Genomic DNA, 72,089 nt, shown 5'->3' on the forward strand with positions numbered 1-72,089 from the left:
TTCCCCATATCTGATTCCCCGCCTCTGTTTCCCCGCCTCTGATTCCCTGCCTCTGATTCCCAACCTCTGATTCCACACCTCTGATTCCCCATATCTGATTTCCGCCTCTATTTCCCCATATCTGATTCCCCGCCTCTGATTCCCCAACTCCGATTCCCCGCCTCTGATTCCCCAGCTCTGATTCCCCGCCTCTGATTCCCGGCGTCCGATTCCCTGCCTCTGATTCCACGCCTCTGATTGCCCACCTCTGATTCCCCGCGTCTGATTCCCTGCCTCTGATTCCCCGCCTCTGATTCCCCATATCTGATTCACCACCTCTGATTCCCGGCCTCTGATTCCCCATCTCTGATTCCGCACATCCGATTCCCTGCCTATGATTCCCCACCTCTGATTCCCCGCCTCTGATTCCCCATATCTGATTCCCTGCCTCTGTTTCCCCGCCTCTGATTCCCCACCTCTGTTTCCCCATATCTGATTCCCCGCCTCTGATTCCCCAACTCTAAAACCCCGCCTCTGATTCCCCAGCTCTGATTCCCCGCCTCTGATTCCCCGCATCTGATTCCCTGCCTCTGATTCCCCGCCTCTGATTCCAGGCCTCTGATTCCCAGCATCTGATTCCGGCCTCTGATTCCCGGCCTCTGATTCCCTGCTTCTGATTCTGATTCCATGCCTCTGATTCCCCATCTCTGATTCCGCACATCTGATTCCTTGCCTCTGATTCCCCACCTCTGATTCCCCATATCTGATTCCCCGCCTGGGTTTCCCCGCCTCTGATTCCCCGCCTCTGTTTCCCAATATCTAAGTCCCCGCCTCTGATTCCCCAAATCTGATTCCCCACCTCTGATTCCCCAGCTCTGATTCCCCGCCTCTGATTCCCCGCATCTGATTCCCTGCATCTGATTCCAAGCCTCTGATTCCCTGCCTCTGATTCCCAACCTCTGATTCCCCACCTCTGATTCCCCATATCTGATTCCCCGCCTCTGTTTCCCCGCCTCGGATTCCCCGCCTCTGTTTCCCCACATCTGATTCCCGGCCTCTGATTCCCCGCCTCTGATTCCCCGCCTCTGATTCCCTGCCTCTGATTCCCCATCTCCGATTCCGCACATCTGATTCCCTTCCTCTGATTCCCTGCCTCTGATTCCCTGCTTCTGATTCTGATTCCCTGCCTCTGATTCCCCATCTCTGATTCCGCACATCTGATTCGCTGCCTCTGATTCCCCACCTCTGATTCCCCATATCTGATTCCCCGCCTCTGTTTCCCCGCCTCTGATTCCCCGCCTCTGTTTCCCCATATCTGATTCCCCGCCTCTGATTCCCCAACTCTGATTCCCCTCCTCTAATTCTCCAGCTATTATTCCCCGCCTCTGATTCCCTGCGTCTGATTCCCTGCCTCTGATTCCCAGCCTCTGATTCCCCTTCTCTGATTCACCACCTCTGAATTCTCACCTCTGATTCCCCATCTCTGATTCCGCACATCCGATTCCCTGCCTCTGATTCCCCGCCTCTGATTCCCCGCCTCTGATTCGCAACCTCTAATTCCCCACCTCTGATTCCCCATATCTGATTCCCAGCCTCTGTTTCCCTGCCTCTGATTCCCGGCCTCTGTTTCCCCATATCTGATTCCCCTCCTCTGATTCCCCGCCCCTGATTCCCCACCTCTGATTCCCCATATCTGATTCCCCGCCTCTGTTTCCCCAGCTCTGATTCCCCACCTCTGATTCCCCAGCTCTGATTCCCTGCCACTGATTCCCCGCCCCTGATTCCCCACCTCTGATTCCCCATATCTGATTCCCCGCCTCTGTTTCCCCAGCTCTGATTCCCTGCCTCTGATTCCCTGCCCTGATTCCCCATCTCTGTTTCACCGCCTTTGATTCGCCACCTCTGATTCCCCATATCTGATTCCCCGCCTCTGTTTCCCCGCCTCTGATTCCCTGCCTCTGATTCCCAACCTCTGATTCCACACTTCTGATTCCCCATATCTGATTTCCGCCTCTATTTCCCCATATCTGATTCCCCGCCTCTGATTCCCCAACTCCGATTCCCCGCCTCTGATTCCCCAGCTCTGATTCCCCGCCTCTGATTCCCGGCGTCCGATTCCCTGCCTCTGATTCCCCGCCTCTGATTCGCCATCTCTGATTCCCCGGCTCTGATTCCCCGTGTCTGATTCCCTGCCTCTGATTCCCCGCCTCAGATTCCCCGCCTCTGATTCCCTGCCACTGATTCCCTGCCCCTGATTCCCCACCTCTGATTCCCCATCTCTGATTCCGCACATCCAATTCCCTGCCTCTGATTCCCCATATCTGATTCCCCGCCACTGTTTCCCCGCCTCTGTTTCCCCGCCTCTGATTCCCCGCCTCTGTTTCCCTATATCTAATTCCCCACCTCTGATGCCCCAACTCTGATTCACCGCCTCTGATTCCCCAGCTCTGATTCCCCGCCTCTGATTCCCTGCATCCGATTCCCCATATCTGATTCCCCTCCTCTGTTTCCCCACCTCTGATTCCCCGCCTCTGTTTCCCCATATCTGATTCCCCGCCTCTGATTCCCAACTATGATTCCCCGCCTCTGATTCCCCAGGTCTGATTCCCTGCCTCTGATTCCCCGCGTTCTATTCCCTGCCTCTGATTCCCCGCCTGTGATTCCCCATCACTGATTCACCACCTCGGATTCCCCACCTCTGATTCCCCATATCTAATTCCCCGCCTCTGTTTCCCGCCTCTGATTCCCCGCCTCTGTTTCCCCATATCTGATTCCCCGCCTCCGAATCCCCAACTCTGATTCCCTGCCTCAGATTCCCCAGCTCTGATTCCCCGCCTTTGATTCCCCCCGTCTGATTCCCAGCCTCTGAATCCCCGTGTCTGATTTCCTGCCTCTGATTCCCCGCCTCTGATTCCCCATCTCTGATTCACCGCCTCTGATTCCCCACCTCTGATTCCCCATCTCTGATTCCGCACATCCAATTCCCTGCCTCTGATTCCCCAACTCTGATTCCCCACCTCTGATTCCCCAGCTCTGATTCCCCGCCTCAGATTCCCCGCGTCTGATTCCCTGCCTCTGATTCCCCGCCTCTGATTCCCTGCCTCTGATTCCCCATATCTGATTTCCCGCCTCTGATTCCCCAACTCTGATTCCCCGCTTATGATTCCCCAGCTCTGAATCCCCGCCTCTGATTCCCCGCGTCTGATTCCCTGCCTCTGATTCCCCGCCTCTAATTCCCCATCTGTGATTCACAACCTCTGATGCCCCACCTCTGATTCCCCATATCTGATTCCCCGCCTCTGTTTCCCCGCCTCTGATTCCCCGCCTCTGATTCCCTATATCTGATTCCCCGCCTCTGATTGCCCACCTCTGATTCCCCGCGTCTGATTCCCTGCCTCTGATTCCCCGCCTCTGATTCCCCATATCTGATTCACCACCTCTGATTCCCGGCCTCTGATTCCCCATCTCTGATTCCGCACATCCGATTCCCTGCCTATGATTCCCCACCTCTGATTCCCCGCCTCTGATTCCCCATATCTGATTCCCTGCCTCTGTTTCCCCGCCTCTGATTCCCCACCTCTGTTTCCCCATATCTGATTCCCCGCCTCTGATTCCCCAACTCTAAAACCCCGCCTCTGATTCCCCAGCTCTGATTCCCCGCCTCTGATTCCCCGCATCTGATTCCCTGCCTCTGATTCCCCGCCTCTGATTCCAGGCCTCTGATTCCCAGCATCTGATTCCGGCCTCTGATTCCCGGCCTCTGATTCCCTGCTTCTGATTCTGATTCCATGCCTCTGATTCCCCATCTCTGATTCCGCACATCTGATTCCTTGCCTCTGATTCCCCACCTCTGATTCCCCATATCTGATTCCCCGCCTGGGTTTCCCCGCCTCTGATTCCCCGCCTCTGTTTCCCAATATCTAAGTCCCCGCCTCTGATTCCCCAAATCTGATTCCCCACCTCTGATTCCCCAGCTCTGATTCCCCGCCTCTGATTCCCCGCATCTGATTCCCTGCATCTGATTCCAAGCCTCTGATTCCCTGCCTCTGATTCCCAACCTCTGATTCCCCACCTCTGATTCCCCATATCTGAATCCCCGCCTCTGTTTCCCCGCCTCGGATTCCCCGCCTCTGTTTCCCCACATCTGATTCCCGGCCTCTGATTCCCCGCCTCTGATTCCCCGCCTCTGATTCCCTGCCTCTGATTCCCCATCTCCGATTCCGCACATCTGATTCCCTTCCTCTGATTCCCTGCCTCTGATTCCCCGCCTTTTATTCCCGGCCTCTGATTCCCTGCCACTGATTCCCTGCTTCTGATTCTGATTCCCTGCCTCTGATTCCCCATCTCTGATTCCGCACATCTGATTCCCTGCCTCTGATTCCCCACCTCTGATTCCCCATATCTGATTCCCCGCCTCTGTTTCCCCGCCTCTGATTCCCCGCCTCTGTTTCCCCATATCTGATTCCCCGCCTCTGATTCCCCAACTCTGATTCCCCTCCTCTAATTCTCCAGCTATTATTCCCCACCTCTGATTCCCTGCGTCTGATTCCCTGCCTCTGATTCCCAGCCTCTGATTCCCCTTCTCTGATTCACCACCTCTGAATTCTCACCTCTGATTCCCCATCTCTGATTCCGCACATCCGATTCCCTGCCTCTGATTCCCCGCCTCTGATTCCCCGCCTCTGATTCGCAACCTCTAATTCCCCACCTCTGATTCCCCATATCTGATTCCCAGCCTCTGTTTCCCTGCCTCTGATTCCCGGCCTCTGTTTCCCCATATCTGATTCCCCTCCTCTGATTCCCCGCCCCTGATTCCCCACCTCTGATTCCCCATATCTGATTCCCCACCTCTGTTTCCCCAGCTCTGATTCCCCACCTCTGATTCCCCAGCTCTGATTCCCTGCCACTGATTCCCCGCCCCTGATTCCCCACCTCTGATTCCCCATATCTGATTCCCCGCCTCTGTTTCCCCAGCTCTGATTCCCTGCCTCTGATTCCCTGCCCTGATTCCCCATCTCTGTTTCACCGCCTTTGATTCGCCACCTCTGATTCCCCATATCTGATTCCCCGCCTCTGTTTCCCTGCCTCTGATTCCCTGCCTCTGATTCCCAACCTCTGATTCCACACCTCTGATTCCCCATATCTGATTTCCGCCTCTATTTCCCCATATCTGATTCCCCGCCTCTGATTCCCCAACTCCGATTCCCCGCCTCTGATTCCCCAGCTCTGATTCCCCGCCTCTGATTCCCGGCGTCCGATTCCCTGCCTCTGATTCCCCGCCTCTGATTCGCCATCTCTGATTCCCCGGCTCTGATTCCCCGTGTCTGATTCCCTGCCTCTGATTCCCCGCCTCAGATTCCCCGCCTCTGATTCCCTGCCACTGATTCCCTGCCCCTGATTCCCCACCTCTGATTCCCCATATCTGATTCCCCGCCTCTGTTTCCCCGCCTCTGATTCCCCGCCTCTGATTCCCCATATCTGATTCCCTGCCTCTGATTCCACAACTCTGATTCCCCGCCTCTGATTCCCCAGCTCTGAATCCCCGCCTCTGATTCCCCGCGTCTGATTCCCTCCCTCTGATTCCCCGCCTTGATTCCCCATCTCTGATTCACAACCTCTGATTCCCCACCTCTGATTCCCCATATCTGATTCCCCGCCTCTGTTTCCCCGCCTCTGATTCCCCGCCTCTGATTCCCCATATCTGATTCCCCGGCTCTGATTGCCCACCTCTGATTCCCCGCCTCTGATTCGCCAGCTCTGATTCCCCGCCTCTGAATCCCCGCATCTGATTCCCTGCCTCTGATTCCCCGCCTCTGATACCCCATCTCTGATTCACCGCCTTTGATTCGCCACCTCTGATTCCCCATATCTGATTCCCCACCTCTGTTTCCCCGCCTCTGATTCCCCGCCTCTGATTCTCCATATCTCATTCCCCGCCTCTGAATCCCCATCTCTGATTCCCGGACTCTGATTCCCCACCTCTGATTCCCGGCCTCTTATTCCCAGCATCTGATTCCCGGCCTCTGATTCCCGGCCTCTGATTCCCCATCTCTGATTCCGCACATCTGATTCCCTGCCTCTGATTCCCCACCTCTGATTCCCCATATCTGATTCCCCGCCTCTGTTTCCCCGCCTCTGATTTCCCGCCTCTGTTTCCCCATATCTAATTCCCCACCTCTGATGCCCCAACTCTGATTCCCCGCCTTTGATTCCCCAGCTCTGATTCCCCGCCTCTGATTCCCCGCATCCGATTCCCCATGTCTGATTCCCCGCCTCTGTTTCCCCGCCTCTGATTCCCCGCCTCTGTTTCCCCATATCTGATTCCCCGCCTCTGATTCCCCAGCTCTGATTCCCTGCCTCTGATTCCCCGCGTTCTATTCGCTGCCTCTGATTCCCCGCCTGTGATTCCCCATCTCTGATTCACCACCTCTGATTCCCCACCTCTGATTCCCCATATCTAATTCCCCGCCTCTGCTTGCCCGCCTCTCATTCCCCGCCTCTGTTTCCCCATATCTGATTCCCCGCCTCTGAATCCCCAACTCTGATTCCCTGCCTCTGATTCACCAGCTCTGATTCCCCGCCTTTGATTCCCCCCGTCTGATTCCCAGCCTCTGAATCCCCGTCTGATTTCTTGCCTCTGATTCCCCGCCTCTGATTCCCCATCTCTGATTCACTGCCTCTGATTCCCCACATCTGATTCCCCATCTCTGATTCCGCACAACCGATTCCCTGCCTCTGATTCCCCGACTCTGATTCCCCACCTCTGATTCCCCAGCTCTGATTCCCCGCCTCTGATTCCCCGCGTCTGATTCCCTGCCTGTGATTCCCCGCCTCTGATTCCCCATCTCTGATTCCCCACCTCTGAGTCCCCGTGTCTGATTCCCTTCCTTTGATTCCCCGCCTCTGATTCCCCGCCTCTGATTCCCTGCCACTGATTCCCCGCCCCTGATTCCCCACCTCTGATTCCCCATATCTTATTCCCCGCCTCTGTTTCCCCCCCTCTGATTCCCAGCCTCTGATTCCCCATATCTGATTCCCCGCCTCTGATTCCCCATATCTGATTCCCCGCCTCTATTTCCCCATATCTGCTTCGCCGCCTCTGATTCCCCAACTCTGATTCCCCGCCTCTGATTCCCCAGCTCTGATTTCCCGCCTCTGATTCCCGGCATCCGATTCCCTGCCTCTGATTCCCCGCCTCTGATTCCCCATCTCTGATTCCCCGCCTCTGATTCCCCGTGTCTGATTCCCTGCCTCTGATTCCCCGCCTCTGATTCCCCATATCTGATTCCCCCCCTCTGTTTTCCCGCCTCTGATTCCCTGCCTCTGATTCCCCGCCTCTGATTCCCTGCCTCTGATTCCCCATATCTGATTTTCCGCCTCTGATTCCCCAGCTCTGAATCCCCGCCTCTGATTCCCCGCGTCTGATTCCCTGCCTCTGATTCCCCTCCTCTGATTCCCCATCTGTGATTCACAACCTCTGATGCCCCACCTCTGATTCCCCATATCTGATTCCCCGCCTCTGTTTCCCCGCCTCTGATTCCCCACCTCTGATTCCCCATATCTGATTCCCCGCCTCTGATTGCCCACCTCTGATTCCCAGCGTCTGATTCCCTGCCTCTGATACCCCGCCACTGATTCCCCATCTCTGATTCACACCCTCTGATTCCCGGCCTCTGATTCCCCATCTCTGATTCCGCACATTCGATTCCCTGCCTATGATTCCCCACCTCTGATTCCCCGCCTCTGATTCCCTATATCTGATTCCCTGCCTCTGTTTCCCCGCCTCTGATTCCCCACCTCTGTTTCCCCATATCTGATTCCCCGCCTCTGATTCCCCAACTCTAATACCCCGCCTCTGATTCCCCAGCTCTGATTCCCCGCCTCTGATTCCCCACATCTGATTCCCTGCCTCTGATTCCCCGCCTCTGATTGCAGGCCTCTGATTCCCAGCATCTGATTCCGGCCTCTGATTCCCGGACTCTGATTCCCTGCTTCTGATTCTGATACCCTGCCTCTGATTCCCCATCTCTGATTCCGCACATCTGATTCCTTGCCTCTGATTCCCCACCTCTGATTCCCCATATCTGATTCCCCGCCTGGGTTTCCCCGCCTCTGATTCCCCGCCTCTGTTTCCCAATATCTAAGTCCCCGCCTCTGATTCCCCAAATCTGATTCCCCACCTCTGATTCCCCAGCTCTGATTCCCCGCCTCTGATTCCCCGCATCTGATTCCCTGCATCTGATTCCAAGCCTCTGATTCCCCACCTCTGATTCCCCATATCTGATTCCCCGCCTCTGTTTCCCCGCCTCGGATTCCCCGCCTCTGTTTCCCCATATCTGATTCCCGGCCTCTGATTCCCCGCCTCTGATTCCCCGCCTCTGATTCTCCATATCTCATTCCCCGCCTCTGAATCCCCATCTCTGATTCCCGGACTCTGATTCCCCACCTCTGATTCCCGGCCTCTTATTCCCAGCATCTGATTCCCGGCCTCTGATTCCCGGCCTCTGATTCGCCATCTCTGATTCCGCACATCTGATTCCCTGCCTCTGATTCCCCACCTCTGATTCCCCATATCTGATTCCCCGCCTCTGTTTCCCCGCCTCTAATTCCCCGCCTCTGTTTCCCCATATCTAATTCCCCACCTCTGATGCCCCAACTCTGATTCCCCGCCTTTGATTCCCCAGCTCTGATTCCCCGCCTCTGATTCCCCGCATCCGATTCCCCATGTCTGATTCCCCGCCTCTGTTTCCCCGCCTCGGATTCCCCGCCTCTGTTTCCCCATATCTGATTCCCCGCCTCTGATTCCCCAGCTCTGATTCCCTGCCTCTGATTCCCCGCGTTCTATTCGCTGCCTCTGATTCCCCGCCTGTGATTCCCCATCTCTGATTCACCACCTCTGATTCCCCACCTCTGATTCCCCATATCTAATTCCCCGCCTCTGCTTGCCCGCCTCTCATTCCCCGCCTCTGTTTCCCCATATCTGATTCCCTGCCTCTGATTCACCAGCTCTGATTCCCCGCCTTTGATTCCCCCCGTCTGATTCCCAGCCTCTGAATCCCCGTCTGATTTCTTGCCTCTGATTCCCCGCCTCTGATTCCCCATCTCTGATTCACTGCCTCTGATTCCCCACATCTGATTCCCCATCTCTGATTCCGCACAACCGATTCCCTGCCTCTGATTCCCCGACTCTGATTCCCCACCTCTGATTCCCCAGCTCTGATTCCCCGCCTCTGATTCCCCGCGTCTGATTCCCTGCCTGTGATTCCCCGCCTCTGATTCCCCATCTCTGATTCCCCACCTCTGAGTCCCCGTGTCTGATTCCCTTCCTTTGATTCCCCGCCTCTGATTCCCCGCCTCTGATTCCCTGCCACTGATTCCCCGCCCCTGATTCCCCACCTCTGATTCCCCATATCTTATTCCCCGCCTCTGTTTCCCCCCCTCTGATTCCCAGCCTCTGATTCCCCATATCTGATTCCCCGCCTCTGATTCCCCATATCTGATTCCCCGCCTCTATTTCCCCATATCTGCTTCGCCGCCTCTGATTCCCCAACTCTGATTCCCCGCCTCTGATTCCCCAGCTCTGATTTCCCGCCTCTGATTCCCGGCATCCGATTCCCTGCCTCTGATTCCCCGCCTCTGATTCCCCATCTCTGATTCCCCGCCTCTGATTCCCCGTGTCTGATTCACTGCCTCTGATTCCCCGCCTCTGATTCCCCATATCTGATTCCCCGCCTCTGTTTTCCCGCCTCTGATTCCCTGCCTCTGATTCCCCGCCTCTGATTCCCTGCCTCTGATTCCCCATATCTGATTCCCCGCCTCTGATTCCCCAGCTCTGAATCCCCGCCTCTGATTCCCCGCGTCTGATTCCCTGCCTCTGATTCCCCGCCTCTGATTCACCATCTGTGATTCACAACCTCTGATGCCCCACCTCTGATTCCCCATATCTGATTCCCCGCCTCTGTTTCCCCGCCTCTGATTCCCCACCTCTGATTCCCCATATCTGATTCCCCGCCTCTGATTGCCCACCTCTGATTCCCAGCGTCTGATTCCCTGCCTCTGATTCCCCGCCACTGATTCCCCATCTCTGATTCACAACCTCTGATTCCCGGCCTCTGATTCCCCATCTCTGATTCCGCACATTCGATTCCCTGCCTATGATTCCCCACCTCTGATTCCCCACCTCTGATTCCCTATATCTGATTCCCTGCCTCTGTTTCCCCGCCTCTGATTCCCCACCTCTGTTTCCCCATATCTGATTCCCCGCCTCTGATTCCCCAACTCTAATACCCCGCCTCTGATTCCCCAGCTCTGATTCCCCGCCTCTGATTCCCCACATCTGATTCCCTGCCTCTGATTCCCCGCCTCTGATTGCAGGCCTCTGATTCCCAGCATCTGATTCCGGCCTCTGATTCCCGGCCTCTGATTCCCTGCTTCTGATTCTGATACCCTGCCTCTGATTCCCCATCTCTGATTCCGCACATCTGATTCCTTGCCTCTGATTCCCCACCTCTGATTCCCCATATCTGATTCCCCGCCTGGGTTTCCCCGCCTCTGATTCCCCGCCTCTGTTTCCCAATATCTAAGTCCCCGCCTCTGATTCCCCAAATCTGATTCCCCACCTCTGATTCCCCAGCTCTGATTCCCCGCCTCTGATTCCCCGCATCTGATTCCCTGCATCTGATTCCAAGCCTCTGATTCCCCACCTCTGATTCCCCATATCTGATTCCCCGCCTCTGTTTCCCCGCCTCGGATTCCCCGCCTCTGTTTCCCCATATCTGATTCCCGGCCTCTGATTCCCCGCCTCTGATTCCCCGCCTCTGATTCCCTGCCTCTGATTCCCCATCTCCGATTCCGCACATCTGATTCCCTTCCTCTGATTCCCCGCCTCTGATTCCCCGCCTCTGATTCCCTGCCTCTGATTCCCAACCTCGGATTCCCCACCTCTGATTCCCCATATCTGATTCCCCGCCTCTGTTTCCCCGCCTCTGTTTCCCCGCCTCTGATTCCCCGCCTCTGTTTCCCTATATCTAATTCCCCACCTCTGATGCCCCAACTCTGATTCCCCGCCTCTGATTCCCCAGCTCTGATTCCCCGCCTCTGATTCCCTGCATCCGATTCCCCATATCTGATTCCCCGCCTCTGTTTCCCCACCTCTGATTCCCCGCCTCTGTTTCCCCATATCTGATTCCCCGCCTCTGTTTCCCCGCCTCTGATTCCCCGCCTCTGTTTCCCTATATCTAATTCCCCACCTCTGATGCCCCAACTCTGATTCCCCGCCTCTGATTCCCCAGCTCTGATTCCCCGCCTCTGATTCCCTGCATCCGATTCCCCATATCTGATTCCCCGCCTCTGTTTCCCCACCTCTGATTCCCCGCCTCTGTTTCCCCATATCTGATTCCCCGCCTCTGATTCCCAACTATGATTCCCCGCCTCTGATTCCCCAGGTCTGATTCCCTGCCTCTGATTCCCCGCGTTCTATTCCCTGCCTCTGATTCCCCGCCTGTGATTCCCCATCACTGATTCACCACCTCGGATTCCCCACCTCTGATTCCCCATATCTAATTCCCCGCCTCTGTTTCCCGCCTCTGATTCCCCGCCTCTGTTTCCCCATATCTGATTCCCCGCCTCCGAATCCCCAACTCTGATTCCCTGCCTCAGATTCCCCAGCTCTGATTCCCCGCCTTTGATTCCCCCCGTCTGATTCCCAGCCTCTGAATCCCCGTGTCTGATTTCCTGCCTCTGATTCCCCGCCTCTGATTCCCCATCTCTGATTCACCGCCTCTGATTCCCCACCTCTGATTCCCCATTTCTGATTCCGCACATCCAATTCCCTGCCTCTGATTCCCCAACTCTGATTCCCCACCTCTGATTCCCCAGCTCTGATTCCCCGCCTCAGATTCCCCGCGTCTGATTCCCTGCCTCTGATTACCCGCCTCTGATTCCCTGCCTCTGATTCCCCATATCTGATTTCCCGCCTCTGATTCCCCAACTCTGATTCCCCGCTTATGATTCCCCAGCTCTGAATCCCCGCCTCTGATTCCCCGCGTCTGATTCCCTGCCTCTGATTCCCCGCCTCTAATTCCCCATCTGTGATTCACAACCTCTGATGCCCCATCTCTGATTCCCCATATCTGATTCCCCGCCTCTGTTTCCCCGCCTCTGATTCCCCGCCTCTGATTCCCTATATCTGATTCCCCGCCTCTGATTGCCCACCTCTGATTCCCCGCGTCTGATTCCCTGCCTCTGATTCCCCGCCTCTGATTCCCCATATCTGATTCACCACCTCTGATTCCCGGCCTCTGATTCCCCATCTCTGATTCCGCACATCCGATTCCCTGCCTATGATTCCCCACCTCTGATTCCCCGCCTCTGATTCCCCATATCTGATTCCCTGCCTCTGTTTCCCCGCCTCTGATTCCCCACCTCTGTTTCCCCATATCTGATTCCCCGCCTCTGATTCCCCAACTCTAAAACCCCGCCTCTGATTCCCCAGCTCTGATTCCCCGCCTCTGATTCCCCGCATCTGATTCCCTGCCTCTGATTCCCCGCCTCTGATTCCAGGCCTCTGATTCCCAGCATCTGATTCCGGCCTCTGATTCCCGGCCTCTGATTCCCTGCTTCTGATTCTGATTCCATGCCTCTGATTCCCCATCTCTGATTCCGCACATCTGATTCCTTGCCTCTGATTCCCCACCTCTGATTCCCCATATCTGATTCCCCGCCTGGGTTTCCCCGCCTCTGATTCCCCGCCTCTGTTTCCCAATATCTAAGTCCCCGCCTCTGATTCCCCAAATCTGATTCCCCACCTCTGATTCCCCAGCTCTGATTCCCCGCCTCTGATTCCCCGCATCTGATTCCCTGCATCTGATTCCAAGCCTCTGATTCCCTGCCTCTGATTCCCAACCTCTGATTCCCCACCTCTGATTCCCCATATCTGATTCCCCGCCTCTGTTTCCCCGCCTCGGATTCCCCGCCTCTGTTTCCCCACATCTGATTCCCGGCCTCTGATTCCCCGCCTCTGATTCCCCGCCTCTGATTCCCTGCCTCTGATTCCCCATCTCCGATTCCGCACATCTGATTCCGTTCCTCTGATTCCCTGCCTCTGATTCCCTGCTTCTGATTCTGATTCCCTGCCTCTGATTCCCCATCTCTGATTCCGCACATCTGATTCCCTGCCTCTGATTCCCCACCTCTGATTCCCCATATCTGATTCCCCGCCTCTGTTTCCCCGCCTCTGATTCCCCGCCTCTGTTTCCCCATATCTGATTCCCCGCCTCTGATTCCCCAACTCTGATTCCCCTCCTCTAATTCTCCAGCTATTATTCCCCGCCTCTGATTCCCTGCGTCTGATTCCCTGCCTCTGATTCCCAGCCTCTGATTCCCCTTCTCTGATTCACCACCTCTGAATTCTCACCTCTGATTCCCCATCTCTGATTCCGCACATCCGATTCCCTGCCTCTGATTCCCCGCCTCTGATTCCCCGCCTCTGATTCGCAACCTCTAATTCCCCACCTCTGATTCCCCATATCTGATTCCCAGCCTCTGTTTCCCTGCCTCTGATTCCCGGCCTCTGTTTCCCCATATCTGATTCCCCTCCTCTGATTCCCCGCCCCTGATTCCCCACCTCTGATTCCCCATATCTGATTCCCCGCCTCTGTTTCCCCAGCTCTGATTCCCCACCTCTGATTCCCCAGCTCTGATTCCCTGCCACTGATTCCCCGCCCCTGATTCCCCACCTCTGATTCCCCATATCTGATTCCCCGCCTCTGTTTCCCCAGCTCTGATTCCCTGCCTCTGATTCCCTGCCCTGATTCCCCATCTCTGTTTCACCGCCTTTGATTCGCCACCTCTGATTCCCCATATCTGATTCCCCGCCTCTGTTTCCCCGCCTCTGATTCCCTGCCTCTGATTCCCAACCTCTGATTCCACACCTCTGATTCCCCATATCTGATTTCCGCCTCTATTTCCCCATATCTGATTCCCCGCCTCTGATTCCCCAACTCCGATTCCCCGCCTCTGATTCCCCAGCTCTGATTCCCCGCCTCTGATTCCCGGCGTCCGATTCCCTGCCTCTGATTCCCCGCCTCTGATTCGCCATCTCTGATTCCCCGGCTCTGATTCCCCGTGTCTGATTCCCTGCCTCTGATTCCCCGCCTCAGATTCCCCGCCTCTGATTCCCTGCCACTGATTCCCTGCCCCTGATTCCCCACCACTGATTCCCCATCTCTGATTCCGCACATCCAATTCCCTGCCTCTGATTCCCCATATCTGATTCCCCGCCTCTGTTTCCCCGCCTCTGTTTCCCCGCCTCTGATTCCCCGCCTCTGTTTCCCTATATCTAATTCCCCACCTCTGATGCCCCAACTCTGATTCCCCGCCTCTGATTCCCCAGCTCTGATTCCCCGCCTCTGATTCCCTGCATCCGATTCCCCATATCTGATTCCCCGCCTCTGTTTCCCCACCTCTGATTCCCCGCCTCTGTTTCCCCATATCTGATTCCCCGCCTCTGATTCCCAACTATGATTCCCCGCCTCTGATTCCCCAGGTCTGATTCCCTGCCTCTGATTCCCCGCGTTCTATTCCCTGCCTCTGATTCCCCGCCTGTGATTCCCCATCACTGATTCACCACCTCGGATTCCCCACCTCTGATTCCCCATATCTAATTCCCCGCCTCTGTTTCCCGCCTCTGATTCCCCGCCTCTGTTTCCCCATATCTGATTCCCCGCCTCCGAATCCCCAACTCTGATTCCCTGCCTCAGATTCCCCAGCTCTGATTCCCCGCCTTTGATTCCCCCCGTCTGATTCCCAGCCTCTGAATCCCCGTGTCTGATTTCCTGCCTCTGATTCCCCGCCTCTGATTCCCCATCTCTGATTCACTGCCTCTGATTCCCCACCTCTGATTCCCCATCTCTGATTCCGCACATCCAATTCCCTGCCTCTGATTCCCCAACTCTGATTCCCCACCTCTGATTCCCCAGCTCTGATTCCCCGCCTCAGATTCCCCGCGTCTGATTCCCTGCCTCTGATTCCCCGCCTCTGATTCCCTGCCTCTGATTCCCCATATCTGATTTCCCGCCTCTGATTCCCCAACTCTGATTCCCCGCTTATGATTCCCCAGCTCTGAATTCCCGCCTCTGATTCCCCGCGTCTGATTCCCTGCCTCTGATTCCCCGCCTCTAATTCCCCATCTGTGATTCACAACCTCTGATGCCCCACCTCTGATTCCCCATATCTGATTCCCCGCCTCTGTTTCCCCGCCTCTGATTCCCCGCCTCTGATTCCCTATATCTGATTCCCCGCCTCTGATTGCCCACCTCTGATTCCCCGCGTCTGATTCCCTGCCTCTGATTCCCCGCCTCTGATTCCCCATATCTGATTCACCACCTCTGATTCCCGGCCTCTGATTCCCCATCTCTGATTCCGCACATCCGATTCCCTGCCTATGATTCCCCACCTCTGATTCCCCGCCTCTGATTCCCCATATCTGATTCCCTGCCTCTGTTTCCCCGCCTCTGATTCCCCACCTCTGTTTCCCCATATCTGATTCCCCGCCTCTGATTCCCCAACTCTAAAACCCCGCCTCTGATTCCCCAGCTCTGATTCCCCGCCTCTGATTCCCCGCATCTGATTCCCTGCCTCTGATTCCCCGCCTCTGATTCCAGGCCTCTGATTCCCAGCATCTGATTCCGGCCTCTGATTCCCGGCCTCTGATTCCCTGCTTCTGATTCTGATTCCATGCCTCTGATTCCCCATCTCTGATTCCGCACATCTGATTCCTTGCCTCTGATTCCCCACCTCTGATTCCCCATATCTGATTCCCCGCCTGGGTTTCCCCGCCTCTGATTCCCCGCCTCTGTTTCCCAATATCTAAGTCCCCGCCTCTGATTCCCCAAATCTGATTCCCCACCTCTGATTCCCCAGCTCTGATTCCCCGCCTCTGATTCCCCGCATCTGATTCCCTGCATCTGATTCCAAGCCTCTGATTCCCTGCCTCTGATTCCCAACCTCTGATTCCCCACCTCTGATTCCCCATATCTGATTCCCCGCCTCTGTTTCCCCGCCTCGGATTCCCCGCCTCTGTTTCCCCACATCTGATTCCCGGCCTCTGATTCCCCGCCACTGATTCCCCGCCTCTGATTCCCTGCCTCTGATTCCCCATCTCCGATTCCGCACATCTGATTCCCTTCCTCTGATTCCCTGCCTCTGATTCCCCGCCTTTTATTCCCGGCCTCTGATTCCCTGCCACTGATTCCCTGCTTCTGATTCTGATTCCCTGCCTCTGATTCCCCATCTCTGATTCCGCACATCTGATTCCCTGCCTCTGATTCCCCACCTCTGATTCCCCATATCTGATTCCCCGCCTCTGTTTCCCCGCCTCTGATTCCCCGCCTCTGTTTCCCCATATCTGATTCCCCGCCTCTGATTCCCCAACTCTGATTCCCCTCCTCTAATTCTCCAGCTATTATTCCCCGCCTCTGATTCCCTGCGTCTGATTCCCTGCCTCTGATTCCCAGCCTCTGATTCCCCTTCTCTGATTCACCACCTCTGAATTCTCACCTCTGATTCCCCATCTCTGATTCCGCACATCCGATTCCCTGCCTCTGATTCCCCGCCTCTGATTCCCCGCCTCTGATTCGCAACCTCTAATTCCCCACCTCTGATTCCCCATATCTGATTCCCAGCCTCTGTTTCCCTGCCTCTGATTCCCGGCCTCTGTTTCCCCATATCTGATTCCCCTCCTCTGATTCCCCGCCCCTGATTCCCCACCTCTGATTCCCCATATCTGATTCCCCACCTCTGTTTCCCCAGCTCTGATTCCCCACCTCTGATTCCCCAGCTCTGATTCCCTGCCACTGATTCCCCGCCCCTGATTCCCCACCTCTGATTCCCCATATCTGATTCCCCGCCTCTGTTTCCCCAGCTCTGATTCCCTGCCTCTGATTCCCTGCCCTGATTCCCCATCTCTGTTTCACCGCCTTTGATTCGCCACCTCTGATTCCCCATATCTGATTCCCCGCCTCTGTTTCCCCGCCTCTGATTCCCTGCCTCTGATTCCCAACCTCTGATTCCACACCTCTGATTCCCCATATCTGATTTCCGCCTCTATTTCCCCATATCTGATTCCCCGCCTCTGATTCCCCAACTCCGATTCCCCGCCTCTGATTCCCCAGCTCTGATTCCCCGCCTCTGATTCCCGGCGTCCGATTCCCTGCCTCTGATTCCCCGCCTCTGATTCGCCATCTCTGATTCCCCGGCTCTGATTCCCCGTGTCTGATTCCCTGCCTCTGATTCCCCGCCTCAGATTCCCCGCCTCTGATTCCCTGCCACTGATTCCCTGCCCCTGATTCCCCACCTCTGATTCCCCATATCTGATTCCCCGCCTCTGTTTCCCCGCCTCTGATTCCCCGCCTCTGATTCCCCATATCTGATTCCCTGCCTCTGATTCCACAACTCTGATTCCCCGCCTCTGATTCCCCAGCTCTGAATCCCCGCCTCTGATTCCCCGCGTCTGATTCCCTCCCTCTGATTCCCTGCCTTGATTCCCCATCTCTGATTCACAACCTCTGATTCCCCACCTCTGATTCCCCATATCTGATTCCCCGCCTCTGTTTCCCCGCCTCTGATTCCCCGCCTCTGATTCCCCATATCTGATTCCCCGGCTCTGATTGCCCACCTCTGATTCCCCGCCTCTGATTCGCCAGCTCTGATTCCCCGCCTCTGAATCCCCGCATCTGATTCCCTGCCTCTGATTCCCCGCCTCTGATACCCCATCTCTGATTCACCGCCTTTGATTCGCCACCTCTGATTCCCCATATCTGATTCCCCACCTCTGTTTCCCCGCCTCTGATTCCCCGCCTCTGATTCTCCATATCTCATTCCCCGCCTCTGAATCCCCATCTCTGATTCCCGGACTCTGATTCCCCACCTCTGATTCCCGGCCTCTTATTCCCAGCATCTGATTCCCGGACTCTGATTCCCGGCCTCTGATTCCCCATCTCTGATTCCGCACATCTGATTCCCTGCCTCTGATTCCCCACCTCTGATTCCCCATATCTGATTCCCCGCCTCTGTTTCCCCGCCTCTGATTCCCCGCCTCTGTTTCCCCATATCTAATTCCCCACCTCTGATGCCCCAACTCTGATTCCCCGCCTTTGATTCCCCAGCTCTGATTCCCCGCCTCTGATTCCCCGCATCCGATTCCCCATGTCTGATTCCCCGCCTCTGTTTCCCCGCCTCTGATTCCCCGCCTCTGTTTCCCCATATCTGATTCCCCGCCTCTGATTCCCCAGCTCTGATTCCCTGCCTCTGATTCCCCGCGTTCTATTCGCTGCCTCTGATTCCCCGCCTGTGATTCCCCATCTCTGATTCACCACCTCTGATTCCCCACCTCTGATTCCCCATATCTAATTCCCCGCCTCTGCTTGCCCGCCTCTCATTCCCCGCCTCTGTTTCCCCATATCTGATTCCCCGCCTCTGAATCCCCAACTCTGATTCCCTGCCTCTGATTCACCAGCTCTGATTCCCCGCCTTTGATTCCCCCCGTCTGATTCCCAGCCTCTGAATCCCCGTCTGATTTCTTGCCTCTGATTCCCCGCCTCTGATTCCCCATCTCTGATTCACTGCCTCTGATTCCCCACATCTGATTCCCCATCTCTGATTCCGCACAACCGATTCCCTGCCTCTGATTCCCCGACTCTGATTCCCCACCTCTGATTCCCCAGCTCTGATTCCCCGCCTCTGATTCCCCGCGTCTGATTCCCTGCCTGTGATTCCCCGCCTCTGATTCCCCATCTCTGATTCCCCACCTCTGAGTCCCCGTGTCTGATTCCCTTCCTTTGATTCCCCGCCTCTGATTCCCCGCCTCTGATTCCCTGCCACTGATTCCCCGCCCCTGATTCCCCACCTCTGATTCCCCATATCTTATTCCCCGCCTCTGTTTCCCCCCCTCTGATTCCCAGCCTCTGATTCCCCATATCTGATTCCCCGCCTCTGATTCCCCATATCTGATTCCCCGCCTCTATTTCCCCATATCTGCTTCGCCGCCTCTGATTCCCCAACTCTGATTCCCCGCCTCTGATTCCCCAGCTCTGATTTCCCGCCTCTGATTCCCGGCATCCGATTCCCTGCCTCTGATTCCCCGCCTCTGATTCCCCATCTCTGATTCCCCGCCTCTGATTCCCCGTGTCTGATTCCCTGCCTCTGATTCCCCGCCTCTGATTCCCCATATCTGATTCCCCCCCTCTGTTTTCCCGCCTCTGATTCCCTGCCTCTGATTCCCCGCCTCTGATTCCCTGCCTCTGATTCCCCATATCTGATTCCCCGCCTCTGATTCCCCAGCTCTGAATCCCCGCCTCTGATTCCCCGCGTCTGATTCCCTGCCTCTGATTCCCCGCCTCTGATTCCCCATCTGTGATTCACAACCTCTGATGCCCCACCTCTGATTCCCCATATCTGATTCCCCGCCTCTGTTTCCCCGCCTCTGATTCCCCACCTCTGATTCCCCATATCTGATTCCCCGCCTCTGATTGCCCACCTCTGATTCCCAGCGTCTGATTCCCTGCCTCTGATTCCCCGCCACTGATTCCCCATCTCTGATTCACAACCTCTGATTCCCGGCCTCTGATTCCCCATCTCTGATTCCGCACATTCGATTCCCTGCCTATGATTCCCCACCTCTGATTCCCCGCCTCTGATTCCCTATATCTGATTCCCTGCCTCTGTTTCCCCGCCTCTGATTCCCCACCTCTGTTTCCCCATATCTGATTCCCCGCCTCTGATTCCCCAACTCTAATACCCCGCCTCTGATTCCCCAGCTCTGATTCCCCGCCTCTGATTCCCCACATCTGATTCCCTGCCTCTGATTCCCCGCCTCTGATTGCAGGCCTCTGATTCCCAGCATCTGATTCCGGCCTCTGATTCCCGGCCTCTGATTCCCTGCTTCTGATTCTGATACCCTGCCTCTGATTCCCCATCTCTGATTCCGCACATCTGATTCCTTGCCTCTGATTCCCCACCTCTGATTCCCCATATCTGATTCCCCGCCTGGGTTTCCCCGCCTCTGATTCCCCGCCTCTGTTTCCCAATATCTAAGTCCCCGCCTCTGATTCCCCAAATCTGATTCCCCACCTCTGATTCCCCAGCTCTGATTCCCCGCCTCTGATTCCCCGCATCTGATTCCCTGCATCTGATTCCAAGCCTCTGATTCCCCACCTCTGATTCCCCATATCTGATTCCCCGCCTCTGTTTCCCCGCCTCGGATTCCCCGCCTCTGTTTCCCCATATCTGATTCCCGGCCTCTGATTCCCCGCCTCTGATTCCCCGCCTCTGATTCTCCATATCTCATTCCCCGCCTCTGAATCCCCATCTCTGATTCCCGGACTCTGATTCCCCACCTCTGATTCCCGGCCTCTTATTCCCAGCATCTGATTCCCGGCCTCTGATTCCCGGCCTCTGATTCCCCATCTCTGATTCCGCACATCTGATTCCCTGCCTCTGATTCCCCACCTCTGATTCCCCATATCTGATTCCCCGCCTCTGTTTCCCCGCCTCTGATTCCCCGCCTCTGTTTCCCCATATCTAATTCCCCACCTCTGATGCCCCAACTCTGATTCCCCGCCTTTGATTCCCCAGCTCTGATTCCCCGCCTCTGATTCCCCGCATCCGATTCCCCATGTCTGATTCCCCGCCTCTGTTTCCCCGCCTCTGATTCCCCGCCTCTGTTTCCCCATATCTGATTCCCCGCCTCTGATTCCCCAGCTCTGATTCCCTGCCTCTGATTCCCCGCGTTCTATTCGCTGCCTCTGATTCCCCGCCTGTGATTCCCCATCTCTGATTCACCACCTCTGATTCCCCACCTCTGATTCCCCATATCTAATTCCCCGCCTCTGCTTGCCCGCCTCTCATTCCCCGCCTCTGCTTCCCCATATCTGATTCCCCGCCTCTGAATCCCCAACTCTGATTCCCTGCCTCTGATTCACCAGCTCTGATTCCCCGCCTTTGATTCCCCCCGTCTGATTCCCAGCCTCTGAATCCCCGTCTGATTTCTTGCCTCTGATTCCCCGCCTCTGATTCCCCATCTCTGATTCACTGCCTCTGATTCCCCACATCTGATTCCCCATCTCTGATTCCGCACAACCGATTCCCTGCCTCTGATTCCCCGACTCTGATTCCCCACCTCTGATTCCCCAGCTCTGATTCCCCGCCTCTGATTCCCCGCGTCTGATTCCCTGCCTGTGATTCCCCGCCTCTGATTCCCCATCTCTGATTCCCCACCTCTGAGTCCCCGTGTCTGATTCCCTTCCTTTGATTCCCCGCCTCTGATTCCCCGCCTCTGATTCCCTGCCACTGATTCCCCGCCCCTGATTCCCCACCTCTGATTCCCCATATCTTATTCCCCGCCTCTGTTTCCCCCCCTCTGATTCCCAGCCTCTGATTCCCCATATCTGATTCCCCGCCTCTGATTCCCCATATCTGATTCCCCGCCTCTATTTCCCCATATCTGCTTCGCCGCCTCTGATTCCCCAACTCTGATTCCCCGCCTCTGATTCCCCAGCTCTGATTTCCCGCCTCTGATTCCCGGCATCCGATTCCCTGCCTCTGATTCCCCGCCTCTGATTCCCCATCTCTGATTCCCCGCCTCTGATTCCCCGTGTCTGATTCACTGCCTCTGATTCCCCGCCTCTGATTCCCCATATCTGATTCCCCGCCTCTGTTTTCCCGCCTCTGATTCCCTGCCTCTGATTCCCCGCCTCTGATTCCCTGCCTCTGATTCCCCATATCTGATTCCCCGCCTCTGATTCCCCAGCTCTGAATCCCCGCCTCTGATTCCCCGCGTCTGATTCCCTGCCTCTGATTCCCCGCCTCTGATTCCCCATCTGTGATTCACAACCTCTGATGCCCCACCTCTGATTCCCCATATCTGATTCCCCGCCTCTGTTTCCCCGCCTCTGATTCCCCACCTCTGATTCCCCATATCTGATTCCCCGCCTCTGATTGCCCACCTCTGATTCCCAGCTTATGATTCCCTGCCTCTGATTCCCCGCCACTGATTCCCCATCTCTGATTCACAACCTCTGATTCCCGGCCTCTGATTCCCCATCTCTGATTCCGCACATTCGATTCCCTGCCTATGATTCCCCACCTCTGATTCCCCACCTCTGATTCCCTATATCTGATTCCCTGCCTCTGTTTCCCCGCCTCTGATTCCCCACCTCTGTTTCCCCATATCTGATTCCCCGCCTCTGATTCCCCAACTCTAATACCCCGCCTCTGATTCCCCAGCTCTGATTCCCCGCCTCTGATTCCCCACATCTGATTCCCTGCCTCTGATTCCCCGCCTCTGATTGCAGGCCTCTGATTCCCAGCATCTGATTACGGCCTCTGATTCCCGGCCTCTGATTCCCTGCTTCTGATTCTGATACCCTGCCTCTGATTCCCCATCTCTGATTCCGCACATCTGATTCCTTGCCTCTGATTCCCCACCTCTGATTCCCCATATCTGATTCCCCGCCTGGGTTTCCCCGCCTCTGATTCCCCGCCTCTGTTTCCCAATATCTAAGTCCCCGCCTCTGATTCCCCAAATCTGATTCCCCACCTCTGATTCCCCAGCTCTGATTCCCCGCCTCTGATTCCCCGCATCTGATTCCCTGCATCTGATTCCAAGCCTCTGATTCCCCACCTCTGATTCCCCATATCTGATTCCCCGCCTCTGTTTCCCCGCCTCGGATTCCCCGCCTCTGTTTCCCCATATCTGATTCCCGGCCTCTGATTCCCCGCCTCTGATTCCCCGCCTCTGATTCCCTGCCTCTGATTCCCCATCTCCGATTCCGCACATCTGATTCCCTTCCTCTGATTCCCCGCCTCTGATTCCCCGCCTCTGATTCCCTGCCTCTGATTCCCAACCTCGGATTCCCCACCTCTGATTCCCCATATCTGATTCCCCGCCTCTGTTTCCCCGCCTCTGTTTCCCCGCCTCTGATTCCCCGCCTCTGTTTCCCTATATCTAATTCCCCACCTCTGATGCCCCAACTCTGATTCCCCGCCTCTGATTCCCCAGCTCTGATTCCCCGCCTCTGATTCCCTGCATCCGATTCCCCATATCTGATTCCCCGCCTCTGTTTCCCCACCTCTGATTCCCCGCCTCTGTTTCCCCATATCTGATTCCCCGCCTCTGATTCCCAACTATGATTCCCCGCCTCTGATTCCCCAGGTCTGATTCCCTGCCTCTGATTCCCCGCGTTCTATTCCCTGCCTCTGATTCCCCGCCTGTGATTCCCCATCACTGATTCACCACCTCGGATTCCCCACCTCTGATTCCCCATATCTAATTCCCCGCCTCTGTTTCCCGCCTCTGATTCCCCGCCTCTGTTTCCCCATATCTGATTCCCCGCCTCCGAATCCCCAACTCTGATTCCCTGCCTCAGATTCCCCAGCTCTGATTCCCCGCCTTTGATTCCCCCCGTCTGATTCCCAGCCTCTGAATCCCCGTGTCTGATTTCCTGCCTCTGATTCCCCGCCTCTGATTCCCCATCTCTGATTCACCGCCTCTGATTCCCCACCTCTGATTCCCCATCTCTGATTCCGCACATCCAATTCCCTGCCTCTGATTCCCCAACTCTGATTCCCCACCTCTGATTCCCCAGCTCTGATTCCCCGCCTCAGATTCCCCGCGTCTGATTCCCTGCCTCTGATTCCCCGCCTCTGATTCCCTGCCTCTGATTCCCCATATCTGATTTCCCGCCTCTGATTCCCCAAATCTGATTCCCCACCTCTGATTCCCCAGCTCTGATTCCCCGCCTCTGATTCCCCGCATCTGATTCCCTGCATCTGATTCCAAGCCTCTGATTCCCCACCTCTGATTCCCCATATCTGATTCCCCGCCTCTGTTTCCCCGCCTCGGATTCCCCGCCTCTGTTTCCCCATATCTGATTCCCGGCCTCTGATTCCCCGCCTCTGATTCCCCGCCTCTGATTCTCCATATCTCATTCCCCGCCTCTGAATCCCCATCTCTGATTCCCGGACTCTGATTCCCCACCTCTGATTCCCGGCCTCTTATTCCCAGCATCTGATTCCCGGCCTCTGATTCCCGGCCTCTGATTCCCCATCTCTGATTCCGCACATCTGATTCCCTGCCTCTGATTCCCCACCTCTGATTCCCCATATCTGATTCCCCGCCTCTGTTTCCCCGCCTCTGATTCCCCGCCTCTGTTTCCCCATATCTAATTCCCCACCTCTGATGCCCCAACTCTGATTCCCCGCCTTTGATTCCCCAGCTCTGATTCCCCGCCTCTGATTCCCCGCATCCGATTCCCCATGTCTGATTCCCCGCCTCTGTTTCCCCGCCTCTGATTCCCCGCCTCTGTTTCCCCATATCTGATTCCCCGCCTCTGATTCCCCAGCTCTGATTCCCTGCCTCTGATTCCCCGCGTTCTATTCGCTGCCTCTGATTCCCCGCCTGTGATTCCCCATCTCTGATTCACCACCTCTGATTCCCCACCTCTGATTCCCCATATCTAATTCCCCGCCTCTGCTTGCCCGCCTCTCATTCCCCGCCTCTGCTTCCCCATATCTGATTCCCCGCCTCTGAATCCCCAACTCTGATTCCCTGCCTCTGATTCACCAGCTCTGATTCCCCGCCTTTGATTCCCCCCGTCTGATTCCCAGCCTCTGAATCCCCGTCTGATTTCTTGCCTCTGATTCCCCGCCTCTGATTCCCCATCTCTGATTCACTGCCTCTGATTCCCCACATCTGATTCCCCATCTCTGATTCCGCACAACCGATTCCCTGCCTCTGATTCCCCGACTCTGATTCCCCACCTCTGATTCCCCAGCTCTGATTCCCCGCCTCTGATTCCCCGCGTCTGATTCCCTGCCTGTGATTCCCCGCCTCTGATTCCCCATCTCTGATTCCCCACCTCTGAGTCCCCGTGTCTGATTCCCTTCCTTTGATTCCCCGCCTCTGATTCCCCGCCTCTGATTCCCTGCCACTGATTCCCCGCCCCTGATTCCCCACCTCTGATTCCCCATATCTTATTCCCCGCCTCTGTTTCCCCCCCTCTGATTCCCAGCCTCTGATTCCCCATATCTGATTCCCCGCCTCTGATTCCCCATATCTGATTCCCCGCCTCTATTTCCCCATATCTGCTTCGCCGCCTCTGATTCCCCAACTCTGATTCCCCGCCTCTGATTCCCCAGCTCTGATTTCCCGCCTCTGATTCCCGGCATCCGATTCCCTGCCTCTGATTCCCCGCCTCTGATTCCCCATCTCTGATTCCCCGCCTCTGATTCCCCGTGTCTGATTCACTGCCTCTGATTCCCCGCCTCTGATTCCCCATATCTGATTCCCCGCCTCTGTTTTCCCGCCTCTGATTCCCTGCCTCTGATTCCCCGCCTCTGATTCCCTGCCTCTGATTCCCCATATCTGATTCCCCGCCTCTGATTCCCCAGCTCTGAATCCCCGCCTCTGATTCCCCGCGTCTGATTCCCTGCCTCTGATTCCCCGCCTCTGATTCCCCATCTGTGATTCACAACCTCTGATGCCCCACCTCTGATTCCCCATATCTGATTCCCCGCCTCTGTTTCCCCGCCTCTGATTCCCCACCTCTGATTCCCCATATCTGATTCCCCGCCTCTGATTGCCCACCTCTGATTCCCAGCGTCTGATTCCCTGCCTCTGATTCCCCGCCACTGATTCCCCATCTCTGATTCACAACCTCTGATTCCCGGCCTCTGATTCCCCATCTCTGATTCCGCACATTCGATTCCCTGCCTATGATTCCCCACCTCTGATTCCCCACCTCTGATTCCCTATATCTGATTCCCTGCCTCTGTTTCCCCGCCTCTGATTCCCCACCTCTGTTTCCCCATATCTGATTCCCCGCCTCTGATTCCCCAACTCTAATACCCCGCCTCTGATTCCCCAGCTCTGATTCCCCGCCTCTGATTCCCCACATCTGATTCCCTGCCTCTGATTCCCCGCCTCTGATTGCAGGCCTCTGATTCCCAGCATCTGATTCCGGCCTCTGATTCCCGGCCTCTGATTCCCTGCTTCTGATTCTGATACCCTGCCTCTGATTCCCCATCTCTGATTCCGCACATCTGATTCCTTGCCTCTGATTCCCCACCTCTGATTCCCCATATCTGATTCCCCGCCTGGGTTTCCCCGCCTCTGATTCCCCGCCTCTGTTTCCCAATATCTAAGTCCCCGCCTCTGATTCCCCAAATCTGATTCCCCACCTCTGATTCCCCAGCTCTGATTCCCCGCCTCTGATTCCCCGCATCTGATTCCCTGCATCTGATTCCAAGCCTCTGATTCCCCACCTCTGATTCCCCATATCTGATTCCCCGCCTCTGTTTCCCCGCCTCGGATTCCCCGCCTCTGTTTCCCCATATCTGATTCCCGGCCTCTGATTCCCCGCCTCTGATTCCCCGCCTCTGATTCCCTGCCTCTGATTCCCCATCTCCGATTCCGCACATCTGATTCCCTTCCTCTGATTCCCCGCCTCTGATTCCCCGCCTCTGATTCCCTGCCTCTGATTCCCAACCTCGGATTCCCCACCTCTGATTCCCCATATCTGATTCCCCGCCTCTGTTTCCCCGCCTCTGTTTCCCCGCCTCTGATTCCCCGCCTCTGTTTCCCTATATCTAATTCCCCACCTCTGATGCCCCAACTCTGATTCCCCGCCTCTGATTCCCCAGCTCTGATTCCCCGCCTCTGATTCCCTGCATCCGATTCCCCATATCTGATTCCCCGCCTCTGTTTCCCCACCTCTGATTCCCCGCCTCTGTTTCCCCATATCTGATTCCCCGCCTCTGTTTCCCCGCCTCTGATTCCCCGCCTCTGTTTCCCTATATCTAATTCCCCACCTCTGATGCCCCAACTCTGATTCCCCGCCTCTGATTCCCCAGCTCTGATTCCCCGCCTCTGATTCCCTGCATCCGATTCCCCATATCTGATTCCCCGCCTCTGTTTCCCCACCTCTGATTCCCCGCCTCTGTTTCCCCATATCTGATTCCCCGCCTCTGATTCCCAACTATGATTCCCCGCCTCTGATTCCCCAGGTCTGATTCCCTGCCTCTGATTCCCCGCGTTCTATTCCCTGCCTCTGATTCCCCGCCTGTGATTCCCCATCACTGATTCACCACCTCGGATTCCCCACCTCTGATTCCCCATATCTAATTCCCCGCCTCTGTTTCCCGCCTCTGATTCCCCGCCTCTGTTTCCCCATATCTGATTCCCCGCCTCCGAATCCCCAACTCTGATTCCCTGCCTCAGATTCCCCAGCTCTGATTCCCCGCCTTTGATTCCCCCCGTCTGATTCCCAGCCTCTGAATCCCCGTGTCTGATTTCCTGCCTCTGATTCCCCGCCTCTGATTCCCCATCTCTGATTCACCGCCTCTGATTCCCCACCTCTGATTCCCCATCTCTGATTCCGCACATCCAATTCCCTGCCTCTGATTCCCCAACTCTGATTCCCCACCTCTGATTCCCCAGCTCTGATTCCCCGCCTCAGATTCCCCGCGTCTGATTCCCTGCCTCTGATTCCCCGCCTCTGATTCCCTGCCTCTGATTCCCCATATCTGATTTCCCGCCTCTGATTCCCCAACTCTGATTCCCCGCTTATGATTCCCCAGCTCTGAATCCCCGCCTCTGATTCCCCGCGTCTGATTCCCTGCCTCTGATTCCCCGCCTCTAATTCCCCATCTGTGATTCACAACCTCTGATGCCCCATCTCTGATTCCCCATATCTGATTCCCCGCCTCTGTTTCCCCGCCTCTGATTCCCCGCCTCTGATTCCCTATATCTGATTCCCCGCCTCTGATTGCCCACCTCTGATTCCCCGCGTCTGATTCCCTGCCTCTGATTCCCCGCCTCTGATTCCCCATATCTGATTCACCACCTCTGATTCCCGGCCTCTGATTCCCCATCTCTGATTCCGCACATCCGATTCCCTGCCTATGATTCCCCACCTCTGATTCCCCGCCTCTGATTCCCCATATCTGATTCCCTGCCTCTGTTTCCCCGCCTCTGATTCCCCACCTCTGTTTCCCCATATCTGATTCCCCGCCTCTGATTCCCCAACTCTAAAACCCCGCCTCTGATTCCCCAGCTCTGATTCCCCGCCTCTGATTCCCCGCATCTGATTCCCTGCCTCTGATTCCCCGCCTCTGATTCCAGGCCTCTGATTCCCAGCATCTGATTCCGGCCTCTGATTCCCGGCCTCTGATTCCCTGCTTCTGATTCTGATTCCATGCCTCTGATTCCCCATCTCTGATTCCGCACATCTGATTCCTTGCCTCTGATTCCCCACCTCTGATTCCCCATATCTGATTCCCCGCCTGGGTTTCCCCGCCTCTGATTCCCCGCCTCTGTTTCCCAATATCTAAGTCCCCGCCTCTGATTCCCCAAATCTGATTCCCCACCTCTGATTCCCCAGCTCTGATTCCCCGCCTCTGATTCCCCGCATCTGATTCCCTGCATCTGATTCCAAGCCTCTGATTCCCTGCCTCTGATTCCCAACCTCTGATTCCCCACCTCTGATTCCCCATATCTGATTCCCCGCCTCTGTTTCCCCGCCTCGGATTCCCCGCCTCTGTTTCCCCACATCTGATTCCCGGCCTCTGATTCCCCGCCTCTGATTCCCCGCCTCTGATTCCCTGCCTCTGATTCCCCATCTCCGATTCCGCACATCTGATTCCGTTCCTCTGATTCCCTGCCTCTGATTCCCTGCTTCTGATTCTGATTCCCTGCCTCTGATTCCCCATCTCTGATTCCGCACATCTGATTCCCTGCCTCTGATTCCCCACCTCTGATTCCCCATATTTGATTCCCCGCCTCTGTTTCCCCGCCTCTGATTCCCCGCCTCTGTTTCCCCATATCTGATTCCCCGCCTCTGATTCCCCAACTCTGATTCCCCTCCTCTAATTCTCCAGCTATTATTCCCCGCCTCTGATTCCCTGCGTCTGATTCCCTGCCTCTGATTCCCAGCCTCTGATTCCCCTTCTCTGATTCACCACCTCTGAAATCTCACCTCTGATTCCCCATCTCTGATTCCGCACATCCGATTCCCTGCCTCTGATTCCCCGCCTCTGATTCCCCGCCTCTGATTCGCAACCTCTAATTCCCCACCTCTGATTCCCCATATCTGATTCCCAGCCTCTGTTTCCCTGCCTCTGATTCCCGGCCTCTGTTTCCCCATATCTGATTCCCCTCCTCTGATTCCCCGCCCCTGATTCCCCACCTCTGATTCCCCATATCTGATTCCCCGCCTCTGTTTCCCCAGCTCTGATTCCCCACCTCTGATTCCCCAGCTCTGATTCCCTGCCACTGATTCCCCGCCCCTGATTCCCCACCTCTGATTCCCCATATCTGATTCCCCGCCTCTGTTTCCCCAGCTCTGATTCCCTGCCTCTGATTCCCTGCCCTGATTCCCCATCTCTGTTTCACCGCCTTTGATTCGCCACCTCTGATTCCCCATATCTGATTCCCCGCCTCTGTTTCCCCGCCTCTGATTCCCTGCCTCTGATTCCCAACCTCTGATTCCACACCTCTGATTCCCCATATCTGATTTCCGCCTCTATTTCCCCATATCTGATTCCCCGCCTCTGATTCCCCAACTCCGATTCCCCGCCTCTGATTCCCCAGCTCTGATTCCCCGCCTCTGATTCCCGGCGTCCGATTCCCTGCCTCTGATTCCCCGCCTCTGATTCGCCATCTCTGATTCCCCGGCTCTGATTCCCCGTGTCTGATTCCCTGCCTCTGATTCCCCGCCTCAGATTCCCCGCCTCTGATTCCCTGCCACTGATTCCCTGCCCCTGATTCCCCACCACTGATTCCCCATCTCTGATTCCGCACATCCAATTCCCTGCCTCTGATTCCCCATATCTGATTCCCCGCCTCTGTTTCCCCGCCTCTGTTTCCCCGCCTCTGATTCCCCGCCTCTGTTTCCCTATATCTAATTCCCCACCTCTGATGCCCCAACTCTGATTCCCCGCCTCTGATTCCCCAGCTCTGATTCCCCGCCTCTGATTCCCTGCATCCGATTCCCCATATCTGATTCCCCGCCTCTGTTTCCCCACCTCTGATTCCCCGCCTCTGTTTCCCCATATCTGATTCCCCGCCTCTGATTCCCAACTATGATTCCCCGCCTCTGATTCCCCAGGTCTGATTCCCTGCCTCTGATTCCCCGCGTTCTATTCCCTGCCTCTGATTCCCCGCCTGTGATTCCCCATCACTGATTCACCACCTCGGATTCCCCACCTCTGATTCCCCATATCTAATTCCCCGCCTCTGTTTCCCGCCTCTGATTCCCCGCCTCTGTTTCCCCATATCTGATTCCCCGCCTCCGAATCCCCAACTCTGATTCCCTGCCTCAGATTCCCCAGCTCTGATTCCCCGCCTTTGATTCCCCCCGTCTGATTCCCAGCCTCTGAATCCCCGTGTCTGATTTCCTGCCTCTGATTCCCCGCCTCTGATTCCCCATCTCTGATTCACCGCCTCTGATTCCCCACCTCTGATTCCCCATCTCTGATTCCGCACATCCAATTCCCTGCCTCTGATTCCCCAACTCTGATTCCCCACCTCTGATTCCCCAGCTCTGATTCCCCGCCTCAGATTCCCCGCGTCTGATTCCCTGCCTCTGATTCCCCGCCTCTGATTCCCTGCCTCTGATTCCCCATATCTGATTTCCCGCCTCTGATTCCCCAACTCTGATTCCCCGCTTATGATTCCCCAGCTCTGAATTCCCGCCTCTGATTCCCCGCGTCTGATTCCCTGCCTCTGATTCCCCGCCTCTAATTCCCCATCTGTGATTCACAACCTCTGATGCCCCACCTCTGATTCCCCATATCTGATTCCCCGCCTCTGTTTCCCCGCCTCTGATTCCCCGCCTCTGATTCCCTATATCTGATTCCCCGCCTCTGATTGCCCACCTCTGATTCCCCGCGTCTGATTCCCTGCCTCTGATTCCCCGCCTCTGATTCCCCATATCTGATTCACCACCTCTGATTCCCGGCCTCTGATTCCCCATCTCTGATTCCGCACATCCGATTCCCTGCCTATGATTCCCCACCTCTGATTCCCCGCCTCTGATTCCCCATATCTGATTCCCTGCCTCTGTTTCCCCGCCTCTGATTCCCCACCTCTGTTTCCCCATATCTGATTCCCCGCCTCTGATTCCCCAACTCTAAAACCCCGCCTCTGATTCCCCAGCTCTGATTCCCCGCCTCTGATTCCCCGCATCTGATTCCCTGCCTCTGATTCCCCGCCTCTGATTCCAGGCCTCTGATTCCCAGCATCTGATTCCGGCCTCTGATTCCCGGCCTCTGATTCCCTGCTTCTGATTCTGATTCCATGCCTCTGATTCCCCATCTCTGATTCCGCACATCTGATTCCTTGCCTCTGATTCCCCACCTCTGATTCCCCATATCTGATTCCCCGCCTTGGTTTCCCCGCCTCTGATTCCCCGCCTCTGTTTCCCAATATCTAAGTCCCCGCCTCTGATTCCCCAAATCTGATTCCCCACCTCTGATTCCCCAGCTCTGATTCCCCGCCTCTGATTCCCCGCATCTGATTCCCTGCATCTGATTCCAAGCCTCTGATTCCCTGCCTCTGATTCCCAACCTCTGATTCCCCATCTCTGATTCCCCATATCTGATTCCCCGCCTCTGTTTCCCCGCCTCGGATTCCCCGCCTCTGTTTCCCCACATCTGATTCCCGGCCTCTGATTCCCCGCCTCTGATTCCCCGCCTCTGATTCCCTGCCTCTGATTCCCCATCTCCGATTCCGCACATCTGATTCCCTTCCTCTGATTCCCTGCCTCTGATTCCCCGCCTTTTATTCCCGGCCTCTGATTCCCTGCCACTGATTCCCTGCTTCTGATTCTGATTCCCTGCCTCTGATTCCCCATCTCTGATTCCGCACATCTGATTCCCTGCCTCTGATTCCCCACCTCTGATTCCCCATATCTGATTCCCCGCCTCTGTTTCCCCGCCTCTGATTCCCCGCCTCTGTTTCCCCATATCTGATTCCCCGCCTCTGATTCCCCAACTCTGATTCCCCTCCTCTAATTCTCCAGCTATTATTCCCCGCCTCTGATTCCCTGCGTCTGATTCCCTGCCTCTGATTCCCAGCCTCTGATTCCCCTTCTCTGATTCACCACCTCTGAATTCTCACCTCTGATTCCCCATCTCTGATTCCGCACATCCGATTCCCTGCCTCTGATTCCCCGCCTCTGATTCCCCGCCTCTGATTCGCAACCTCTAATTCCCCACCTCTGATTCCCCATATCTGATTCCCAGCCTCTGTTTCCCTGCCTCTGATTCCCGGCCTCTGTTTCCCCATATCTGATTCCCCTCCTCTGATTCCCCGCCCCTGATTCCCCACCTCTGATTCCCCATATCTGATTCCCCACCTCTGTTTCCCCAGCTCTGATTCCCCACCTCTGATTCCCCAGCTCTGATTCCCTGCCACTGATTCCCCGCCCCTGATTCCCCACCTCTGATTCCCCATATCTGATTCCCCGCCTCTGTTTCCCCAGCTCTGATTCCCTGCCTCTGATTCCCTGCCCTGATTCCCCATCTCTGTTTCACCGCCTTTGATTCGCCACCTCTGATTCCCCATATCTGATTCCCCGCCTCTGTTTCCCCGCCTCTGATTCCCTGCCTCTGATTCCCAACCTCTGATTCCACACCTCTGATTCCCCATATCTGATTTCCGCCTCTATTTCCCCATATCTGATTCCCCGCCTCTGATTCCCCAACTCCGATTCCCCGCCTCTGATTCCCCAGCTCTGATTCCCCGCCTCTGATTCCCGGCGTCCGATTCCCTGCCTCTGATTCCCCGCCTCTGATTCGCCATCTCTGATTCCCCGGCTCTGATTCCCCGTGTCTGATTCCCTGCCTCTGATTCCCCGCCTCAGATTCCCCGCCTCTGATTCCCTGCCACTGATTCCCTGCCCCTGATTCCCCACCTCTGATTCCCCATATCTGATTCCCCGCCTCTGTTTCCCCGCCTCTGATTCCCCGCCTCTGATTCCCCATATCTGATTCCCTGCCTCTGATTCCACAACTCTGATTCCCCGCCTCTGATTCCCCAGCTCTGAATCCCCGCCTCTGATTCCCCGCGTCTGATTCCCTCCCTCTGATTCCCCGCCTTGATTCCCCATCTCTGATTCACAACCTCTGATTCCCCACCTCTGATTCCCCATATCTGATTCCCCGCCTCTGTTTCCCCGCCTCTGATTCCCCGCCTCTGATTCCCCATATCTGATTCCCCGGCTCTGATTGCCCACCTCTGATTCCCCGCCTCTGATTCGCCAGCTCTGATTCCCCGCCTCTGAATCCCCGCATCTGATTCCCTGCCTCTGATTCCCCGCCTCTGATACCCCATCTCTGATTCACCGCCTTTGATTCGCCACCTCTGATTCCCCATATCTGATTCCCCACCTCTGTTTCCCCGCCTCTGATTCCCCGCCTCTGATTCTCCATATCTCATTCCCCGCCTCTGAATCCCCATCTCTGATTCCCGGACTCTGATTCCCCACCTCTGATTCCCGGCCTCTTATTCCCAGCATCTGATTCCCGGACTCTGATTCCCGGCCTCTGATTCCCCATCTCTGATTCCGCACATCTGATTCCCTGCCTCTGATTCCCCACCTCTGATTCCCCATATCTGATTCCCCGCCTCTGTTTCCCCGCCTCTGATTCCCCGCCTCTGTTTCCCCATATCTAATTCCCCACCTCTGATGCCCCAACTCTGATTCCCCGCCTTTGATTCCCCAGCTCTGATTCCCCGCCTCTGATTCCCCGCATCCGATTCCCCATGTCTGATTCCCCGCCTCTGTTTCCCCGCCTCTGATTCCCCGCCTCTGTTTCCCCATATCTGATTCCCCGCCTCTGATTCCCCAGCTCTGATTCCCTGCCTCTGATTCCCCGCGTTCTATTCGCTGCCTCTGATTCCCCGCCTGTGATTCCCCATCTCTGATTCACCACCTCTGATTCCCCACCTCTGATTCCCCATATCTAATTCCCCGCCTCTGCTTGCCCGCCTCTCATTCCCCGCCTCTGTTTCCCCATATCTGATTCCCCGCCTCTGAATCCCCAACTCTGATTCCCTGCCTCTGATTCACCAGCTCTGATTCCCCGCCTTTGATTCCCCCTGTCTGATTCCCAGCCTCTGAATCCCCGTCTGATTTCTTGCCTCTGATTCCCCGCCTCTGATTCCCCATCTCTGATTCACTGCCTCTGATTCCCCACATCTGATTCCCCATCTCTGATTCCGCACAACCGATTCCCTGCCTCTGATTCCCCGACTCTGATTCCCCACCTCTGATTCCCCAGCTCTGATTCCCCGCCTCTGATTCCCCGCGTCTGATTCCCTGCCTGTGATTCCCCGCCTCTGATTCCCCATCTCTGATTCCCCACCTCTGAGTCCCCGTGTCTGATTCCCTTCCTTTGATTCCCCGCCTCTGATTCCCCGCCTCCGATTCCCTGCCACTGATTCCCCGCCCCTGATTCCCCACCTCTGATTCCCCATATCTTATTCCCCGCCTCTGTTTCCCCCCCTCTGATTCCCAGCCTCTGATTCCCCATATCTGATTCCCCGCCTCTGATTCCCCATATCTGATTCCCCGCCTCTATTTCCCCATATCTGCTTCGCCGCCTCTGATTCCCCAACTCTGATTCCCCGCCTCTGATTCCCCAGCTCTGATTTCCCGCCTCTGATTCCCGGCATCCGATTCCCTGCCTCTGATTCCCCGCCTCTGATTCCCCATCTCTGATTCCCCGCCTCTGATTCCCCGTGTCTGATTCCCTGCCTCTGATTCCCCGCCTCTGATTCCCCATATCTGATTCCCCCCCTCTGTTTTCCCGCCTCTGATTCCCTGCCTCTGATTCCCCGCCTCTGATTCCCTGCCTCTGATTCCCCATATCTGATTCCCCGCCTCTGATTCCCCAGCTCTGAATCCCCGCCTCTGATTCCCCGCGTCTGATTCCCTGCCTCTGATTCCCCGCCTCTGATTCCCCATCTGTGATTCACAACCTCTGATGCCCCACCTCTGATTCCCCATATCTGATTCCCCGCCTCTGTTTCCCCGCCTCTGATTCCCCACCTCTGATTCCCCATATCTGATTCCCCGCCTCTGATTGCCCACCTCTGATTCCCAGCGTCTGATTCCCTGCCTCTGATTCCCCGCCACTGATTCCCCATCTCTGATTCACAACCTCTGATTCCCGGCCTCTGATTCCCCATCTCTGATTCCGCACATTCGATTCCCTGCCTATGATTCCCCACCTCTGATTCCCCGCCTCTGATTCCCTATATCTGATTCCCTGCCTCTGTTTCCCCGCCTCTGATTCCCCACCTCTGTTTCCCCATATCTGATTCCCCGCCTCTGATTCCCCAACTCTAATACCCCGCCTCTGATTCCCCAGCTCTGATTCCCCGCCTCTGATTCCCCACATCTGATTCCCTGCCTCTGATTCCCCGCCTCTGATTGCAGGCCTCTGATTCCCAGCATCTGATTCCGGCCTCTGATTCCCGGCCTCTGATTCCCTGCTTCTGATTCTGATACCCTGCCTCTGATTCCCCATCTCTGATTCCGCACATCTGATTCCTTGCCTCTGATTCCCCACCTCTGATTCCCCATATCTGATTCCCCGCCTGGGTTTCCCCGCCTCTGATTCCCCGCCTCTGTTTCCCAATATCTAAGTCCCCGCCTCTGATTCCCCAAATCTGATTCCCCACCTCTGATTCCCCAGCTCTGATTCCCCGCCTCTGATTCCCCGCATCTGATTCCCTGCATCTGATTCCAAGCCTCTGATTCCCCACCTCTGATTCCCCATATCTGATTCCCCGCCTCTGTTTCCCCGCCTCGGATTCCCCGCCTCTGTTTCCCCATATCTGATTCCCGGCCTCTGATTCCCCGCCTCTGATTCCCCGCCTCTGATTCTCCATATCTCATTCCCCGCCTCTGAATCCCCATCTCTGATTCCCGGACTCTGATTCCCCACCTCTGATTCCCGGCCTCTTATTCCCAGCATCTGATTCCCGGCCTCTGATTCCCGGCCTCTGATTCCCCATCTCTGATTCCGCACATCTGATTCCCTGCCTCTGATTCCCCACCTCTGATTCCCCATATCTGATTCCCCGCCTCTGTTTCCCCGCCTCTGATTCCCCGCCTCTGTTTCCCCATATCTAATTCCCCACCTCTGATGCCCCAACTCTGATTCCCCGCCTTTGATTCCCCAGCTCTGATTCCCCGCCTCTGATTCCCCGCATCCGATTCCCCATGTCTGATTCCCCGCCTCTGTTTCCCCGCCTCTGATTCCCCGCCTCTGTTTCCCCATATCTGATTCCCCGCCTCTGATTCCCCAGCTCTGATTCCCTGCCTCTGATTCCCCGCGTTCTATTCGCTGCCTCTGATTCCCCGCCTGTGATTCCCCATCTCTGATTCACCACCTCTGATTCCCCACCTCTGATTCCCCATATCTAATTCCCCGCCTCTGCTTGCCCGCCTCTCATTCCCCGCCTCTGCTTCCCCATATCTGATTCCCCGCCTCTGAATCCCCAACTCTGATTCCCTGCCTCTGATTCACCAGCTCTGATTCCCCGCCTTTGATTCCCCCCGTCTGATTCCCAGCCTCTGAATCCCCGTCTGATTTCTTGCCTCTGATTCCCCGCCTCTGATTCCCCATCTCTGATTCACTGCCTCTGATTCCCCACATCTGATTCCCCATCTCTGATTCCGCACAACCGATTCCCTGCCTCTGATTCCCCGACTCTGATTCCCCACCTCTGATTCCCCAGCTCTGATTCCCCGCCTCTGATTCCCCGCGTCTGATTCCCTGCCTGTGATTCCTCGCCTCTGATTCCCCATCTCTGATTCCCCACCTCTGAGTCCCCGTGTCTGATTCCCTTCCTTTGATTCCCCGCCTCTGATTCCCCGCCTCTGATTCCCTGCCACTGATTCCCCGCCCCTGATTCCCCACCTCTGATTCCCCATATCTTATTCCCCGCCTCTGTTTCCCCCCCTCTGATTCCCAGCCTCTGATTCCCCATATCTGATTCCCCGCCTCTGATTCCCCATATCTGATTCCCCGCCTCTATTTCCCCATATCTGCTTCGCCGCCTCTGATTCCCCAACTCTGATTCCCCGCCTCTGATTCCCCAGCTCTGATTTCCCGCCTCTGATTCCCGGCATCCGATTCCCTGCCTCTGATTCCCCGCCTCTGATTCCCCATCTCTGATTCCCCGCCTCTGATTCCCCGTGTCTGATTCACTGCCTCTGATTCCCCGCCTCTGATTCCCCATATCTGATTCCCCGCCTCTGTTTTCCCGCCTCTGATTCCCTGCCTCTGATTCCCCGCCTCTGATTCCCTGCCTCTGATTCCCCATATCTGATTCCCCGCCTCTGATTCCCCAGCTCTGAATCCCCGCCTCTGATTCCCCGCGTCTGATTCCCTGCCTCTGATTCCCCGCCTCTGATTCCCCATCTGTGATTCACAACCTCTGATGCCCCACCTCTGATTCCCCATATCTGATTCCCCGCCTCTGTTTCCCCGCCTCTGATTCCCCACCTCTGATTCCCCATATCTGATTCCCCGCCTCTGATTGCCCACCTCTGATTCCCAGCGTCTGATTCCCTGCCTCTGATTCCCCGCCACTGATTCCCCATCTCTGATTCACAACCTCTGATTCCCGGCCTCTGATTCCCCATCTCTGATTCCGCACATTCGATTCCCTGCCTATGATTCCCCACCTCTGATTCCCCACCTCTGATTCCCTATATCTGATTCCCTGCCTCTGTTTCCCCGCCTCTGATTCCCCACCTCTGTTTCCCCATATCTGATTCCCCGCCTCTGATTCCCCAACTCTAATACCCCGCCTCTGATTCCCCAGCTCTGATTCCCCGCCTCTGATTCCCCACATCTGATTCCCTGCCTCTGATTCCCCGCCTCTGATTGCAGGCCTCTGATTCCCAGCATCTGATTCCGGCCTCTGATTCCCGGCCTCTGATTCCCTGCTTCTGATTCTGATACCCTGCCTCTGATTCCCCATCTCTGATTCCGCACATCTGATTCCTTGCCTCTGATTCCCCACCTCTGATTCCCCATATCTGATTCCCCGCCTGGGTTTCCCCGCCTCTGATTCCCCGCCTCTGTTTCCCAATATCTAAGTCCCCGCCTCTGATTCCCCAAATCTGATTCCCCACCTCTGATTCCCCAGCTCTGATTCCCCGCCTCTGATTCCCCGCATCTGATTCCCTGCATCTGATTCCAAGCCTCTGATTCCCCACCTCTGATTCCCCATATCTGATTCCCCGCCTCTGTTTCCCCGCCTCGGATTCCCCGCCTCTGTTTCCCCATATCTGATTCCCGGCCTCTGATTCCCCGCCTCTGATTCCCCGCCTCTGATTCCCTGCCTCTGATTCCCCATCTCCGATTCCGCACATCTGATTCCCTTCCTCTGATTCCCCGCCTCTGATTCCCCGCCTCTGATTCCCTGCCTCTGATTCCCAACCTCGGATTCCCCACCTCTGATTCCCCATATCTGATTCCCCGCCTCTGTTTCCCCGCCTCTGTTTCCCCGCCTCTGATTCCCCGCCTCTGTTTCCCTATATCTAATTCCCCACCTCTGATGCCCCAACTCTGATTCCCCGCCTCTGATTCCCCAGCTCTGATTCCCCGCCTCTGATTCCCTGCATCCGATTCCCCATATCTGATTCCCCGCCTCTGTTTCCCCACCTCTGATTCCCCGCCTCTGTTTCCCCATATCTGATTCCCCGCCTCTGATTCCCAACTATGATTCCCCGCCTCTGATTCCCCAGGTCTGATTCCCTGCCTCTGATTCCCCGCGTTCTATTCCCTGCCTCTGATTCCCCGCCTGTGATTCCCCATCACTGATTCACCACCTCGGATTCCCCACCTCTGATTCCCCATATCTAATTCCCCGCCTCTGTTTCCCGCCTCTGATTCCCCGCCTCTGTTTCCCCATATCTGATTCCCCGCCTCCGAATCCCCAACTCTGATTCCCTGCCTCAGATTCCCCAGCTCTGATTCCCCGCCTTTGATTCCCCCCGTCTGATTCCCAGCCTCTGAATCCCCGTGTCTGATTTCCTGCCTCTGATTCCCCGCCTCTGATTCCCCATCTCTGATTCACCGCCTCTGATTCCCCACCTCTGATTCCCCATCTCTGATTCCGCACATCCAATTCCCTGCCTCTGATTCCCCAACTCTGATTCCCCACCTCTGATTCCCCAGCTCTGATTCCCCGCCTCAGATTCCCCGCGTCTGATTCCCTGCCTCTGATTCCCCGCCTCTGATTCCCTGCCTCTGATTCCCCATATCTGATTTCCCGCCTCTGATTCCCCAACTCTGATTCCCCGCTTATGATTCCCCAGCTCTGAATCCCCGCCTCTGATTCCCCGCGTCTGATTCCCTGCCTCTGATTCCCCGCCTCTAATTCCCCATCTGTGATTCACAACCTCTGATGCCCCACCTCTGATTCCCCATATCTGATTCCCCGCCTCTGTTTCCCCGCCTCTGATTCCCCGCCTCTGATTCCCTATATCTGATTCCCCGCCTCTGATTGCCCACCTCTGATTCCCCGCCTCTGATTCCCCACATCTGATTCCCTGCCTCTGATTCCCCGCCTCTGATTGCAGGCCTCTGATTCCCAGCATCTGATTCCGGCCTCTGATTCCCGGCCTCTGATTCCCTGCTTCTGATTCTGATACCCTGCCTCTGATTCCCCATCTCTGATTCCGCACATCTGATTCCTTGCCTCTGATTCCCCACCTCTGATTCCCCATATCTGATTCCCCGCCTGGGTTTCCCCGCCTCTGATTCCCCGCCTCTGTTTCCCAATATCTAAGTCCCCGCCTCTGATTCCCCAAATCTGATTCCCCACCTCTGATTCCCCAGCTCTGATTCCCCGCCTCTGATTCCCCGCATCTGATTCCCTGCATCTGATTCCAAGCCTCTGATTCCCCACCTCTGATTCCCCATATCTGATTCCCCGCCTCTGTTTCCCCGCCTCGGATTCCCCGCCTCTGTTTCCCCATATCTGATTCCCGGCCTCTGATTCCCCGCCTCTGATTCCCCGCCTCTGATTCTCCATATCTCATTCCCCGCCTCTGAATCCCCATCTCTGATTCCCGGACTCTGATTCCCCACCTCTGATTCCCGGCCTCTTATTCCCAGCATCTGATTCCCGGCCTCTGATTCCCGGCCTCTGATTCCCCATCTCTGATTCCGCACATCTGATTCCCTGCCTCTGATTCCCCACCTCTGATTCCCCATATCTGATTCCCCGCCTCTGTTTCCCCGCCTCTGATTCCCCGCCTCTGTTTCCCCATATCTAATTCCCCACCTCTGATGCCCCAACTCTGATTCCCCGCCTTTGATTCCCCAGCTCTGATTCCCCGCCTCTGATTCCCCGCATCCGATTCCCCATGTCTGATTCCCCGCCTCTGTTTCCCCGCCTCTGATTCCCCGCCTCTGTTTCCCCATATCTGATTCCCCGCCTCTGATTCCCCAGCTCTGATTCCCTGCCTCTGATTCCCCGCGTTCTATTCGCTGCCTCTGATTCCCCGCCTGTGATTCCCCATCTCTGATTCACCACCTCTGATTCCCCACCTCTGATTCCCCATATCTAATTCCCCGCCTCTGCTTGCCCGCCTCTCATTCCCCGCCTCTGCTTCCCCATATCTGATTCCCCGCCTCTGAATCCCCAACTCTGATTCCCTGCCTCTGATTCACCAGCTCTGATTCCCCGCCTTTGATTCCCCCCGTCTGATTCCCAGCCTCTGAATCCCCGTCTGATTTCTTGCCTCTGATTCCCCGCCTCTGATTCCCCATCTCTGATTCACTGCCTCTGATTCCCCACATCTGATTCCCCATCTCTGATTCCGCACAACCGATTCCCTGCCTCTGATTCCCCGACTCTGATTCCCCACCTCTGATTCCCCAGCTCTGATTCCCCGCCTCTGATTCCCCGCGTCTGATTCCCTGCCTGTGATTCCCCGCCTCTGATTCCCCATCTCTGATTCCCCACCTCTGAGTCCCCGTGTCTGATTCCCTTCCTTTGATTCCCCGCCTCTGATTCCCCGCCTCTGATTCCCTGCCACTGATTCCCCGCCCCTGATTCCCCACCTCTGATTCCCCATATCTTATTCCCCGCCTCTGTTTCCCCCCCTCTGATTCCCAGCCTCTGATTCCCCATATCTGATTCCCCGCCTCTGATTCCCCATATCTGATTCCCCGCCTCTATTTCCCCATATCTGCTTCGCCGCCTCTGATTCCCCAACTCTGATTCCCCGCCTCTGATTCCCCAGCTCTGATTTCCCGCCTCTGATTCCCGGCATCCGATTCCCTGCCTCTGATTCCCCGCCTCTGATTCCCCATCTCTGATTCCCCGCCTCTGATTCCCCGTGTCTGATTCACTGCCTCTGATTCCCCGCCTCTGATTCCCCATATCTGATTCCCCGCCTCTGTTTTCCCGCCTCTGATTCCCTGCCTCTGATTCCCCGCCTCTGATTCCCTGCCTCTGATTCCCCATATCTGATTCCCCGCCTCTGATTCCCCAGCTCTGAATCCCCGCCTCTGATTCCCCGCGTCTGATTCCCTGCCTCTGATTCCCCGCCTCTGATTCCCCATCTGTGATTCACAACCTCTGATGCCCCACCTCTGATTCCCCATATCTGATTCCCCGCCTCTGTTTCCCCGCCTCTGATTCCCCACCTCTGATTCCCCATATCTGATTCCCCGCCTCTGATTGCCCACCTCTGATTCCCAGCGTCTGATTCCCTGCCTCTGATTCCCCGCCACTGATTCCCCATCTCTGATTCACAACCTCTGATTCCCGGCCTCTGATTCCCCATCTCTGATTCCGCACATTCGATTCCCTGCCTATGATTCCCCACCTCTGATTCCCCACCTCTGATTCCCTATATCTGATTCCCTGCCTCTGTTTCCCCGCCTCTGATTCCCCACCTCTGTTTCCCCATATCTGATTCCCCGCCTCTGATTCCCCAACTCTAATACCCCGCCTCTGATTCCCCAGCTCTGATTCCCCGCCTCTGATTCCCCACATCTGATTCCCTGCCTCTGATTCCCCGCCTCTGATTGCAGGCCTCTGATTCCCAGCATCTGATTCCGGCCTCTGATTCCCGGCCTCTGATTCCCTGCTTCTGATTCTGATACCCTGCCTCTGATTCCCCATCTCTGATTCCGCACATCTGATTCCTTGCCTCTGATTCCCCACCTCTGATTCCCCATATCTGATTCCCCGCCTGGGTTTCCCCGCCTCTGATTCCCCGCCTCTGTTTCCCAATATCTAAGTCCCCGCCTCTGATTCCCCAAATCTGATTCCCCACCTCTGATTCCCCAGCTCTGATTCCCCGCCTCTGATTCCCCGCATCTGATTCCCTGCATCTGATTCCAAGCCTCTGATTCCCCACCTCTGATTCCCCATATCTGATTCCCCGCCTCTGTTTCCCCGCCTCGGATTCCCCGCCTCTGTTTCCCCATATCTGATTCCCGGCCTCTGATTCCCCGCCTCTGATTCCCCGCCTCTGATTCCCTGCCTCTGATTCCCCATCTCCGATTCCGCACATCTGATTCCCTTCCTCTGATTCCCCGCCTCTGATTCCCCGCCTCTGATTCCCTGCCTCTGATTCCCAACCTCGGATTCCCCACCTCTGATTCCCCATATCTGATTCCCCGCCTCTGTTTCCCCGCCTCTGTTTCCCCGCCTCTGATTCCCCGCCTCTGTTTCCCTATATCTAATTCCCCACCTCTGATGCCCCAACTCTGATTCCCCGCCTCTGATTCCCCAGCTCTGATTCCCCGCCTCTGATTCCCTGCATCCGATTCCCCATATCTGATTCCCCGCCTCTGTTTCCCCACCTCTGATTCCCCGCCTCTGTTTCCCCATATCTGATTCCCCGCCTCTGATTCCCAACTATGATTCCCCGCCTCTGATTCCCCAGGTCTGATTCCCTGCCTCTGATTCCCCGCGTTCTATTCCCTGCCTCTGATTCCCCGCCTGTGATTCCCCATCACTGATTCACCACCTCGGATTCCCCACCTCTGATTCCCCATATCTAATTCCCCGCCTCTGTTTCCCGCCTCTGATTCCCCGCCTCTGTTTCCCCATATCTGATTCCCCGCCTCCGAATCCCCAACTCTGATTCCCTGCCTCAGATTCCCCAGCTCTGATTCCCCGCCTTTGATTCCCCCCGTCTGATTCCCAGCCTCTGAATCCCCGTGTCTGATTTCCTGCCTCTGATTCCCCGCCTCTGATTCCCCGCTCTGATTCCCCAGCTCTGAATCCCCTCCTCTAATTCTCCAGCTATTATTCCCCGCCTCTGATTCCCTGCGTCTGATTCCCTGCCTCTGATTCCCAGCCTCTGATTCCCCTTCTCTGATTCACCACCTCTGAATTCTCACCTCTGATTCCCCATCTCTGATTCCGCACATCCGATTCCCTGCCTCTGATTCCCCGCCTCTGATTCCCCGCCTCTGATTCGCAACCTCTAATTCCCCACCTCTGATTCCCCATATCTGATTCCCAGCCTCTGTTTCCCTGCCTCTGATTCCCGGCCTCTGTTTCCCCATATCTGATTCCCCTCCTCTGATTCCCCGCCCCTGATTCCCCACCTCTGATTCCCCATATCTGATTCCCCACCTCTGTTTCCCCAGCTCTGATTCCCCACCTCTGATTCCCCAGCTCTGATTCCCTGCCACTGATTCCCCGCCCCTGATTCCCCACCTCTGATTCCCCATATCTGATTCCCCGCCTCTGTTTCCCCAGCTCTGATTCCCTGCCTCTGATTCCCTGCCCTGATTCCCCATCTCTGTTTCACCGCCTTTGATTCGCCACCTCTGATTCCCCATATCTGATTCCCCGCCTCTGTTTCCCCGCCTCTGATTCCCTGCCTCTGATTCCCAACCTCTGATTCCACACCTCTGATTCCCCATATCTGATTTCCGCCTCTATTTCCCCATATCTGATTCCCCGCCTCTGATTCCCCAACTCCGATTCCCCGCCTCTGATTCCCCAGCTCTGATTCCCCGCCTCTGATTCCCGGCGTCCGATTCCCTGCCTCTGATTCCCCGCCTCTGATTCGCCATCTCTGATTCCCCGGCTCTGATTCCCCGTGTCTGATTCCCTGCCTCTGATTCCCCGCCTCAGATTCCCCGCCTCTGATTCCCTGCCACTGATTCCCTGCCCCTGATTCCCCACCTCTGATTCCCCATATCTGATTCCCCGCCTCTGTTTCCCCGCCTCTGATTCCCCGCCTCTGATTCCCCATATCTGATTCCCTGCCTCTGATTCCACAACTCTGATTCCCCGCCTCTGATTCCCCAGCTCTGAATCCCCGCCTCTGATTCCCCGCGTCTGATTCCCTCCCTCTGATTCCCCGCCTTGATTCCCCATCTCTGATTCACAACCTCTGATTCCCCACCTCTGATTCCCCATATCTGATTCCCCGCCTCTGTTTCCCCGCCTCTGATTCCCCGCCTCTGATTCCCCATATCTGATTCCCCGGCTCTGATTGCCCACCTCTGATTCCCCGCCTCTGATTCGCCAGCTCTGATTCCCCGCCTCTGAATCCCCGCATCTGATTCCCTGCCTCTGATTCCCCGCCTCTGATACCCCATCTCTGATTCACCGCCTTTGATTCGCCACCTCTGATTCCCCATATCTGATTCCCCACCTCTGTTTCCCCGCCTCTGATTCCCCGCCTCTGATTCTCCATATCTCATTCCCCGCCTCTGAATCCCCATCTCTGATTCCCGGACTCTGATTCCCCACCTCTGATTCCCGGCCTCTTATTCCCAGCATCTGATTCCCGGACTCTGATTCCCGGCCTCTGATTCCCCATCTCTGATTCCGCACATCTGATTCCCTGCCTCTGATTCCCCACCTCTGATTCCCCATATCTGATTCCCCGCCTCTGTTTCCCCGCCTCTGATTCCCCGCCTCTGTTTCCCCATATCTAATTCCCCACCTCTGATGCCCCAACTCTGATTCCCCGCCTTTGATTCCCCAGCTCTGATTCCCCGCCTCTGATTCCCCGCATCCGATTCCCCATGTCTGATTCCCCGCCTCTGTTTCCCCGCCTCTGATTCCCCGCCTCTGTTTCCCCATATCTGATTCCCCGCCTCTGATTCCCCAGCTCTGATTCCCTGCCTCTGATTCCCCGCGTTCTATTCGCTGCCTCTGATTCCCCGCCTGTGATTCCCCATCTCTGATTCACCACCTCTGATTCCCCACCTCTGATTCCCCATATCTAATTCCCCGCCTCTGCTTGCCCGCCTCTCATTCCCCGCCTCTGTTTCCCCATATCTGATTCCCCGCCTCTGAATCCCCAACTCTGATTCCCTGCCTCTGATTCACCAGCTCTGATTCCCCGCCTTTGATTCCCCCTGTCTGATTCCCAGCCTCTGAATCCCCGTCTGATTTCTTGCCTCTGATTCCCCGCCTCTGATTCCCCATCTCTGATTCACTGCCTCTGATTCCCCACATCTGATTCCCCATCTCTGATTCCGCACAACCGATTCCCTGCCTCTGATTCCCCGACTCTGATTCCCCACCTCTGATTCCCCAGCTCTGATTCCCCGCCTCTGATTCCCCGCGTCTGATTCCCTGCCTGTGATTCCCCGCCTCTGATTCCCCATCTCTGATTCCCCACCTCTGAGTCCCCGTGTCTGATTCCCTTCCTTTGATTCCCCGCCTCTGATTCCCCGCCTCTGATTCCCTGCCACTGATTCCCCGCCCCTGATTCCCCACCTCTGATTCCCCATATCTTATTCCCCGCCTCTGTTTCCCCCCCTCTGATTCCCAGCCTCTGATTCCCCATATCTGATTCCCCGCCTCTGATTCCCCATATCTGATTCCCCGCCTCTATTTCCCCATATCTGCTTCGCCGCCTCTGATTCCCCAACTCTGATTCCCCGCCTCTGATTCCCCAGCTCTGATTTCCCGCCTCTGATTCCCGGCATCCGATTCCCTGCCTCTGATTCCCCGCCTCTGATTCCCGATCTCTGATTCCCCGCCTCTGATTCCCCGTGTCTGATTCCCTGCCTCTGATTCCCCGCCTCTGATTCCCCATATCTGATTCCCCCCCTCTGTTTTCCCGCCTCTGATTCCCTGCCTCTGATTCCCCGCCTCTGATTCCCTGCCTCTGATTCCCCATATCTGATTCCCCGCCTCTGATTCCCCAGCTCTGAATCCCCGCCTCTGATTCCCCGCGTCTGATTCCCTGCCTCTGATTCCCCGCCTCTGATTCCCCATCTGTGATTCACAACCTCTGATGCCCCACCTCTGATTCCCCATATCTGATTCCCCGCCTCTGTTTCCCCGCCTCTGATTCCCCACCTCTGATTCCCCATATCTGATTCCCCGCCTCTGATTGCCCACCTCTGATTCCCAGCGTCTGATTCCCTGCCTCTGATTCCCCGCCACTGATTCCCCATCTCTGATTCACAACCTCTGATTCCCGGCCTCTGATTCCCCATCTCTGATTCCGCACATTCGATTCCCTGCCTATGATTCCCCACCTCTGATTCCCCGCCTCTGATTCCCTATATCTGATTCCCTGCCTCTGTTTCCCCGCCTCTGATTCCCCACCTCTGTTTCCCCATATCTGATTCCCCGCCTCTGATTCCCCAACTCTAATACCCCGCCTCTGATTCCCCAGCTCTGATTCCCCGCCTCTGATTCCCCACATCTGATTCCCTGCCTCTGATTCCCCGCCTCTGATTGCAGGCCTCTGATTCCCAGCATCTGATTCCGGCCTCTGATTCCCGGCCTCTGATTCCCTGCTTCTGATTCTGATACCCTGCCTCTGATTCCCCATCTCTGATTCCGCACATCTGATTCCTTGCCTCTGATTCCCCACCTCTGATTCCCCATATCTGATTCCCCGCCTGGGTTTCCCCGCCTCTGATTCCCCGCCTCTGTTTCCCAATATCTAAGTCCCCGCCTCTGATTCCCCAAATCTGATTCCCCACCTCTGATTCCCCAGCTCTGATTCCCCGCCTCTGATTCCCCGCATCTGATTCCCTGCATCTGATTCCAAGCCTCTGATTCCCCACCTCTGATTCCCCATATCTGATTCCCCGCCTCTGTTTCCCCGCCTCGGATTCCCCGCCTCTGTTTCCCCATATCTGATTCCCGGCCTCTGATTCCCCGCCTCTGATTCCCCGCCTCTGATTCTCCATATCTCATTCCCCGCCTCTGAATCCCCATCTCTGATTCCCGGACTCTGATTCCCCACCTCTGATTCCCGGCCTCTTATTCCCAGCATCTGATTCCCGGCCTCTGATTCCCGGCCTCTGATTCCCCATCTCTGATTCCGCACATCTGATTCCCTGCCTCTGATTCCCCACCTCTGATTCCCCATATCTGATTCCCCGCCTCTGTTTCCCCGCCTCTGATTCCCCGCCTCTGTTTCCCCATATCTAATTCCCCACCTCTGATGCCCCAACTCTGATTCCCCGCCTTTGATTCCCCAGCTCTGATTCCCCGCCTCTGATTCCCCGCATCCGATTCCCCATGTCTGATTCCCCGCCTCTGTTTCCCCGCCTCTGATTCCCCGCCTCTGTTTCCCCATATCTGATTCCCCGCCTCTGATTCCCCAGCTCTGATTCCCTGCCTCTGATTCCCCGCGTTCTATTCGCTGCCTCTGATTCCCCGCCTGTGATTCCCCATCTCTGATTCACCACCTCTGATTCCCCACCTCTGATTCCCCATATCTAATTCCCCGCCTCTGCTTGCCCGCCTCTCATTCCCCGCCTCTGCTTCCCCATATCTGATTCCCCGCCTCTGAATCCCCAACTCTGATTCCCTGCCTCTGATTCACCAGCTCTGATTCCCCGCCTTTGATTCCCCCCGTCTGATTCCCAGCCTCTGAATCCCCGTCTGATTTCTTGCCTCTGATTCCCCGCCTCTGATTCCCCATCTCTGATTCACTGCCTCTGATTCCCCACATCTGATTCCCCATCTCTGATTCCGCACAACCGATTCCCTGCCTCTGATTCCCCGACTCTGATTCCCCACCTCTGATTCCCCAGCTCTGATTCCCCGCCTCTGATTCCCCGCGTCTGATTCCCTGCCTGTGATTCCCCGCCTCTGATTCCCCATCTCTGATTCCCCACCTCTGAGTCCCCGTGTCTGATTCCCTTCCTTTGATTCCCCGCCTCTGATTCCCCGCCTCTGATTCCCTGCCACTGATTCCCCGCCCCTGATTCCCCACCTCTGATTCCCCATATCTTATTCCCCGCCTCTGTTTCCCCCCCTCTGATTCCCAGCCTCTGATTCCCCATATCTGATTCCCCGCCTCTGATTCCCCATATCTGATTCCCCGCCTCTATTTCCCCATATCTGCTTCGCCGCCTCTGATTCCCCAACTCTGATTCCCCGCCTCTGATTCCCCAGCTCTGATTTCCCGCCTCTGATTCCCGGCATCCGATTCCCTGCCTCTGATTCCCCGCCTCTGATTCCCCATCTCTGATTCCCCGCCTCTGATTCCCCGTGTCTGATTCACTGCCTCTGATTCCCCGCCTCTGATTCCCCATATCTGATTCCCCGCCTCTGTTTTCCCGCCTCTGATTCCCTGCCTCTGATTCCCCGCCTCTGATTCCCTGCCTCTGATTCCCCATATCTGATTCCCCGCCTCTGATTCCCCAGCTCTGAATCCCCGCCTCTGATTCCCCGCGTCTGATTCCCTGCCTCTGATTCCCCGCCTCTGATTCCCCATCTGTGATTCACAACCTCTGATGCCCCACCTCTGATTCCCCATATCTGATTCCCCGCCTCTGTTTCCCCGCCTCTGATTCCCCACCTCTGATTCCCCATATCTGATTCCCCGCCTCTGATTGCCCACCTCTGATTCCCAGCGTCTGATTCCCTGCCTCTGATTCCCCGCCACTGATTCCCCATCTCTGATTCACAACCTCTGATTCCCGGCCTCTGATTCCCCATCTCTGATTCCGCACATTCGATTCCCTGCCTATGATTCCCCACCTCTGATTCCCCACCTCTGATTCCCTATATCTGATTCCCTGCCTCTGTTTCCCCGCCTCTGATTCCCCACCTCTGTTTCCCCATATCTGATTCCCCGCCTCTGATTCCCCAACTCTAATACCCCGCCTCTGATTCCCCAGCTCTGATTCCCCGCCTCTGATTCCCCACATCTGATTCCCTGCCTCTGATTCCCCGCCTCTGATTGCAGGCCTCTGATTCCCAGCATCTGATTCCGGCCTCTGATTCCCGGCCTCTGATTCCCTGCTTCTGATTCTGATACCCTGCCTCTGATTCCCCATCTCTGATTCCGCACATCTGATTCCTTGCCTCTGATTCCCCACCTCTGATTCCCCATATCTGATTCCCCGCCTGGGTTTCCCCGCCTCTGATTCCCCGCCTCTGTTTCCCAATATCTAAGTCCCCGCCTCTGATTCCCCAAATCTGATTCCCCACCTCTGATTCCCCAGCTCTGATTCCCCGCCTCTGATTCCCCGCATCTGATTCCCTGCATCTGATTCCAAGCCTCTGATTCCCCACCTCTGATTCCCCATATCTGATTCCCCGCCTCTGTTTCCCCGCCTCGGATTCCCCGCCTCTGTTTCCCCATATCTGATTCCCGGCCTCTGATTCCCCGCCTCTGATTCCCCGCCTCTGATTCCCTGCCTCTGATTCCCCATCTCCGATTCCGCACATCTGATTCCCTTCCTCTGATTCCCCGCCTCTGATTCCCCGCCTCTGATTCCCTGCCTCTGATTCCCAACCTCGGATTCCCCACCTCTGATTCCCCATATCTGATTCCCCGCCTCTGTTTCCCCGCCTCTGTTTCCCCGCCTCTGATTCCCCGCCTCTGTTTCCCTATATCTAATTCCCCACCTCTGATGCCCCAACTCTGATTCCCCGCCTCTGATTCCCCAGCTCTGATTCCCCGCCTCTGATTCCCTGCATCCGATTCCCCATATCTGATTCCCCGCCTCTGTTTCCCCACCTCTGATTCCCCGCCTCTGTTTCCCCATATCTGATTCCCCGCCTCTGATTCCCAACTATGATTCCCCGCCTCTGATTCCCCAGGTCTGATTCCCTGCCTCTGATTCCCCGCGTTCTATTCCCTGCCTCTGATTCCCCGCCTGTGATTCCCCATCACTGATTCACCACCTCGGATTCCCCACCTCTGATTCCCCATATCTAATTCCCCGCCTCTGTTTCCCGCCTCTGATTCCCCGCCTCTGTTTCCCCATATCTGATTCCCCGCCTCCGAATCCCCAACTCTGATTCCCTGCCTCAGATTCCCCAGCTCTGATTCCCCGCCTTTGATTCCCCCCGTCTGATTCCCAGCCTCTGAATCCCCGTGTCTGATTTCCTGCCTCTGATTCCCCGCCTCTGATTCCCCATCTCTGATTCACCGCCTCTGATTCCCCACCTCTGATTCCCCATCTCTGATTCCGCACATCCAATTCCCTGCCTCTGATTCCCCAACTCTGATTCCCCACCTCTGATTCCCCAGCTCTGATTCCCCGCCTCAGATTCCCCGCGTCTGATTCCCTGCCTCTGATTCCCCGCCTCTGATTCCCTGCCTCTGATTCCCCATATCTGATTTCCCGCCTCTGATTCCCCAACTCTGATTCCCCGCTTATGATTCCCCAGCTCTGAATCCCCGCCTCTGATTCCCCGCGTCTGATTCCCTGCCTCTGATTCCCCGCCTCTAATTCCCCATCTGTGATTCACAACCTCTGATGCCCCACCTCTGATTCCCCATATCTGATTCCCCGCCTCTGTTTCCCCGCCTCTGATTCCCCGCCTCTGATTCCCTATATCTGATTCCCCGCCTCTGATTGCCCACCTCTGATTCCCCGCGTCTGATTCCCTGCCTCTGATTCCCCGCCTCTGATTCCCCATATCTGATTCACCACCTCTGATTCCCGGCCTCTGATTCCCCATCTCTGATTCCGCACATCCGATTCCCTGCCTATGATTCCCCACCTCTGATTCCCCGCCTCTGATTCCCCATATCTGATTCCCTGCCTCTGTTTCCCCGCCTCTGATTCCCCACCTCTGTTTCCCCATATCTGATTCCCCGACTCTGATTCCCCAACTCTAATACCCTGCCTCTGATTCCCCAGCTCTGATTCCCCGCCTCTGATTCCGCGCATCTGATTCCCTGCCTCTGATTCCCCGCCTCTGATTCCAGGCCTCTGATTTCCCGCATCTGATTCCCTGCCTCTGATTCCCCGCCTCTGATTCTGCACATCTGATTCCCTGCCTCTGATTCCCCACCTCTGATTCCCCATATCTGATTCCCCGCCTCTGTTTCCCCGCCTCTGATTCCCCGCCTCTGTTTCCCCATATCTGATTCCCCGCCTCTGATTCCCCAACTCTGATTCCCCTCCTCCAAATCGCCAGCTATGATTCCCCGCCTCTGATTCCCCGCCTCTGATTCCCCATATCTGATTCCCTGCCTCTGATTCCACAACTCTGATTCCCCGCCTCTGATTCCCCAGCTCTGAATCCCCGCCTCTGATTCCCCGCGTCTGATTCCCTCCCTCTGATTCCCCGCCTTGATTCCCCATCTCTGATTCACAACCTCTGATTCCCCACCTCTGATTCCCCATATCTGATTCCCCGCCTCTGTTTCCCCGCCTCTGATTCCCCGCCTCTGATTCCCCATATCTGATTCCCCGGCTCTGATTGCCCACCTCTGATTCCCCGCCTCTGATTCGCCAGCTCTGATTCCCCGCCTCTGAATCCCCGCATCTGATTCCCTGCCTCTGATTCTCCATATCTCATTCCCCGCCTCTGAATCCCCATCTCTGATTCCCGGACTCTGATTCCCCACCTCTGATTCCCGGCCTCTTATTCCCAGCATCTGATTCCCGGCCTCTGATTCCCGGCCTCTGATTCCCCATCTCTGATTCCGCACATCTGATTCCCTGCCTCTGATTCCCCACCTCTGATTCCCCATATCTGATTCCCCGCCTCTGTTTCCCCGCCTCTGATTCCCCGCCTCTGTTTCCCCATATCTAATTCCCCACCTCTGATGCCCCAACTCTGATTCCCCGCCTCTGATTCCCCAGCTCTGATTCCCCGCCTCTGATTCCCCGCATCCGATTCCCCACGTCTGATTCCCCGCCTCTGTTTCCCCGCCTCTGATTCCCCGCCTCTGTTTCCCCATATCTGATTCCCCGCCTCTGATTCCCCAGCTCTGATTCCCTGCCTCTGATTCCCCGCGTTCTATTCGCTGCCTCTGATTCCCCGCCTGTGATTCCCCATCTCTGATTCACCACCTCTGATTCCCCACCTCTGATTCCCCATATCTAATTCCCCGCCTCTCCTTGCCCGCCTCTCATTCCCCGCCTCTGTTTCCCCATATCTGATTCCCCGCCTCTGAATTCCCAACTCTGATTCCCTGCCTCTGATTCACCAGCTCTGATTCCCCGCCTTTGATTCCCCCCGTCTGATTCCCAGCCTCTGAATCCCCGTCCGATTTCTTGCCTCTGATTCCCCGCCTCTGATTCCCCATCTCTGATTCACTGCCTCTGATTCCCCACATCTGATTCCCCATCTCTGATTCCGCACAACCGATTCCCTGCCTCTGATTCCCCGACTCTGATTCCCCACCTCTGATTCCCCAGCTCTGATTCCCCGCCTCCGATTCCCCGCGTCTGATTCCCTGCCTGTGATTCCCCGCCTCTGATTCCCCATCTCTGATTCCCCACCTCTGAGTCCCCGTGTCTGATTCCCTTCCTTTGATTCCCCGCCTCTGATTCCCCGCCTCAGATTCCCTGCCACTGATTCCCCGCCCCTGATTCCCCACCTCTGATTCCCCATATCTTATTCCCCGCCTCTGTTTCCCCCCCTCTGATTCCCAGCCTCTGATTCCCCATATCTGATTCCCCGCCTCTGATTCCCCATATCTGATTCCCCGCCTCTATTTCCCCATATCTGCTTCGCCGCCTCTGATTCCCCAACTCTGATTCCTCGCCTCTGATTCCCCAGCTCTGATTTCCCGCCTCTGATTCCCGGCATCCGATTCCCTGCCTCTGATTCCCCGCCTCTGATTCCCCATCTCTGATTCCCCGCCTCTGATTCCCCGTGTCTGATTCCCTGCCTCTGATTCCCCGCCTCTGATTCCCCATATCTGATTCCCAGCCTCTGTTTTCCCGCCTCTGATTCCCTGCCTCTGATTCCCCATATCTGATTCCCCACCTCTGATTCCCCAAATCTGATTCCCCGCCTCTGATTCCCCAGCTCTGAATCCCCGCCTCTGATTCCCCGCGTCTGATTCCCTGCCTCTGATTCCCCGCCTCTGATTCCCCATCTGTGATTCACAACCTCTGATGCCCCACCTCTGATTCCCCATATCTGATTCCCCGCCTCTGTTTCCCCGCCTCTGATTCCCCGCCTCTGATTCCCCATATCTGATTCCCCGCCTCTGATTGCCCACCTCTGATTCCCCGCGTCTGATTCCCTGCCTCTGATTCCCCGCCACTGATTCCCCATCTCTGATTCACCACCTCTGATTCCCGGCCTCTGATTCCCCATCTCTGATTCCGCACATTCGATTCCCTGCCTATGATTCCCCACCTCTGATTCCCCGCCTCTGATTCCCTATATCTGATTCCCTGCCTCTGTTTCCCCGCCTCTGATTCCCCACCTCTGTTTCCCCATATCTGATTCCCCGCCTCTGATTCCCCAACTCTAATACCCCGCCTCTGATTCCCCAGCTCTGATTCCCCGCCTCTGATTCCCCGCATCTGATTCCCTGCCTCTGATTCCCCGCCTCTGATTGCAGGCCCCTGATTCCCAGCATCTGATTCCGGCCTCTGATTCCCGGCCTCTGATTCCCTGCTTCTGATTCTGATACCCTGGCTCTGATTCCCCATCTCTGATTCCGCACATCTGATTCCTTGCCTCTGATTCCCCACCTCTGATTCCCCATATCTGATTCCCCGCCTGGGTTTCCCCGCCTCTGATTCCCCGCCTCTGTTTCCCAATATCTAAGTCCCCGCCTCTGATTCCCCAAATCTGATTCCCCACCTCTGATTCCCCAGCTCTGATTCCCCGCCTCTGATTCCCCGCATCTGATTCCCTGCATCTGATTCCAAGCCTCTGATTCCCCACCTCTGATTCCCCATATCTGATTCCCCGCCTCTGTTTCCCCGCCTCGGATTCCCCGCCTCTGTTTCCCCATACTTGATTCCCGGCCTCTGATTCCCCGCCTCTGATTCCCCGCCTCTGATTCCCTGCCTCTGATTCCCCATCTCCGATTCCGCACATCTGATTCCCTTCCTCTGATTCCCCGCCTCTGATTCCCCGCCTCTGATTCCCCGCCTCTATTTCCCCATATCTGCTTCGCCGCCTCTGATTCCCCAACTCTGATTCCCCGCCTCTGATTCCCCAGCTCTGATTTCCCGCCTCTGATTCCCGGCATCCGATTCCCTGCCTCTGATTCCCCGCCTCTGATTCCCCATCTCTGATTCCCCGCCTCTGATTCCCCGTGTCTGATTCCCTGCCTCTGATTCCCCGCCTCTGATTCCCCATATCTGATTCCCCGCCTCTGTTTTCCCGCCTCTGATTCCCTGCCTCTGATTCCCCGCCTCTGATTCCCTGCCTCTGATTCCCCATATCTGATTCCCCGCCTCTGATTCCCCAGCTCTGAATCCCCGCCTCTGATTCCCCGCGTCTGATTCCCTGCCTCTGATTCCCCGCCTCTGATTCCCCATCTGTGATTCACAACCTCTGATGCCCCACCTCTGATTCCCCATATCTGATTCCCCGCCTCTGTTTCCCCGCCTCTGATTCCCCATCTGTGATTCACAACCTCTGATGCCCCACCTCTGATTCCCCATATCTGATTCCCCGCCTCTGTTTCCCCGCCTCTGATTCCCCGCCTCTGATTCCCCATATCTGATTCCCCGCCTCTGATTGCCCACCTCTGATTCCCCGCGTCTGATTCCCTGCCTCTGATTCCCCGCCACTGATTCCCCATCTCTGATTCACCACCTCTGATTCCCGGCCTCTGATTCCCCATCTCTGATTCCGCACATTCGATTCCCTGCCTATGATTCCCCACCTCTGATTCCCCGCCTCTGATTCCCTATATCTGATTCCCTGCCTCTGTTTCCCCGCCTCTGATTCCCCACCTCTGTTTCCCCATATCTGATTCCCCGCCTCTGATTCCCCAACTCTAATACCCCGCCTCTGATTCCCCAGCTCTGATTCCCCGCCTCTGATTCCCCGCATCTGATTCCCTGCCTCTGATTCCCCGCCTCTGATTGCAGGCCCCTGATTCCCAGCATCTGATTCCGGCCTCTGATTCCCGGCCTCTGATTCCCTGCTTCTGATTCTGATACCCTGGCTCTGATTCCCCATCTCTGATTCCGCACATCTGATTCCTTGCCTCTGATTCCCCACCTCTGATTCCCCATATCTGATTCCCCGCCTGGGTTTCCCCGCCTCTGATTCCCCGCCTCTGTTTCCCAATATCTAAGTCCCCGCCTCTGATTCCCCAAATCTGATTCCCCACCTCTGATTCCCCAGCTCTGATTCCCCGCCTCTGATTCCCCGCATCTGATTCCCTGCATCTGATTCCAAGCCTCTGATTCCCCACCTCTGATTCCCCATATCTGATTCCCCGCCTCTGTTTCCCCGCCTCGGATTCCCCGCCTCTGTTTCCCCATATCTGATTCCCGGCCTCTGATTCCCCGCCTCTGATTCCCCGCCTCTGATTCCCTGCCTCTGATTCCCCATCTCCGATTCCGCACATCTGATTCCCTTCCTCTGACTCCCCGCCTCTGATTCCCCGCCTCTGATTCCCCGCCTCTATTTCCCCATATCTGCTTCGCCGCCTCTGATTCCCCAACTCTGATTCCCCGCCTCTGATTCCCCAGCTCTGATTTCCCGCCTCTGATTCCCGGCATCCGATTCCCTGCCTCTGATTCCCCGCCTCTGATTCCCCATCTCTGATTCCCTGCCCCTGATTCCCCGTGTCTGATTCCCTGCCTCTGATTCCCCGCCTCTGATTCCCCATATCTGATTCCCCGCCTCTGTTTTCCCGCCTCTGATTCCCTGCCTCTGATTCCCCGCCTCTGATTCCCTGCCTCTGATTCCCCATATCTGATTCCCCGCCTCTGATTCCCCAGCTCTGAATCCCCGCCTCTGATTCCCCACGTCTGATTCCCTGCCTCTGATTCCCCGCCTCTGATTCCCCATCTGTGATTCACAACCTCTGATGCCCCACCTCTGATTCCCCATATCTGATTCCCCGCCTCTGTTTCCCCGCCTCTGATTCCCCACCTCTGATTCCCCATATCTGATTCCCCGCCTCTGATTGCCCACCTCTGATTCCCAGCGTCTGATTCCCTGCCTCTGATTCCCCGCCACTGATTCCCCATCTCTGATTCACCACCTCTGATTCCCGGCCTCTGATTCCCCATCTCTGATTCCGCACATTCGATTCCCTGCCTATGATTCCCCACCTCTGATTCCCCGCCTCTGATTCCCTATATCTGATTCCCTGCCTCTGTTTCCCCGCCTCTGATTCCCCACCTCTGTTTCCCCATATCTGATTCCCCGCCTCTGATTCCCCAACTCTAATACCCCACCTCTGATTCCCCAGCTCTGATTCCCCGCCTCTGATTCCCCACATCTGATTCCCTGCCTCTGATTCCCCGCCTCTGATTGCAGGCCTCTGATTCCCAGCATCTGATTCCGGCCTCTGATTCCCGGCCTCTGATTCCCTGCTTCTGATTCTGATACCCTGCCTCTGATTCCCCATCTCTGATTCCGCACATCTGATTCCTTGCCTCTGATTCCCCACCTCTGATTCCCCATATCTGATTCCCCGCCTGGGTTTCCCCGCCTCTGATTCCCCGCCTCTGTTTCCCAATATCTAAGTCCCCGCCTCTGATTCCCCAAATCTGATTCCCCACCTCTGATTCCCCAGCTCTGATTCCCCGCCTCTGATTCCCCGCATCTGATTCCCTGCATCTGATTCCAAGCCTCTGATTCCCCACCTCTGATTCCCCATATCTGATTCCCCGCCTCTGTTTCCCCGCCTCGGATTCCCCGCCTCTGTTTCCCCATATCTGATTCCCGGCCTCTGATTCCCCGCCTCTGATTCCCCGCCTCTGATTCCCTGCCTCTGATTCCCCATCTCCGATTCCGCACATCTGATTCCCTTCCTCTGATTCCCCGCCTCTGATTCCCCGCCTCTGATTCCCTGCCTCTGATTCCCAACCTCGGATTCCCCACCTCTGATTCCCCATATCTGATTCCCCGCCTCTGTTTCCCCGCCTCTGTTTCCCCGCCTCTGATTCCCCGCCTCTGTTTCCCTATATCTAATTCCCCACCTCTGATGCCCCAACTCTGATTCCCCGCCTCTGATTCCCCAGCTCTGATTCCCCGCCTCTGATTCCCTGCATCCGATTCCCCATATCTGATTCCCCGCCTCTGTTTCCCCACCTCTGATTCCCCGCCTCTGTTTCCCCATATCTGATTCCCCGCCTCTGATTCCCAATTATGATTCCCCGCCTCCGATTCCCCAGGTCTGATTCCCTGCCTCTGATTCCCCGCGTTCTATTCCCTGCCTCTGATTCCCCGCCTGTGATTCCCCATCACTGATTCACCACCTCTGTTTCCCCACCTCTGATTCCCCATATCTAATTCCCCGCCTCTGTTTCCCGCCTCTGATTCCCCGCCTCTGTTTCCCCATATCTGATTCCCCGCCTCCGAATCCCCAACTCTGATTCCCTGCCTCAGATTCCCCAGCTCTGATTCCCCGCCTTTGATTCCCCCCGTCTGATTCCCAGCCTCTGAATCCCCGTGTCTGATTTCCTGCCTCTGATTCCCCGCCTCTGATTCCCCATCTCTGATTCACCGCCTCTGATTCCCCACCTCTGATTCCCCATCTCTGATTCCGCACATCCAATTCCCTGCCTCTGATTCCCCAACTCTGATTCCCCACCTCTGATTCCCCAGCTCTGATTCCCCGCCTCAGATTCCCCGCGTCTGATTCCCTGCCTCTGATTCCCCGCCTCTGATTCCCTGCCTCTGATTCCCCATATCTGATTCCCCGCCTCTGATTCCCCAACTCTGATTCCCCGCTTATGATTCCCCAGCTCTGAATCCCCGCCTCTGATTCCCCGCGTCTGATTCCCTGCCTCTGATTCCCCGCCTCTAATTCCCCATCTGTGATTCACAACCTCTGATGCCCCACCTCTGATTCCCCATATCTGATTCCCCGCCTCTGTTTCCCCGCCTCTGATTCCCCGCCTCTGATTCCCCATATCTGATTCCCCGCCTCTGATTGCCCACCTCTGATTCCCCGCGTCTGATTCCCTGCCTCTGATTCCCCGCCTCTGATTCCCCATATCTGATTCACCACCTCTGATTCCCGGCCTCTGATTCCCCATCTCTGATTCCGCACATCCGATTCCCTGCCTATGATTCCCCACCTCTGATTCCCCGCCTCTGATTCCCCATATTTGATTCCCCTCCTCTAAATCGCCAGCTACGATTCCCCGCCTCTGATTCCCCGCCTCTGATTCCCCATATCTGATTCCCTGCCTCTGATTCCACAACTCTGTTTCCCCGCCTCTGATTCCCCGCCTCTGTTTCCCCATATCTGATTCCCCGCCTCTGATTCCCCAACTCTGATTCCCCTCCTCTAAATCGCCAGATACGATTCCCCGCCTCTGATTCCCCGCCTCTGATTCCCCATATCTGATTCCCTGCCTCTGATTCCACAACTCTGATTCCCCGCCTCTGATTCCCCGCCTCTGATTCCCCATATCTGATTCCCCATATCTGATTCCCCGCCTCTGTTTCCCCGCCTCTGATTCCCCGCCTCTGTTTCCCCATATCTGATTCCCCGCCTCTGATTCCCCAACTCTGATTCCCCATATCTGATTCCCCGCCTCTGTTTCCCCGCCTCTGATTCCCCGCCTCTGTTTCCCCATATCTGATTCCCCGCCTCTGATTCCCCAACTCTGATTCCCCTCCTCTAAATCGCCAGCTACGATTCCCCGCCTCTGATTCCCCGCCTCTGATTCCCCATCTCTGATTCCCTGCCTCTGATTCCACAACTCTGATTCCCCGCCTCTGATTCCCCAGCTCTGAATCCCCGCCTCTGATTCCCCACGTCTGATTCCCTCCCTCTGATTCCCCGCCTTGATTCCCCATCTCTGATTCACAACCTCTGATTCCCCACCTCTGATTCCCCATATCTGATTCCCCGCCTCTGTTTCCCCGCCTCTGATACCCCGCCTCTGATTCCCCATATCTGATTCCCCGGCTCTGATTGCCCACCACTGATTCCCCGCCTCTGATTCGCCAGCTCTGATTCCCCGCCTCTGAATCCCCGCATCTGATTCCCTGCCTCTGATTCCCCGCCTCTGATACCCCATCTCTGATTCACCGCCTTTGATTCGCCACCTCTGATTCCCCATATCTGATTCCCCACCTCTGTTTCCCCGCCTCTGATTCCCCGCCTCTGATTCTCCATATCTCATTCCCCGCCTCTGAATCCCCATCTCTGATTCCCGGACTCTGATTCCCCACCTCTGATTCCCGGCCTCTTATTCCCAGCATCTGATTCCCGGCCTCTGATTCCCGGCCTCTGATTCCCCATCTCTGATTCCGCACATCTGATTCCCTGCCTCTGATTCCCCACCTCTGATTCCCCATATCTGATTCCCCGCCTCTGATTCCCCGCCTCTGATTCCCCGCCTCTGATTCCCTGCCTCTGATTCCCCATCTCCGATTCCGCACATCTGATTCCCTTCCTCTGATTCCCCGCCTCTGATTCCCCGCCTCTGATTCCCCGCCTCTATTTCCCCATATCTGCTTCGCCGCCTCTGATTCCCCAACTCTGATTCCCCGCCTCTGATTCCCCAGCTCTGATTTCCCGCCTCTGATTCCCGGCATCCGATTCCCTGCCTCTGATTCCCCGCCTCTGATTCCCCATCTCTGATTCCCCGCCTCTGATTCCCCGTGTCTGATTCCCTGCCTCTGATTCCCCGCCTCTGATTCCCCATATCTGATTCCCCGCCTCTGTTTTCCCGCCTCTGATTCCCTGCCTCTGATTCCCCGCCTCTGATTCCCTGCCTCTGATTCCCCATATCTGATTCCCCGCCTCTGATTCCCCAGCTCTGAATCCCCGCCTCTGATTCCCCGCGTCTGATTCCCTGCCTCTGATTCCCCGCCTCTGATTCCCCATCTGTGATTCACAACCTCTGATGCCCCACCTCTGATTCCCCATATCTGATTCCCCGCCTCTGTTTTCCCGCCTCTGATTCCCTGCCTCTGATTCCCCGCCTCTGATTCCCTGCCTCTGATTCCCCATATCTGATTCCCCGCCTCTGATTCCCCAGCTCTGAATCCCCGCCTCTGATTCCCCGCGTCTGATTCCCTGCCTCTGATTCCCCGCCTCTGATTCCCCATCTGTGATTCACAACCTCTGATGCCCCACCTCTGATTCCCCATATCTGATTCCCCGCCTCTGTTTCCCCGCCTCTGATTCCCCACCTCTGATTCCCCATATCTGATTCCCCGCCTCTGATTGCCCACCTCTGATTCCCAGCGTCTGATTCCCTGCCTCTGATTCCCCGCCACTGATTCCCCATCTCTGATTCACCACCTCTGATTCCCGGCCTCTGATTCCCCATCTCTGATTCCGCACATTCGATTCCCTGCCTATGATTCCCCACCTCTGATTCCCCGCCTCTGATTCCCTATATCTGATTCCCTGCCTCTGTTTCCCCGCCTCTGATTCCCCACCTCTGTTTCCCCATATCTGATTCCCCGCCTCTGATTCCCCAACTCTAATACCCCACCTCTGATTCCCCAGCTCTGATTCCCCGCCTCTGATTCCCCACATCTGATTCCCTGCCTCTGATTCCCCGCCTCTGATTGCAGGCCTCTGATTCCCAGCATCTGATTCCGGCCTCTGATTCCCGGCCTCTGATTCCCTGCTTCTGATTCTGATACCCTGCCTCTGATTCCCCATTTCTGATTCCGCACATCTGATTCCTTGCCTCTGATTCCCCACCTCTGATTCCCCATATCTGATTCCCCGCCTGGGTTTCCCCGCCTCTGATTCCCCGCCTCTGTTTCCCAATATCTAAGTCCCCGCCTCTGATTCCCCAAATCTGATTCCCCACCTCTGATTCCCCAGCTCTGATTCCCCGCCTCTGATTCCCCGCATCTGATTCCCTGCATCTGATTCCAAGCCTCTGATTCCCCACCTCTGATTCCCCATATCTGATTCCCCGCCTCTGTTTCCCCGCCTCGGATTCCCCGCCTCTGTTTCCCCATATCTGATTCCCGGCCTCTGATTCCCCGCCTCTGATTCCCCGCCTCTGATTCCCTGCCTCTGATTCCCCATCTCCGATTCCGCACATCTGATTCCCTTCCTCTGATTCCCCGCCTCTGATTCCCCGCCTCTGATTCCCTGCCTCTGATTCCCAACCTCGGATTCCCCACCTCTGATTCCCCATATCTGATTCCCCGCCTCTGTTTCCCCGCCTCTGTTTCCCCGCCTCTGATTCCCCGCCTCTGTTTCCCTATATCTAATTCCCCACCTCTGATGCCCCAACTCTGATTCCCCGCCTCTGATTCCCCAGCTCTGATTCCCCGCCTCTGATTCCCTGCATCCGATTCCCCATATCTGATTCCCCGCCTCTGTTTCCCCACCTCTGATTCCCCGCCTCTGTTTCCCCATATCTGATTCCCCGCCTCTGATTCCCAACTATGATTCCCCGCCTCCGATTCCCCAGGTCTGATTCCCTGCCTCTGATTCCCCGCGTTCTATTCCCTGCCTCTGATTCCCCGCCTGTGATTCCCCATCACTGATTCACCACCTCTGTTTCCCCACCTCTGATTCCCCATATCTAATTCCCCGCCTCTGTTTCCCGCCTCTGATTCCCCGCCTCTGTTTCCCCATATCTGATTCCCCGCCTCCGAATCCCCAACTCTGATTCCCTGCCTCAGATTCCCCAGCTCTGATTCCCCGCCTTTGATTCCCCCCGTCTGATTCCCAGCCTCTGAATCCCCGTGTCTGATTTCCTGCCTCTGATTCCCCGCCTCTGATTCCCCATCTCTGATTCACCGCCTCTGATTCCCCACCTCTGATTCCCCATCTCTGATTCCGCACATCCAATTCCCTGCCTCTGATTCCCCAACTCTGATTCCCCACCTCTGATTCCCCAGCTCTGATTCCCCGCCTCAGATTCCCCGCGTCTGATTCCCTGCCTCTGATTCCCCGCCTCTGATTCCCTGCCTCTGATTCCCCATATCTGATTCCCCGCCTCTGATTCCCCAACTCTGATTCCCCGCTTATGATTCCCCAGCTCTGAATCCCCGCCTCTGATTCCCCGCGTCTGATTCCCTGCCTCTGATTCCCCGCCTCTAATTCCCCATCTGTGATTCACAACCTCTGATGCCCCACCTCTGATTCCCCATATCTGATTCCCCGCCTCTGTTTCCCCGCCTCTGATTCCCCGCCTCTGATTCCCCATATCTGATTCCCCGCCTCTGATTGCCCACCTCTGATTCCCCGCGTCTGACTCCCTGCCTCTGATTCCCCGCCTCTGATTCCCCATATCTGATTCACCACCTCTGATTCCCGGCCTCTGATTCCCCATCTCTGATTCCGCACATCCGATTCCCTGCCTATGATTCCCCACCTCTGATTCCCCGCCTCTGATTCCCCATATCTGATTCCCTGCCTCTGTTTCCCCGCCTCTGATTCCCCGCCTATGATTCGCCAGCTCTGATTCCCCGCCTCTGAATCCCCGCATCTGATTCCCTGCCTCTGATTCCCCGCCTCTGATACCCCATCTCTGATTCACCGCCTTTGATTCGCCACCTCTGATTCCCCATATCTGATTCCCCACCTCTGTTTCCCCGCCTCTGATTCCCCGCCTCTGATTCTCCATATCTCATTCCCCGCCTCTGAATCCCCATCTCTGATTCCCGGACTCTGATTCCCCACCTCTGATTCCCGGCCTCTTATTCCCAGCATCTGATTCCCGGCCTCTGATTCCCGGCCTCTGATTCCCCATCTCTGATTCCGCACATCTGATTCCCTGCCTCTGATTCCCCACCTCTGATTCCCCATATCTGATTCCCCGCCTCTGTTTCCCCGCCTCAGATTCCCCGCCTCTGTTTCCCCATATCTAATTCCCCACCTCTGATGCCCCAACTCTGATTCCCCGCCTCTGATTCCCCAGCTCTGATTCCCCGCCTCTGATTCCCCGCATCCGATTCCCCACGTCTGATTCCCCGCCTCTGTTTCCCCGCCTCTGATTCCCCGCCTCTGTTTCCCCATATCTGATTCCCCGCCTCTGATTCCCCAGCTCTGATTCCCTGCCTCTGATTCCCCGAGTTCTATTCGCTGCCTCTGATTCCCCGCCTGTGATTCCCCATCTCTGATTCACCACCTCTGATTCCCCACCTCTGATTCCCCATATCTAATTCCCCACCTCTGCTTGCCCGCCTCTCATTCCCCGCCTCTGTTTCCCCATATCTGATTCCCCGCCTCTGAATCCCCAACTCTGATTCCCTGCCTCTGATTCACCAGCTCTGATTCCCCGCCTTTGATTCCCCCCGTCTGATTCCCAGCCTCTGAATCCCCGTCTGATTTCTTGCCTCTGATTCCCCGCCTCTGATTCCCCATCTCTGATTCACTGCCTCTGATTCCCCACATCTGATTCCCCATCTCTGATTCCGCACAACCGATTCCCTGCCTCTGATTCCCCGACTCTGATTCCCCACCTCTGATTCCCCAGCTCTGATTCCCCGCCTCTGATTCCCCGCGTCTGATTCCCTGCCTGTGATTCCCCGCCTCTGATTCCCCATCTCTGATTCCCCACCTCTGAGTCCCCGTGTCTGATTCCCTTCCTTTGATTCCCCGCCTCTGATTCCCCGCCTCTGATTCCCTGCCACTGATTCCCCGCCCCTGATTCCCCACCTCTGATTCCCCATATCTTATTCCCCGCCTCTGTTTCCCCCCCTCTGATTCCCAGCCTCTGATTCCCCATATCTGATTCCCCGCCTCTGATTCCCCAGCTCTGATTCCCCGCCTCTGATTCCCCGCATCTGATTCCCTGCCTCTGATTCCCCGCCTCTGATTGCAGGCCTCTGATTCCCAGCATCTGATTCCGGCCTCTGATTCCCTGCTTCTGATTCTGATACCCTGGCTCTGATTCCCCATCTCTGATTCCGCACATCTGATTCCTTGCCTCTGATTCCCCACCTCTGATTCCCCATATCTGTTTCCCCGCCTGGGTTTCCCCGCCTCTGATTCCCCGCCTCTGTTTCCCAATATCTAAGTCCCCGCCTCTGATTCCCCAAATCTGATTCCCCACCTCTGATTCCCCAGCTCTGATTCCCCGCCTCTGATTCCCCGCATTTGATTCCCTGCATCTGATTCCAAACCTCTGATTCCCCACCTCTGATTCCCCATATCTGATTCCCCGCCTCTGTTTCCCGGCCTCGGATTCCCCGCCTCTGTTTCCCCATATCTGATTCCCGGCCTCTGATTCCCCGCCTCTGATTCCCCGCCTCTGATTCCCTGCCTCTGATTCCCCATCTCCGATTCCGCACATCTGATTCCCTTCCTCTGATTCCCCGCCTCTGATTCCCCGCCTCTGATTCCCTGCCTCTGATTCCCAACCTCGGATTCCCCACCTCTGATTCCCCATATCTGATTCCCCGCCTCTGTTTCCCCGCCTATGTTTCCCCGCCTCTGATTCACCGCCTCTGTTTCTCTATATCTAATTCCCCACCTCTGATGCCCCAACTCTGATTCCCCGCCTCTGATTCCCCAGCTCTGATTCCCGCCTCTGATTCCCTGCATCCGATTCCCCATATCTGATTCCCCGCCTCTGTTTCCCCACCTCTGATTCCCCGCCTCTGTTTCCCCATATCTGATTCCCCGCCTCTGATTCCCAACTATGATTCCCCGCCTCTGATTCCCCAGCTCTGATTCCCCGCCTTTGATTCCCCCCGTCTGATTCCCAGCCTCTGAATCCCCGTGTCTGATTTCCTGCCTCTGATTCCCCGCCTCTGATTCCCCATCTCTGATTCACCGCTTCTGATTCCCCACCTCTGATTCCCCATCTCTGATTCCGCACATCCAATTCCCTGCCTCTGATTCCCCAACTCTGATTCCCCACCTCTGATTCCCCAGCTCTGATTCCCCGCCTCAGATTCCCCGCGTCTGATTCCCTGCCTCTGATTCCCCGCCTCTGATTCCCTGCCTCTGATTCCCCATATCTGATTCCCCGCCTCTGATTCCCCAACTCTGATTCCCCGCTTATGATTCCCCAGCTCTGAATCCCCGCCTCTGATTCCCCGCGTCTGATTCCCTGCCTCTGATTCCCCGCCTCTAATTCCCCATCTGTGATTCACAACCTCTGATGCCCCACCTCTGATTCCCCATATCTGATTCCCCGCCTCTGTTTCCCCGCCTCTGATTCCCCGCCTCTGATTCCCCATATCTGATTCCCCGCCTCTGATTGCCCACCTCTGATTCCCCGCGTCTGATTCCCTGCCTCTGATTCCCCGCCTCTGATTCCCCATATCTGATTCACCACCTCTGATTCCCGGCCTCTGATTCCCCATCTCTGATTCCGCACATCCGATTCCCTGCCTATGATTCCCCACCTCTGATTCCCCGCCTCTGATTCCCCATATCTGATTCCCTGCCTCTGTTTCCCCGCCTCTGATTCCCCACCTCTGTTTCCCCATATCTGATTCCCCGCCTCTGATTCCCCAACTCTAATACCCTGCCTCTGATTCCCCAGCTCTGATTCCCCGCATCTGATTCCGCGCATCTGATTCCCTGCCTCTGATTCCCCGCCTCTGATTCCAGGCCTCTGATTTCCCGCATCTGATTCCCTGCCTCTGATTCCCCGCCTCTGATTCCGCACATCTGATTCCCTGCCTCTGATTCCCCACCTCTGATTCCCCATATCTGATTCCCCGCCTCTGTTTCCCCGCCTCAGATTCCCCGCTTCTGTTTCCCCATATCTGATTCCCCGCCTCTGATTCCCCAACTCTGATTCCCCTCCTCTAATTCGCCAGCTATGATTCCCCGCCTCTGATTCCCTGCGTCTGATTCCCTGCCTCTGATTCCCAGCCTCTGATTCCCCATCTCTGATTCCCCACCTCTGTTTCCCCGCCTCTGATTCCCCGCCTCTGATTCTCCATATCTCATTCCCCGCCTCTGAATCCCCATCTCTGATTCCCGGACTCTGATTCCCCACCTCTGATTCCCGGCCTCTTATTCCCAGCATCTGATTCCCGGCCTCTGATTCCCGGCCTCTGATTCCCCGCTTCTGATTCTGATTCCCTGCCTCTGATTCCCCATCTCTGATTCCGCACATCTGATTCCCTGCCTCTGATTACCCACCTCTGATTCCCCATATCTGATTCCCCGCCTCTGTTTCCCCGCCTCTGATTCCCCGCCTCTGTTTCCCCATATCTAATTCCCCACCTCTGATGCCCCAACTCTGATTCCCCGCCTCTGATTCCCCAGCTCTGATTCCCCTCCTCTGATTCCCCGCATCCGATTCCCCATGTCTGATTCCCCGCCTCTGTTTCCCCGCCTCTGATTCCCCGCCTCTGTTTCCCCATATCTGATTCCCCGCCTCTGATTCCCCAGCTCTGATTCCCTGCCTCTGATTCCCCGCGTTCTATTCGCTGCCTCTGATTCCCCGCCTGTGATTCCCCATCTCTGATTCACCACCTCTGATTCCCCACCTCTGATGCCCCATATCTAATTCCCCGCCTCTGCTTGCCCGCATCTCATTCCCCGCCTCTGTTTCCCCATATCTGATTCCCCGCCTCTGAATCCCCAACTCTGATTCCCTGCCTCTGATTCACCAGCTCAGATTCCCCGCCTTTGATTCCCCCCGTCTGATTCCCAGCCTCTGAATCCCCACATCTGATTCTCCATCTCTGATTCCGCACAACCGATTCCCTGCCTCTGATTCCCCGACTCTGATTCCCCACCTCTGATTCCCCAGCTCTGATTCCCCGCCTCTGATTCCCCGCGTCTGATTCCCTGCCTGTGATTCCCCGCCTCTGATTCCCCATCTCTGATTCCTCACCTCTGATTCCCCAGCTTTGATTCCCCGTCTTTTATTCCCGGCCTCTGATTCCCTGCCACTGATTCCCCGCCCCTGATTCCCCACCTCTGATTCCCCATATCTGATTCCCCGCCTCTGTTTCCCCACCTCTGATTCCCGGCCTCTTATTCCCAGCATCTGATTCCCGGCCTCTGATTCCCTGCCTCTGATTCCCCGCCTCTGATTCCCCATCTCTGATTCCCCGCCTCTGATTCCCCGTGTCTGATTCCCTGCCTCTGATTCCCCGCCTCTGATTCCCCGCGTCTGATTCCCTGCCACTGATTCCCTGCCCCTGATTCCCCACCTCTGATTCCCCATATCTGATTCCCCGCCTCTGTTTCCCCAACTCTGATTCCCTTCCTCTAATTCGCCAGCTATGATTCCCCGCCTCTGATTCCCTGCCACTGATTCCCTGCCCCTGATTCCCCACCTCTGATTCCCCATATATGATTCTCCGCCTCTGATTCCCCAACTCTGATTCCCCTCCTCTAATTCGCCAGCTATGATTCCCCGCCTCTGATTCCCTGCATCTGATTCCCTGCCTCTGATTCCCAGCCTCTGATTCCCCTTCTCTGATTCACCACCTCTGAATCCCCACCTCTGATTCCCCATCTCTGATTCCGCACATCCGATTCCCTGCCTCTGATTCCCCGCCTCTGATTCCCCGCCTCTGATTCCCCGCGTGTGATTCCCTGCCACTGATTCCCTGCCCCTGATTCCCCACCTCTGATTCCCCATATCTGATTCCCCCCCTCTGTTTCCCCACCTCTGATTCCCCGCCTCTCTTTCCCCATATCTGATTCCCCGCCTCTGATTCCCCAACTCTGATTCCCCTCCTCTAATTCGCCAGGTATGATTCCCCGCCTCTGATTCCCTGCATCTGATTCCCTGCCTCTGATTCCCAGCCTCTGATTCCTCTGATTCACCACCTCTGAATCCCCACCTCTGATTCCCCATCTCTGATTCCGCACATCCGATTCCCTGCCTCTGATTCCCCGCCTTTTATTCCCGGCCTCTGATTCCCTGCCACTGATTCCCTGCTTCTGATTCTGATTCCCTGCCTCTGATTCCCCATCTCTGATTCCGCACATCTGATTCCCTGCCTCTGATTCCCCACCTCTGATTCCCCATATCTGATTCCCCGCCTCTGTTTCCCCGCCTCTGATTCCCCGCCTCTGTTTCCCCATATCTGATCCCCGCCTCTGATTCCCCAACTCTGATTCCCCTCCTCTAATTCGCCAGCTATGATTCCCTGCCTCTGATTCCCTGCGTCTGATTCCCTGCCTCTGATTCCCAGCCTCTGATTCCCCTTCTCTGATTCACCACCTCTGAATCCCCACCTCTGATTCCCCATCTCTGATTCCGCACATCCGATTCCCTGCCTCTGATTCCCCGCCTCTGATTCCCCGCCTCTGATACGCAACCTCTAATTCCCCACCTCTGATTCCCCATATCTGATTCCCCGCCTCTGTTTCCCTGCCTCTGATTCCCGGCCTCTGTTTCCCCATATCTGATTCCCCTCCTCTGATTTCCCAACTCTGATTCCCCGCCTCTGATTCCCCAGCTCTGATTCCCCGCCTTTTATTCCCGGCCTCTGATTCCCTGCCACTGATTCCCCGCCCCTGATTCCCCACCTCTGATTCCCCATATCTGATTCCCCGCCTCTGTTTCCCCAGCTCTGATTCCCCACCTCTGATTCCCCAGCTCTGATTCCCTGCCACTGATTCCCCGCCCCTGATTCCCCACCTCTGATTCCCCATTTCTAATTCCCCGCCTCTGTTTCCCCAGCTCTGTTTCCCTGCCTCTGATTCCCTGCCCTGATTCCCCATCTCTGTTTCACCGCCTTTGATTCGCCACCTCTGATTCCCCATATCTGATTCCCCGCCTCTGTTTCCCCGCCTCTGATTCCCTGCCTCTGATTCCCAACCTCTGATTCCACACCTCTGATTCCCCATATCTGATTCCCCGCCTCTATTTCCCCATATCTGATTCCCCGCCTCTGATTCCCCAACTCTGATTCCCCGCCTCTGATTCCCCAGCTCTGATTCCCCGTCTCTGATTCCCGGCGTCCGATTCCGTGCCTCTGATTCCCCGCCTCTGATTCGCCATCTCTGATACCCCGCCTCTGATTCCCCGTGTCTGATTCCCTGCCTCTGATTCCCCGCCTCAGATTCCCCGCCTCTGATTCCCTGCCACTGATTCCCTGCCTCTGATTCCCCGACTCTGATTCCCCACCTCTGATTCCCCAGCTCTGATTCCCCGCCTCTGATTCCCCGCGTCTGATTCCCTGCCTGTGATTCCCCGCCTCTGATTGCCCATCTCTGATTCCTCACCTCTGATTCCCCAGCTTTGATTCCCCGTCTTTTATTCCCGGCCTCTGATTCCCTGCCACTGATTCCCCGCCCCTGATTCCCCACCTCTGATTCCCCATATCTGATTCCCCGCACCTGTTTCCCCACCTCTGATTCCCGGCCTCTTATTCCCAGCATCTGATTCCCGGCCTCTGATTCCCTGCCTCTGATTCCCCGCCTCTGATTCCCCATCTCTGATTCCCCGCCTCTGATTCCCCGTGTCTGATTCCCTGCCTCTGATTCCCCGCCTCTGATTCCCCGCGTCTGATTCCCTGCCACTGATTCCCTGCCCCTGATTCCCCACCTCTGATTCCCCATATCTGATTCCCCGCCTCTGTTTCCCCAACTCTGATTCCCTTCCTCTAATTCGCCAACTATGATTCCCCGCCTCTGATTCCCTGCCACTGATTCCCTGCCCCTGATTCCCCACCTCTGATTCCCCATATATGATTCCCCGCCTCTGATTCCCCAACTCTGATTCCCCTCCTCTAATTCGCCAGCTATGATTCCCCGCCTCTGATTCCCTGCATCTGATTCCCTGCCTCTGATTCCCAGCCTCTGATTCCTCTGATTCACCACCTCTGAATCCCCACCTCTGATTCTCCATCTCTGATTCCGCACATCCGATTCCCTGCCTCTGATTCCCCGCCTTTTATTCCCGGCCTCTGATTCCCTGCCACTGATTCCCTGCTTCTGATTCTGATTCCCTGCCTCTGATTCCCCATCTCTGATTCCGCACATCTGATTCCCTGCCTCTGATTCCCCACCTCTGATTCCCCATATCTGATTCCCCGCCTCTGTTTCCCCGCCTCTGATTCCCCGCCTCTGTTTCCCCATATCTGATCCCCGCCTCTGATTCCCCAACTCTGATTCCCCTCCTCTAATTCGCCAGCTATGATTCCCCGCCTCTGATTCCCTGCGTCTGATTCCCTGCCTCTGATTCCCAGCCTCTGATTCCCCAGCTCTGATTCCCCGCCTTTTATTCCCGGCCTCTGATTCCCTGCCACTGATTCCCCGCCCCTGATTCCCCACCTCTGATTCCCCATATCTGATTCCCCGCCTCTGTTTCCCCAGCTCTGATTCCCCACCTCTGATTCCCCAGCTCTGATTCCCTGCCACTGATTCCCCGCCCCTGATTCCCCACCTCTGATTCCCCATTTCTGATTCCCCGCCTCTGTTTCCCCAGCTCTGTTTCCCTGCCTCTGATTCCCTGCCCTGATTCCCCATCTCTGTTTCACCGCCTTTGATTCGCCACCTCTGATTCCCCATATCTGATTCCCCGCCTCTGTTTCCCCGCCTCTGATTCCCTGCCTCTGATTCCCAACCTCTGATTCCACACCTCTGATTCCCCATCTCTGATTCCGCACATCCGATTCCCTGCCTCTGATTCCCCGACTCTGATTACCCGCCTCTGATACGCAACCTCTAATTCCCCACCTCTGATTCCCCATATCTGATTCCCCGCCTCTGTTTCCCTGCCTCTGATTCCCGGCCTCTGTTTCCCCATATCTGATACCCCTCCTCTGATTCCCCAACTCTGATTCCCCGCCTCTGATTCCCCAGCTCTGATTCCCCGCCTTTTATTCCCGGCCTCTGATTCCCTGCCACTGATTCCCCGCCCCTGATTCCCCACCTCTGATTCCCCATATCTGATTCCCCGCCTCTGTTTCCCCAGCTCTGATTCCCCACCTCTGATTCCCCAGCTCTGATTCCCTGCCACTGATTCCCCGCCCCTGATTCCCCACCTCTGATTCCCCATTTCTGATTCCCCGCCTCTGTTTCCCCAGCTCTGATTCCCTGCCTCTGATTCCCTGCCCTGATTCCCCATCTCTGTTTCACCGCCTTTGATTCGCCACCTCTGATTCCCCATATCTGATTCCCCGCCTCTGTTTCCCCGCCTCTGATTCCCTGCCTCTGATTCCCAACCTCTGATTCCACACCTCTGATTCCCCATATCTGATTCCCCGCCTCTATTTCCCCATATCTGATTCCCCGCCTCTGATTCCCCAACTCTGATTCCCCGCCTCTGATTCCCCAGCTCTGATTCCCCGCCTCTGATTCCCGGCGTCCGATTCCGTGCCTCTGATTCCCCGCCTCTGATTCGCCATCTCTGATACCCCGCCTCTGATTCCCCGTGTCTGATTCCCTGCCTCTGATTCCCCGCCTCAGATTCCCCGCCTCTGATTCCCTGCCACTGATTCCCTGCCCCTGATTCCCCACCTCTGATTCCCCATATCTGATTCCCCGCCTCTGTTTCCCCGCCTCTGATTCCCCGCCTCTGATTCCCCATATCTGATTCCCTGCCTCTGATTCCACAACTCTGATTCCCTGCCTCTGATTCCCCAGCTCTGAATCCCCGCCTCTGATTCCCCGCGTCTGATTCCCTGCCACTGATTCCCTGCCCCTGATTCCCCACCTCTGATTCCCCATATCTGATTCCCCGCCTCTGTTTCCCCAACTCTGATTCCCTTCCTCTAATTCGCCAACTATGATTCCCCGCCTCTGATTCCCTGCCACTGATTCCCTGCCCCTGATTCCCCACCTCTGATTCCCCATATATGATTCCCCGCCTCTGATTCCCCAACTCTGATTCCCCTC

This window comes from Narcine bancroftii, chromosome 3 (genome assembly GCF_036971445.1).
Source record: "Narcine bancroftii isolate sNarBan1 chromosome 3, sNarBan1.hap1, whole genome shotgun sequence".
In the NCBI taxonomy this organism is placed as follows: domain Eukaryota; kingdom Metazoa; phylum Chordata; class Chondrichthyes; order Torpediniformes; family Narcinidae; genus Narcine; species Narcine bancroftii.